The sequence below is a fragment of the Ostrinia furnacalis genome, unplaced genomic scaffold (genome assembly GCF_004193835.3).
Source record: "Ostrinia furnacalis isolate ACB-3 unplaced genomic scaffold, ASM419383v2 OfSCF0166, whole genome shotgun sequence".
NCBI lineage: Eukaryota > Metazoa > Arthropoda > Insecta > Lepidoptera > Crambidae > Ostrinia > Ostrinia furnacalis.
In genome coordinates, this window is record NW_021130405.1 from 1 (window position 1) to 60,932 (window position 60,932).

Consider the following 60,932-nt stretch of genomic DNA (forward strand, 5'->3'; position numbering starts at 1 on the left):
AAGTAATGGCTTTTTGTTAATAACACCTTCGACGTTAAATTGAGAGATTCTTATGAAACTTTTATCCATTTAAAGCCCTTTGAAACTTTTTATAAGAATTTCCTGTATAATAGAACTATTAACTGCCCTCGTTTCGTTGCCAATAGCGACAAGGGCGCCTACAAGGCCCTTGCGAATAAAATCATTGTTTAATATTTCATCTATTAATTGTTCATTGGTAAGTGGTTCTTTTTCTTTAACTTCCATCGAGTTAGTTGAAGTGGAAGAGGTCGCTGTTGAAACCGAGCTAGCTTGTGGCTTCCTTGATGCAATAGATTTTAAGTTAGTTTTAGGAGCAGCCAGTAGAGGAAACTCGCTTATGTAGTTTTTGATAACTGGGCTACTCTTAGTAGCCGCAGCACTGCTGGAGACCATATTAGCGTAAGTTAATTTATTTTTTTTATCTTCCATTTTTTGTTTTTTGACAGGACAGTCCCGTGAAATCGCAAGATGAGCTCCTTGACAGTTTATGCATTTGGCTATTTTATTAGAAGTACATTCAGAAAAATGATGTTCTTCAGAACATATTGAGCATTTTTGCACAGATTTACAAATTTTAGCACCATGGTTGAATTTGAAACACTTGAAGCATTGCAACAATGGAGCGTTGTATGGGAATACTCTGAACCTAAAAAGGTCTAGATACACATGTTCGGGTAACACAGTTGATAAAAATGTGATAGACACAGATTGGAATTTGCCATAGTAAATTAAAAATGTAGAGTAAAAGTTTTTTGGCATTAATATGTAGGCGACGAATAACTTCATAAGGAATATTGTCTAAACCAGGAGTAGTGTTCCTACGAGACTGCAGAGCAGTCATAAACTCTTCCCAAGAAAAATGTTGAGACAAAAAAGCTGCTTTTTCATCACCAATTTGAGAGAAATATGTTTGCAATAATGAATTATTTACTTGTTTTTCAGGAGGAGATAGAGGAGAATATTTCTCAAAAAAAGAGGGAATCCATTCATCATTCTTCGGCAGTTTGGGAATTGAAACACGCTTAAACCTCTTCATATAGTTCCATACTGTACTAACAGGAGTATATCTATTAAAAGATTCACATAAAGATTTCCATCCAGTTTTCTTTTTTTCCTTAAGAGTTAGTTTTTTAGCAGCATCCAATTTTTTATATGCAATGTAGTTGTCAATGCTTGGATTACGTCTATAAAAATTTAAAGCATCTTTACTCTTTTTAACTGCACTATTACACTCATCATCCCACCAAGGTACAGGCTTTTTCATTATATTGGGAGAGGTTTTGACTACTTTAGGTACGCATTTGTCTCTAATACTAATTAAATTATTATAAAAATCGTCATAAATTCTTAATGGATCTGTATTATCTAAATTAATATTAACTACCATGTTTTCTGTTTCAGTATGAAATTTAAACCAATCAGCTTTATTGTAAATAAATTTGTGTACTGGTTCACCTATCTGATATTTATCAACAGAAGTCTGAATATCTGTTACAGTGGGATAGTGATAACTTCCCATTGGATCATCATAGACTTTCCAATCACATAATGGAGCTACTGAAGGGCTGACACATGTTACATCAATAGCCGAAGGATTATGAACAGATCTACCAACAGTGGTTGGCGCCCCTGAGTTGAGGATACAGAGGTCGCTCTCGTCAAATATATTGTAAACTTCATTACCTCGACCGTTACTAGTAGCACAGCCGAATGCGATGTGGTGAGCATTAATATCACCTGATAGCAAAAGTGGCTTAGGTAGTAAGTTAATAATCTGTTTCAGTTTGCTACCATTGAATCTTGATCTATTTTCTTTAGGTGGTGGACAATATATACATAGAATACTTAAATTACCTATGCCAGTTCGCAGATTAATAGCTACAGGTTGTAGAAAATCATAAAAGGGAAGCTCTATTACTGAATATTTCAAAGTGTCTTTGACTAGGATGGCGACTCCACCCCGGCCTTCTTTTTCTTTACCTATTTTACTAACTAGATTGTAATTATGAATACGAAAAGAACTGTTTTCTTTCAACCATGTTTCGTTTAACAAACATATATCAATATCATTATCAATCAAAAATTTTATAAGTAATGGCTTTTTGTTAATAACACCTTCGACGTTAAATTGAGAGATTCTTATGAAACTTTTATCCATTTAAAGCCCTTTGAAACTTTTTATAAGAATTTCCTGTATAATAGAACTATTAACTGCCCTCGTTTCGTTGCCAATAGCGACAAGGGCGCCTACAAGGCCCTTGCGAATAAAATCATTGTTTAATATTTCATCTATTAATTGTTCATTGGTAAGTGGTTCTTTTTCTTTAACTTCCATCGAGTTAGTTGAAGTGGAAGAGGTCGCTGTTGAAACCGAGCTAGCTTGTGGCTTCCTTGATGCAATAGATTTTAAGTTAGTTTTAGGAGCAGCCAGTAGAGGAAACTCGCTTATGTAGTTTTTGATAACTGGGCTACTCTTAGTAGCCGCAGCACTGCTGGAGACCATATTAGCGTAAGTTAATTTATTTTTTTTATCTTCCATTTTTTGTTTTTTGACAGGACAGTCCCGTGAAATCGCAAGATGAGCTCCTTGACAGTTTATGCATTTGGCTATTTTATTTGAAGTACATTCAGAAAAATGATGTTCTTCAGAACATATTGAGCATTTTTGCACAGATTTACAAATTTTAGCACCATGGTTGAATTTGAAACACTTGAAGCATTGCAACAATGGAGCGTTGTATGGGAATACTCTGAACCTAAAAAGGTCTAGATACACATGTTCGGGTAACACAGTTGATAAAAATGTGATAGACACAGACTGGAAGGGCTTTATTTCGCCGTTGTCTTTTTTGGTGAACCTACGTACACCTATGATCTCGTAAGATGACGAGAGTTTCTTAAAAAGTTCCTCATTGCTGATACTAGTGGGTACAAAGCGAAGCACGCCGACTGTTTCTACTGCTGTGGCTGGGATGTATGCCTTGAGTTGGTGTTTGGTTAGGAAGGGATCGTTTTTCAGGAAGTTATTGGCATTACTAGACTGGGAAAATGTGACACATATTTTATTGGCGTTAATTCTTTTAAGATTGGTAATGCCCTTGATTTCATTTTTGAAAAGGTTGGTAGTCAGGATGGGATTGTTGTTCCCGATCTTCTCATTCTCTTTCGTGCTTTCCACAAATACAGAAAACTCGCCACTCACCGTGTTCTCCGCGAATAGCCTTCTATACCCTGGTTTTACGTACGGTTTGTAGAAATCTTCATCTGCACTCGTATAGGTGTGATCTCTATTTGGTGCCTTCCTTTTTTCCTTGCCCCTGGGCGGGTCCTTACCGTCCCCGTCCGGCATAGTCGAGTTTTAAGTTGACTTAACGACTTCCAATAGATAGATAACTATTTATAACACAAAAAGAGAGAAATACAAAATTGGCTTCGAAAATCGCGCCTAGTGCGTTCAAAAGCCCGCCAAAAAGTCCATTAGTGATGCATAAATATTATACCACAGATAGTAAATGTTATCGATAAGTAATATCGCGCAAAAAACGTTAAAGCAAACGGTATCACTCAATAAAAGTTGAAGCGAACATTAATAACTAATTGAATCACAACACAAACACATCTTTTATGTGTTTAATAATGTCGAATACGCTTGTATTTAGTATTATGCTTGTATTTTAGCTATTTCGAACCTCACTCTCTTCATAAATGTTTACGAGCGAGACAGCACTGTGTTGGTAGCGTGTGCGATAGCCTCAACAAAGCAAAGATTTGTATACGTCTTGCGTAATAAGTCTCGCTTGGAGACATTTGCAACAATATCGAACTTATGTATTACTAACCCCACATACATCACGAAAATCCGAAAATTCGCACTATCGCGCGTATCACCTACTTCGATGGTTTGTATACCTACATTATATAGTCGCAAGATTGCAAGATTCGCAAGACATCGCTCCTCCCTCTCTCGCCCGAACGTTATCGCGATGTGTGTGGCGAAGGTTTAATTTAATAACGAAATAACTTTTTGAACATAGAACACGATAAATTTTATTCAATAAATCACAATAACATTTTAATACAAAGTGCCACTATTCCATTTCCTAATATATTCGCATTTTCTGCATTCACGCTTTCTGAAGTATTCAGGGTATTGCGCTTTCTCAAGTGGATGCCAATAGTCTAGTACCCAATCTGGTGGCTCAACAACGCGCCCATGTGCAACTCCAGCAGCTAGTCCTAAAGATTTTGCGACTGAAAATGAAGTTGGTTTTTAATTATTGTTAGAGATAATTACCTATCTACCTACGTGATAGTCATTTTCCACTAATTACTCTTTTACTTTTTTTATTAATTTATAATGACCAACAAATTAGGATTAGATCCATTATTGTTAGCATATTTTTCTATCATTCAACCTCCAGTTTTAATAGTTCCAACTAACTTAGACTTATCTCAATAACTGTGGCTAATACAGGCTCCAGAATCGGTTTTCCGCCATGGTTTTCCGGGAAATTATAATATAGAAAAAATCAGCCACAGTTTTAAAATGTATTAGCGAATGGACAAGAGAGGGTAAGTTACATCTCAGGATGTACCTACGTCCCTAATGTACGTAAAGTAGGCATCCCAGATTCTGTATTTTGATGTCTAGTAAAATCAAAAACCCAATAAATATTAGACTAGGACAACTAGGAGACTAGGACTATCACTAAAGGTTCAGAATGACACGCATTATGTATTATGTTGTACACAACTACTTTTTAGCTTTTGTTCTCAGCTATTGTTATAGAAATTAAGTAACTTACACTTAGCGCTTGGAATGGGATTTTTGTGCATAAAAACCTCACTTTCACCAGACCAAAGCAAACGACGTTGTTCTTGAGGATCACATACGCACTTATTTTTATCAAATTCGTTGCGTAGTATTACTTGATGGTATCGTATACAATACCTAAAAAAGTAGGTAAAGCCAAATTGTATTAAATTGTGAGCCTAAATTAATAAAAAATATAAGAAAAATTGTTGGCTCTAATGGCTCTAATGGCTATAATGTTCTGGAATGGAATGGAGGCCGCGTACCGGAAAACGCAGCGTGAGACGTCCACCTACAAGGTGGACCGACGACATCGTAAAGGTAGCAGGGAAGCTCTGGACGCAGGCCGCTACCAATCGATCAACGTGGGAAGCATTAGGGGAGGCCTATGTTCAGCAGTGGACGTCCTATGGCTGAAATGATGATGATGATGATGATGAATAACGTACTTACTTTGCAACATAATAAGATTCGATAAGTCTGCAAGCTGCTTTATACAGACTACACACTTTTTGAGAATGGGTTCTTAATTCAGGGGCGAAGGGCATGATGTTAAAAAAATTGGTATATAAATCAAGATCACAAAAAATTCGAATCTTTTGATTTGAGATGTACCTAGTTTGTTTAGAAGTTCGTTTTCTCATGTCATCATGTTGTCATCTGTTGTCATAAAACTATGATGCTGTTCTATTCAGACAGTATTGGATTTACTTTTGTCTATTTTTTAGAAAATAGGTTAACAGTGAATCTACAATGTTCGATAGTGTTGTAAAACTAAGGCATACTATAATAATTCGATCCCATAATATGTCCATTTGATTTCATACAACAATATGGCTAAGTTGCACCACCTAACTTAACCGTAACTTTAATTATTAACGATAACCGGTGCTTTTCGTATGGAGTTTGACAGATTTTTACGTTTGTCAAAGGCAAAGTAAGACGGTGCAACTCAGCCCAAATTGATCAATTTATCATCTAAATTCGAAAAGTGACCAGCAGGGCTAAGATGCGCGCCGTGATAAACTGCTATCGCGGCGTTATATCGATTTTGACGTCACTATATCGTTTTATCTACCGGCGCTAACATGGCACCCCGAAAATTATCATGTCATCTGTCAAAATGTGATAGTGATAGATTTGTTTTTTTTTTTTGTAACTTTCTGACTGCTTCATGTAAGTTGAATAATTACTGTAAACCTCGCATTATGGGGTAGGTAGTGGAGTTCGGTTATTCTGTTAATTTTGAAGACTTCATTCTTTAATACTGTCGGTATGATTAGGAATTCTTCATTGTTTTTCATTAACTTGGTTATCTCTTCGTTTGATATTTTCCGTACTTTAGAAATATTAAAAATAAGACTGGAAACATAAAAATACAATTTAAAAAACACAAACAAATACAATCAAGCAGTCATGTAATGTCAACAAAATTGACATAACTTTTTTTTAATGACGTTCTCACTGCTTTAAGATATGTGTTTTTAGCCGAATTAGTAGCAGAAATGAACGAGATTGAACGAATGAGCTAAAATATTTCAAGGTTGGCCAACATAATAACGCAATTTTTTCTTAATATGGCAACAATTCGGTTATCACGCGATAGCGGTCGATAGACTTTTCTATCGATGGTTCCATGTTAGGGAAAATGATAAAATTATCTACGTGATCGAAAATTGTCTTATCATATCATGTCATTGTCGATGCGCGCATCTTAGGCCTACAGTCGTATAAAAACGTTTCATGGATTTGCGTTTTATTATCGAAAAACATTCGCTAAAACTAATTTTTTTTAAGAAATAATAAATCAAATTCAAGTTTAAATGCACTTTATGACATAATTTTTAAATTGTCACTATTAATATTTTTTACTGAATAACCTGTAAAGTTAATTCTACAATTTCTGAAAAATCACCTAAAAGTAACCTTTTCATTAGTGTAACCTAAAAGTAACCACAGCAGTTCAAAAGTAACCTAAAAGGTTACAAAAGTAACCTTCTGGCAACACTGATTATAATTTCGAAATAATAAGTAATCTGTGTTCGAAATTATAACTGTCAACTTTTACCTCTTGCAGAAATATAGATGACCCACGCTGAACTGTCCCGCCAAACTCAATGACAGGGGGGCAATGTTAAGTTAAGTTTAGATGTACCTAGTCACTAGTGCAGTGACTGCAGTAGCCTTTCTAATAATTTAGTTTACAAACAGTTTTCTTCTCGTCTTCTCGGTTGCGAAATAAAAGACATCAATGGCTAGCTGGGCCTGGTTTAGTTTTAGTTTAGCTTCATTTTGGATTTGAATTACTTACTGACTGAATCGTACCGACCGGTTGCCAATTTGGTGTTGTTTTGTGAAAATGTCTGACGCTTGGGAAGAAATTCAAGCCGTCAAAAGCAAAAGGAACAGTTTGCGGGAAAAGCTTGAGAAACGGAAGAAAGAACGACAGAATATTCTGGGAGCCACTTTAACGGTCCCCGAGAAGTCTGAGGGCTCCCCAGGTGGTAAAGAACGCAGTGTATCTAGTCCGGCTCCTCAAAAAACTGATGGTAAGTCTATAATTATTATAGGTTAGCATTGTTATACATTTTAAATCAGGCTAAATTGCTGTGTACGATTTCTAAATGCTTGTGAATCCTCCAGGTGTTTGATGTTAACCATATTCAATACAAAACTGCCCTAAAAGTTTTACTCACCTACTTTTTGTACCTACATTCACATTATAGCTATGTATATTAAATAAACTGCATCAACTGTTAAAATTTCTATTTAAGCAATTATTTCCCTGAGATGCCATCCATCTCTGTTACATCTAACGTTGATTTCTACCTACCCAAATGCATTCGTTTAACTTGTAAAAATATTGTAGTTGCAGCGCCTACTTCTGCTGAAAAACAAAAACCACCAGTGCCTTCAGCTTCGCTGGAAGTGCGTCTTTTGCAAGTGCTCTCAGACATGCAACTCCAGTTGCCGGCAACGGCCAGCGCTCTGTTGCCAGGCCTTGGAGATGTCGATGCAGGGATCGTGGCCAGTTTACTTGAAAAATTTGCCACTCAGAAGTTGATTACGTAAGTTATAATATGACTCTATTGCCAGTTGCATGAGTGAATAAACGATTATAGTTATGAACAGCTAATCTTTGTAGTTACTTAGGCTTACAAACTACTACATTTAACCTAGAATAATACTTGAAAATAAATGCTTAGTCCATACACAATGCATGTTTGTAGTTTGTATACAACTATGGAAAACTAGCTAAGGTCTATTAAATAATATGGAAATATGCAGTATAATAATAAATTTTTGTAACTTTGCCTACAGTATAAGAGAAAGAACAGAGACTACAACAGACGGTGGTATTGAAGTGGTCAGTGCAGAGTCCGTAAGACTTGCTGCAGTCCTTGCTGCTCTTATGGAAGAACAATCCACTAGCCATAAGAGGAAAGGTATTGTCAAATATTCACAGTTTAACTTACTATTTAAAGGTTAGTCTAGACTAGCCAGAGCATTATTTGTAACAGAACAACTCTCTACTGCTCTCTGAAATGTGTAGTGTCTTATGTTGTTATGAATCAGTCACTTTACCTGTATTGTATTGAAGCTGAGTGAGCTTAACTTGTGTGTGTACGTAAAGATAGTGTAAAATCTATCTAAACTTTAGAAAAACGAACAATAGCGAGCCACCACACACATGTAAAGCTAACTCACCTTCATGAATGCAACAACTATACATAAAAATACTCTTGTCTATACTCAACTTAATATAACTTGAAACTTTTATATTATTTTTGTTTCTTCTTAGGGGATGTTGTTGAACAAAGCACAAAACCGAAAGTGTCAAAGACTTTGCCAGATGAAAAGAAGGTTGCAAAGGGTGATACAGATATAATGGTAAGTTTGCCTTGCCTTCATCTGAAAATTATTATACATTTATACTTACGAGAAAAAATATGGAATCACCACCTTGTGTTTTGTTCCGAGCGATCTTAAGAACTGAATGACTATGCATGTATCTGTGGTATCAATTTAAAGTTTATATGCTGTTGAAACATTGTTAAACAAATAAAATAAAATATTACCTTTAAAATGGTACCATTTTTATTTGTCTTCTATTGGTCATTTAGTTTTTGTGATCCCTTGAAACAAATAGGCTGATTCTATATTTTTGCTCGCGAGTGTATTAATTAGCTATTTAGAATTGATACTATTATTTTCGTTCTAACTTGCCAAGTTTCATGAGTAAGTTTCATAATATTTTGAATGTAACTTAACTTTAAAATTACTTGAATAGTAACTTAATTTTAAAATTACTTGAATATGTAGGCATCTTTTAGACATACAAGTTTGTATTTAGAAAGAAAGAAAGAAACATTTATTGCCATGGACATCACAAAAGACAAAAGATGTAAATAAAAAAAGCAAATAAGACAGAGGTGACATAAAACATACAATGGAAGAGAAAGTAAACAGAGCAGTGCCACACTGTCGCACAGCGATGTCCATCGCAATGGGACCCCACTCAGCATATGCCGTGGCCCCCTGTGAGGAAGGCCACGACGCTGGTTTTCAGTGTGCCCCATTACACACACATTCTATTCTATTACACATATTTCAATTTTATTTCTTCTTACAGTCTTTACTGGCAATGCCTTCGAGCAGAGAAAAAGCAGTCAAAAGAGTGGGAGAAGAGATAATGGATTTGTTGAGCAAGCCCACAGCTAAAGAGAAGTCTTTAGCAGACAAATTTAAAAGTCAAGGAGGTATGGTACCAAATTCTTATGTAATATATTTTGGTCAAGCAAGATTATTGTCATTTTTATGTGAAAGTAAAGCATAGAATAGTCTAATAGGGATATTTCTTGTGTAAAAAAGCAGCAAGTTATTGAATGAATAAATTCATCAGTCAACTTATCAAAAAAGACTACACATATTTTTACTTTTTCAAACTAATGAAAAATTTAAAGAGATAAAGCACGCCGAAGTTCGGAAAAGGCATGTGACGTCAAGGAGTACTTAAAAGAGTGACTTTGTGACGTCACGCGGAACTCAAATCACCATAACATCGTAATTACTTGTTTGATTGACAAATAAAAATATTCCAATGTTTTTTGATTTTCAAATTGACGAACCAAAACCTTTTTTTAGGATCATCGTTTCATCCACAAAGACGCGCCCCACCATTCTTCCGCTTAGGTTTGAGTGTTATCGGTACACGCTAAATTATCCATAAGTGCATACGCACACTACAATAATGACGCTCGGATTGCTCGGATCAAACTCCCCGCACCCCGCGCTTCCCTCGATCAAAAATTGGTGGGGCGCGTCTTCGTGGATGAAACGATCTATACATCGTGGGAACATAGAATATTCTAGAACTAACAGTTTTTTGTTTATAGGTGCCCAAGTAATGGAGTTTTGCCCGCACGGCACCCGCGCGGAATGCGTTCGAGCGTTCTCGGTTCAGAAACCAGATGGTACAGAAGTGCAGGGGTACAGTTGTAAGAAACTCCACTTCAAGAAGATTATACAGAGTCATACGGACGAATCGCTGGGAGACTGCTCGTTTCTGAACACCTGCTTCCATATGGATAGCTGCAAGTATGTGTGGATATGTTAATTTACTTATACAGGGTGACTGGAACTGAACCCGCCATAGCTAATACGCGTATAGAGGAGGTCATTTGCTAATTATTGAACCCTACTTTCTATGACTAAAGTTTTATAGTTTAGGAGATATGTCAATTTTCATACTTTTTTTAGATTTTTCCGAAGATCATTGCAATCCATTATCACCATTAGCTTTTTTTTAAATCGAATTCGAACTTTAATTTTTTATCGTGGTTTGTACTTTTGTTGAACTTTGGCGGCTCGTGGCTAGTTATTCAATCATTATCTGGATCTGAAATTTATTTTATTTAACTTTATTCGATATTAGTAACAAATAAAAAAATCGGTTAAAATCATGCGAGAAAAAAATTTAAGCAGTTTTTAGGTAAAATTTCGGAAAAATCTGAAAAAAGTTTAAAAATTGACATATCTCCTAAACTATAGAAAGTAAGGTTCAATAATTAGCAAATGACCTCCTCTATACGCGTATTAGCTATGGCGGGTTCAGTTCCAGTCACCCTGTATTTCTTGCAACTTCCGAAGGCGAGTGAGCTTTACTTGTGTGTGTACGTGTTCGTTCGTTCGTTTCAGCCAAATGACGTACACTGCTGGACCAAGGCCTCCTCCAAGGTTTTCCACAATGAACGGTCCTGCGCTGTCCGCATCCAGGCTTTTCCCGCGACCTTCACCAGATCGTCGGTCCACCTAGTAGGACGCCTGCCCACGCTACGTCTTCCAGCCCGTGGTCGCCACTCGAGAACTTTTCTGCCCCAACGGTCATCGTCTCTACGAGCTGTGTACGTGTACAGGCACATAACGATAGTGTAATGTCTATCAAAACTTTTGAAAAACTAACAGTAGCGAGCCACCACACATGTATAGATCGTTTCATCCACGAAGACGCGCCCCACCAATAGACATGTTGACACCACAGTCAATTGACGTACTTTTTAAAACTGTCAAAACGAAACTCTCCCATAGATTTTGTATGGCACTACAAGCAAGTGACGTCACTATTTTGTCAACCCAATTAAACTACTTTTTTCAATTACAATTCAAACAAAAATCGAAATTTACAGGTAATTTAAAATAAATCAGGTTTTTAAGACCAGAATGAAGAGTCTTTTTAAAACAGTTGTGGTTTCGAATTATTGGGGTATGGTGTCAAACTGTCTATTTGCGGGGAGTTTATTCCGTAATTATTATAGTGTGCGTGAGCAGTCATGGATAATTTTGCGTGTACCGATAACACTCATACATTAGCGGAAGAATGATGGGGCGTGTCTACGTGGATGAAACGATCTAAGCTCACTTGCCTTCGTGAATTGCAACAATTATACACTTTTGATACAGTAGGATAAAAGGAAATTTTAAACAAATCAAACTTATTTACAGGTATGTGCACTACGAAGTGGACAATACGGATCCAAATGCAAATTCCAACAAAATAACAACTGAATCTTCACAGAAGATTGCACAAAATGGTAAGTCATTTTAACTACAACTATACATTCTTCTGACTATAAAAATTGACTTAGCCATAGAGGATAAAATTACTATATTATTTTGGTTCAATACTAGCATTTACTGATTTTACTGTTACATAATTTGTAATTTTTGAACACAGAATTGCAGAATTTTTCACTGTCTTTTTATTCTAGGTGCAAGTGTGGTGTCAAAGCCTGATGGAGTATTGACATTGACTCCACCACAATGGCTGCAGTGCGATCTGCGGTATCTTGACATGACATTCTTAGGTAAGTTTTAATTCTAAAATTACACTATAATTACTTATGTGAATGATTGTTAATTCATAAAGAAAATAGTAATTCGTGAGTAAAACATTTGTTACATTTTTATGTTACTTGTCGACATAGTCATCGTCGTCATCATTTCAGCCAAATGACGTCCACTGCTGGACAAAGCCTCCCCCAAGGATTTCCATAATGACCGGTCCTGCGCTGCCCGCATCCAGGCTCTTCCAGCCTCATGCCCACAACCCTAATTTGCTTGTTTTAAGTATGATCTATTGATAAGATCGATAGGCTGATGATAAAAACGGCTGACTGATGAGCCTTTAAAAAATCGAGCGTGAGTGAGTTCGTACTCCAATCCAACTCTCACTTTGCTAATTTTTGGTGGCTGTGCCCACAACCTTTTTTGAGGGCTGGATCCTGATCGTCGGTCCACCTAGTGGGGGGGGCCTGCTCAGGCTGCGTCTTCTGGTCCATGGTTGTCACTCGAGAACTTTTCTGCCCCAATGGCCGCCTACTGCTACTTTTGCTGCAGTGTAATAATTTAAAAGTTTCAAATGTCTTATGACATTTAGGTACTTAGTCGATTTTGCATAGATATTTAAACAACAAAATATGAATTTCATATTCATACAGTTTACCTTCTTCATTATATTTAATTCAAAACCAAATGCATACACTTCTCCGGCGCAGAATCTCTGAGGCGTTAATGAGTGTACAGGTGTTTCGCAGGCAAGTTTGCGGTGATCATGGCGGACCCGCCGTGGGACATCCACATGGAGCTGCCCTACGGAACGATGTCGGACGACGAGATGAGGTGTCTGGGCGTGCCGCAACTGCAGGACAGCGGGCTTATATTCCTGTGGGTCACTGGCAGGTGAGGAATGCACACACAACACAAACAAATAAATGTAATTTTTTGTTGCAAACTCAGCCCTATCACAAGTACATAAGACCCCACAGTGTGGTTTGATATGCTGACGTCTGTACAATATGTACTACTAGCTTTTGCCCGCGGCTTCACCCGCGTGAAATTTCGTTTGTCACAGATGGTTATATGTTGGCCTATTTATGTTATTCTGGGTTATAAACAATAATACTGTAAAGTTTCATTGATTTTATCTACTGAACGGATTTTGAAATCCGTTCAGTAGTTTTTGCGTGAAAGAGTAACAAACATCCAGACATCCAAACTTTCGCATTTATAATATTTGTAGGATCGCGGTCACCGTCATATTATCACCCATAGTGAGCTGCCACACTGGCGGATTGCAAGCGTTTTCAAACGGAGCGGTAGACATGAGGCGAAAACTCGAGACGGACATTGAGAATCCGCGACGTCTCCGCTCCGCTTTTTAATCCGGCAGTGTGGCAAGGCCCTTATAGCTAATATCGTCTGTACGCACTGTTTTACCAGTCGCACTATCCACCATCATAGCCTACGTTGATATAGTTTACGGTTTGGCAACGTCGCATTTTCAGATTTTCACTAACACGCGACGTTGCGCATTACGAGTTTTAACTAATAATCAATTGGGGACCAGTAGTATTTACAAAAAGAAATTACACTTTTAATACTTAGTCTAATGGCTATTAAAGTTAAAATTAATATTGCACATACCTGTATTGTCGTATCTTGTCACCAGAGCCATGGAGCTGGGCAGAGAGTGCCTAAAGCTGTGGGGCTACGAGCGCGTGGATGAACTGATCTGGGTGAAGACCAACCAGCTGCAGAGGATCATCCGCACCGGCCGCACTGGGCACTGGCTCAACCACGGCAAGGAGCATTGCTTGGTTAGTATACAGTGTATACTATACAGTCTTGTCTGATCCGAAAAGGGGTGATTTGGTTAGTGATTTATGTACAGTTGACAGCACATCAGACTATACATTTTCGTTGCAAAGTCGCCCCTATCGCAACTACGTAAGATACCACAGTGTTTACGTTGACGTGCTGTCGACTGTACATAGAAAAAAACCTTGTTTGTCGATCCAAAAAGGATGATTCTGGACTCTGGTAATTAACCAACTTTTGATTAGAAATACTATATATAAATTGGCTCATTGATTTTCCCGAGGCAGTGGTAGGGTTAAAGTAATAAGATAACGTGTAAAGCAATTTTTTAAAGCCTTATGACTATGTGTACAATCGAACTGTAGTGTACCTAATCAATGAAATGAAATTAAATATCATCACTTTGACAAGATTTGGCGCCTATGAACGTCTAAAAAAGCCTTAGGACCATTTCGTAGCTGGCTGGACAAAGTGGGAAAAAAATCCCACTTCGTAGCCAGCTAGGACAAGGTCATAATGCCAAAAAAGTTAAATTAAGGGGAAATTACATAATCTTTTGAGTGTTGTCATTAACAGGTGGGCATGAAAGGCAACCCAGAGAACCTGAACCGAGGCCTGGACTGTGACGTCATCGTGGCCGAAGTGAGGGCCACCTCGCACAAGCCTGACGAAATATACGGAATTATTGGTGAGTAGTATTTATTACTCTTACATTGTTGAATTTACTGCTAATGTCTAGTGAACAATTTTAAAATATTTTATGTTATAAATAAATTAAAGATGAGCCAAAACTTGCTTCACTTTCAGTTTAAATGACTTAAAATACTACAGCAATACATAAGTAATGATTCATTAGTTTGTCTAGTTGCACGTGCCACCCATTGTACTTAAAACTTTTTCAACAGAACGTCTCAGTCCGGGCACAAGGAAGATTGAGCTATTCGGGAGACCACATAATATACAACCCAATTGGTATGTATAACTTATATTAAAAGTGTAGATCGTTTCATCCACGAAGACGCGCCCCACCACTTTTTGGTTGAGGGAAGCGCGGGGTGCGGGGAGTTTGATCCGAGCAATCAGAGCGTCAGTATTGTAGTGTGCGTGTGCACTTATGGATACTGTCATGTCTATGGATGACGTCTCCATAGAAACACATTGTTTACTAATAAAAAATAATGGATTAGCGGAATGCTGTATTAAGGCTTGGTATTTCTGCTAAAGTAGGTATTTCGCGCTGTCAAAATCTGCGCGCGCAATACTTCGCCGAAGACAGCGCGCCAAAGAGCTCTCGCGGCTACACAGTATAGAAATACGCAGTTTAGAAATACGCAGTTGGTTAGGTTAGGTTAGGTTGACTTCCTTCCGTTCAAGTATCACATTCACAGCACTTTCTAATACAAATCATATCCAAGTGATACAAACTAAAACAACTTTCAAAATTTTTGGGAATATATTTTAGAATCGAATAAATATAGAATATAACTGCCAAAGTAAACACGGTTCAAAGAGGCGTGGCGTCACCCGACCTTCCGGAAGTTCCGCGCCGGCTAATAGAATTTCAAGATTACGTCACCCGACCTATCGGTAGATCCTCGGGAGCTTGAGCGATTGGAAAAACATTTTATGATCAGTTACTCGTAGTAGCGATTATTTAGAGCTTGGATAATAAATTATAGTTGTTGCAGTTCACNATCGAGTATAGTTTGGAAATAACTGTTTTTTACTAAACTCTTCTAAACTGTATGAGCAGTTACGCAAATACCGCGTACCTACTACTCTAAATAAAAATTTTATCAATTTATTTATTTAATCCTATCTAATCAGTTTATTTTGAAAAACCACTTACCCGCAAGAGTGTTAAAAATCTAGTTTTAGGTTGATTCGATAAAATATATAGTAATAAGAAATAAAAATACTCTTAAATGTAATTCCATATTTTACTGAATAAGTATCAAACTAACTTTTTCACACTCTTGTCAAGTGTAAGTAGTGTAGTATAGTTTGAAACGGAGAAGCTGAAACGAACGAACGGCAAAGAAAGGTTCCAAGGGTTTTCTAGCCATATTAACTACTAACTAGCGGCCGCCCGCGACTTCGTACGCGTGGATCCCGTTTTATCCCCTTCAACTATCTTACGCGGTTTAGATTTTTTCATACAAATATTTTTCCCGCTAACTCCCGTTTCCGTGGGAATATTGCAATATCCTGTTGTAACTAAGTTTTAAGTTTACTAAGGTACCTGCATGCCAAATTTCAAGCGTCTAACTTAAGCGGTTTAGATTTTTCATACAAAAGGATTTTCCCGCTAATTCCCGTTCCCGTAGGAATTTCGAAAATTTCTTGTTGTAACTAAGCTTTAAGTTTACTAAGGTACCTACATGCCAAATTTCAAGCGTCTAACTTAAGCGGTTTAGATTTTTCATACAAAAGGATTTTCCCGATAATACCCGTTCCCGTGGGAATTTCGGGAATTACTTCTTGTAACTAAGCTTTAAGTTTACTAAGGTACCTACATACCAAATTTCAAGCGTCTAACTTAAGCGGTTTAGATTTTTCATACAAAAGGATTTTTTTCCCTCTAATTCCTGTTCCCGTGGGAATTCCTAAGTATACTATAACCTGCCCAGGAGTATGAAGAATAATTGTACCAAGTTTCGTTAAAATCCGTCAAGTAGTTTTTGTTTCTAAAAGGAACATACAGACAGACAGACAGACAGACAAAAATTTTACTGATTGCATTTTTGGCATCAGTATCGATCACTAATCACCCCCTGATAGTTATTTTGAAAATATATTTCATGTACAGAATTGACCTCTCTACAGATCTAAATATATAAAAGGAGAAACTGACTGACTGACTGACAGATCAACGCACAGCCTAAACGGCTAAACGTAGGCACTTGAAATTTGGAAGGGACGTAGCTTAGGTACCGTAGAGGTGCACTAAGAAAGGAATTCCCGAAATTCCCACGGGAACGTGAATTAGCGGGAAAAACGGGATTCACGCGTACGAAGTCGCGGGCGGCCGCTAGTTTATTATAAGTATAGATAAAATAAGTAAAATATTTTTTCGTAACAATCGAAGTCATAAGAGATACTATTTGCATGCTCTGCGCTCTACACTACTCTGTAAAGGATTGACAAACACACATTTGACACTTGACAGCTACGATAAAGCAAAACGCCTGATGATTTCTTCACGGCAAAGTTTTTTTGGGAAAATCAATAATTCTCAATATTAATGCATTAATATCAAAAACGAAAAAAGGGGCGACCTTCAAAATATTAATTTAAACATTTCCATATAAAAAATATTGCTTCATACGTCAAATTAACAAAGTTCTCGAAGAAATAAAATTTCCATATATCTGCATTTTAAATGTTGTTTATCAATTTTTTACGTATTTATTCAAAATTTCGAAAAGGCGGCGACCTAGATCAAGGATTGGGCTACCCTACACAAGTTCCTTTAATGTATTTAAGTCACTAATCGCAGAGCACTCGTGATTTAAAAATATGACAATTTTAAGGATTCCGTGCAGGACCCCCTTAAAAATAAAACCATAAATAGAAAACGAATAGAGGTAACTTTGGAAATTTATTCTATCGAGTCAACTTCATCAAATCGTGTTTCCATCCGTTAATAGCCCTAGAAAATATCCTCAACTATGCCCAATAAAAATCTTAGCCTTTAATTTTACTGTTTAGTACCTCAAAAATGAAAAATGAAAACCTCATTTTCGCCATTTTCTCTGCTACCCGGCCTTAATTTTAATAAATGGCGACGTTGGTCATGGAAATAAATAAATTAAAACGAATTAGAGCAGCCCTGAAGGGCAGCCTTACACGAAGACAGTAAGTGAGTACAGTGGCTGGAATCTCCGACGAAGAGATTACATTACGAAACTCCCCGCACCCCGTCTCTTCCCTCTCTCTTCTCAGTCTCTCCCTCCCTCTCACCTCGTCGCAAAAAGTTGGGTGGTAAAGCCTGGTCCGTGAGCACGTAGAATTTTGTCCAATGACCCCAAGCTACCCATCCTTATCGCTCGCGCGTAATTATGTTGCTGTCGCGCTCGCACACTCACTGCGGGCGCCCGTCGCAGTCGCTTGGGGTCATTGGACAAAATTATACGTGCTCACGGACCAGGCTTTAATAGTGATCATAATACTTTCGATAGTATTAATTACAAAAATAATTCGATAGTGAAATATCTTGTGATAGTCTACTATCTAAAATTATAAATAAATAAAAATATAAATATAAATAAATAAATATATTGATACTATCAATTTTTATTCAAGGCTATGTATACAGACGATGCCACATCAACCTAAATACTGGCATCTTATATTATGTAATTGTGATAGGGGGCTATTTTGCAACAAAAAAGTTAACAGAAAAGCTAACGCCCGTATTCACAAACATTACTATGAGGTCTCACAGTGCTCGTGGACGCACAGGGTCACACACGAACCAATCACAGAGCTCTATTCAACGCTGTGCGTTCGATTTGCTGCTTCACTTAGCAAGCATCTTAGCATCTTTTGTCAATACGGATGTTAAATGTGCTGTCGTTCGTACACACGGCCACACTGTTAACTATCCATTTCCGTTTTTGCTCTCGCTCTAATCAAATGGTGATTCTTTTCGATAGAACGAGATGACATGACTGGCAATGGGCAGTTAACACTGTTGCCGATAGTACATAACATGCTAATTTCTGACCCCAGGATAACCCTCGGCAACCAAGTCGACGGCGTCCGCTTGGTGGAGCCAGAACTGATCGCAGCCTTCAAGAAGCGCTACCCGGACGGCAACTGTATGGCGCCTCCGCCCCCGGACCCAGGGCTGCCCTAGCCAAGCAATAATAGCCCTAAACACAATGGTAATACGGCCACGTTATTCTGAACTTTGATGCCTTGTTAACTGTATAATATCCGGGATCCAGCATCACTGGACACCGTTAAACTGTATTGCCGTGGGAATGATCCAACGGCGACTTTTTGTAGCGATGCAGTAGCGATTCTGTCGCGCATTCGCATCGATACAGTCGCAATGCGATCACTATGTGCCCTCGCCCACATAAAAAAATCGATTCTGTCGCGATGTAAACACGATTCAGTAACCCTCCCTCCATTCTCTCCCCAATGTCGTCCGACACGGTCGCGCGTTTGCATCGATACAGTCACGCTGCTGTAACGCGTTTGCTTCGCTTCTGTAGTGCGTTGCAAATGCGACTAACGCGCGTTAGTAACGATACTGTCGCTCGTTTACGAAACGCTACAAAAAGTCGCCGTGGGCGACAGCCCTTATCCAATTTTTCCAACTGTGAAATGTTAAAATATTAATAGAGTCAATAATTTTTGAGAGAGATTATTTCTGCAGCACCAAGCTGCCAGAAGTTTTTTCAGTTTAAAACTGTGCATTTTAAGATATTGGAAGATAAACCATTCAGAAAGTTAATTCATATTTGTTAAGGCCGGTCCGCAATTACCTCCTTTTCTGTCTTAAAAACAATATCTTATCCATGAATTGCCGCACTAAGAGCTGATTTTACCATCGTCGGATAACTTTTAACTGAACAATAAACTTGTCATTTTGACATATTTCCCATGCTGAAACTGTCAATGTGCCATACTTATTCTTCAGATAAAAGTTATCCGGCGATTGAAATATCAGCCCTAACAGGGTAAATCACACTACAATACAGATGGAGTATTTATATTGGCTGCTGATGCCCTACAATCACTCTAGACAAATAAATATAATACAAGAAAAGCTTGTAAATAATAATAATTGTTGTTAATTACACATGTTTAATATTGACGTGTTTTTATTTACCTAACCTTTTTTATTTATTTATTTTGCTTTTATTTCAGACGTTGGTTAAAGCCCGGCTTCCATCAAGGCGGAGCGATGTTTTGAATAACCAATCAGATTTTATTCAGACAATTTCATTCAATCTGAATGAAATCTGATTGATTATTCAAAACATTTCTCCGCTCTGCTCCGCTTTGGTGGAAACCGGGACTAAATTGGTATTGTTGCAAGTAGATAGGCTACATTTCTCCGCTCTGCTCCGCTTTGGTGGAAACCGGGACTAAATTGGTATTGTTGCAAGTAGATAGGCTGCTTGCTTTTAGGGGGAATCTAATTTGTTTGGAGTAGAAAGATAAACCACAAAACAAATCACGCACAATGGCCTAATCAATAGGCAAAGTGCGGTTTTCGATTGCTCAAAAAAAAACTAATTGGATATTGCTGGTCAGAAATAATGCTGTTCTTGTGCATAGAAAGAATTTGTGTCTAATAGAACTAATAACTTGTTGTTTATTGTCTATGGCTCATGCATGGTGCTTGAAGTCCTAAAAATATACCACCTTTTGATTGCAGTCAGTGATGTCTTTAAAAAAAAAAGTTACAAAACAAAATGCATTGGTCGTTTTCTTTGAGTAGGATTTGGTTTTAAAATGTCTGCAAAATAATTATTCTTCGTTGTCGTGTCGTTCGTGTTGTGGTAGTAATGTGATCCCGATTTTGAGGTATCATCTTTTCTTCGTCATCATCAGATTGTTTTGTCTCCACTGCAAGAGCACTCTCTCTGTAATTGAGTACCTAAATGAAGTTTTTGGCCTACACTGCCCATCCCTTTTTTGAAAAAAAAAAAGATCTCAAAAGTCAAAAATGTCTCAACCATTTTATGATTTAAAATGCCTAATGTGTTTAACAAGGATAAAAATTTATCGTATCGAAAGGATGAAAAGTCTCGACGATTTGTGGTTCGAAATGTGTATTAACAAAGTCGAATATGTCTCTTAACGATTTCTCGTTCAAAACGTATTTTAACAAATATGAAAAAAAAAGATATCTCAATGGGTGAAAATGTCTCAACCATTTATGGTTTAAAATGTCTTATTGACGATGAAAATGTCTCAACGATTTGTGGTTTAAAATGTCTTAATGACGATGAAAAGTCTCAACGATTTGTGGTTTAAAATGTCTTAATGACGATGAAAATGTCTCGACGATTTGTGGTTTAAAATGTCTTCATGTCGATGAAAATGTCTCGACGATTTGTGCTTTAAAATAAAATGTCTTAATGACGATGAAAATGTCTAGACGATTTGTGGTTTAAAATGTGTCATAACAAAGATGAAAATATCTCAACTATTTGTGGTTTAAAATGTCTTAATGACGATGAAAATGTCTCAACGATTTGTGGTTTAAAATGTCTTAATGTCGATGAAAATGTCTCGACGATTTGTGGTTTAAAAAAATGTCTTAATGACGATGAAAATGGCTAGACGATTTGTGGTTTAAAATGTGACATAACAAAAGATGAAAACGTCTCAACGATTTGTAGTTTAAAATGTCTTAATGACGTTGAAAATGTCTCAATAATTTATGTTCTAAAATGTCTTATGACGGTGAAAATGTCTCAACCATTTATGGTTTAAAATGTCTTATTGACGATGATGAAAATGTTTCAACGATTTGTGGTTTTAAAATGTCTTAATGATGATGGAAAAGTCTCATCGATTTGTGGTTTAAAATGTCTTGATGACGATGAAAATGTCTCGACGATATGTGGTTTAAAATGTCTTAATGACGATGAAAATGTCTCAACAATTTGTGGTACACATAGAAGAAAAAAAAAATTTTTAACAAAACAATCCGAATAGTTAATAACTCAGTAAAAATAAAATTTGGCAACAGTTCCTTATTTGGCCATTAGCTATCACCTGAGGCTATCACACAACTTCAAGTAGCTCATGCATTTTTCCTTGAATAAACGGTCTGAATCCAATAAGATGTCGATGCCATGGTCGTTGACGTCGTTATTACGCATACATCGATACAAGGGGGCGCCCTTACCCAGGTTGGTTCTGCAGTGGGCAATCTGAATGTTTTTGTAGATAGTCTTGGAATGTGATACGGAACAGCGAGATCAACCCGCTGAAGCAGACCGGGACAAGTCAATCTACCATGAATAAGCTTGTGCAAAAACATGAGATCCAGTAGTTTCCGTCGACTCTCCAAGGAAGTCATTTTGTAAAAAGAAAGTCTAGTGGAATAATTAGCACCTCGGGGACAGTTGCGACTTTTAAAAGCAAGGTATCGTGTAAAGTTTTTTTGGATGCGTTCTATTCTATGGGAGTGGACTTTGTAAGTAGGCCGTTTCAAAACCATGCTCGCCCGCAGGTTTGCCAGGTGCACAAGAGATGTCAAAATTACCCTCTTTAAGGCATTCTGTCAAACATTTTACACCTGCAGTCTGTGGTGTGACTTCACGCAAAAGACCTATAACGCTCTCAGGGTTCAGTACAACAATGCCTTCAGGATTCTGATGGGGCTACCAAGGTTCTGCAGTGCTTCGACTATGTTCGCGGAAGCGCGTGTGGATGACTTCTACGCTATCATCCGTAAACGAACAGCGTCGATGCTTGCGAGGATAAGGGAAAGCGCCAACAGCATCCTGTCGGTTATCAAAGATAGGCCATCGTGTCCCATCTTTAAGCACTGGATTAATATTCACTTGCATAGATCCAGGAACCGGTTTTAGTTACTACTAACCTAGTTTTTAAGTATAAGATTGTTACTAACACAATGTATGGATCATAATGGTCTGATAATAAACGTATTATTATTATTATTATTAAAACGTTCCAATTTCGCTTCGCATATAACGGCTCTCTTCTGTTGTGTGTCATTTTCTATGGAGACTAACGCTTTATGGATTTAATTCCACGATTCGTGTAAACTTAGATTTTTGGGCATTAGTCATTTGTAAATTAGGAAATATTAATGTATTAAAGCAGATTATTTAATTAATAACGTTACCACAAAAAGAAGAAGAATAATAATAAGCAAAATCTAGCATAAAATACTTTATGTTATATTCCTATCATATCGTATTTAGGGATTGCAATCCAGCGCCGTTTTCAATCCAGCTGGATTCTTGCTGGATTGACCTAAATCCAGCTGGATCCAGCAAAAAGTGGAACGAAAATAAAAAGACGACATTTTTAAGTCTTTTTTTAAATTAAGTAACTAGCTCTCCGCCCACGACTTCGCCTGCGTGAAATAGGGATGTGTTTAGGGTTTTCTTGGAAATTATTCGAATTTTTCTCGCCGTAAAAACCATCCTTGGACTTCAACGAACATTTAAAAAAAAATTGTTCCAGGCGTTGTTGTTGAGTTATGCGCTTACCAACACATTTTGCGATTCATTTTTATATTATAGTATATTAGTACTTCTTACGATAATCTATGAAATACGGCTCAGTAACTAATAATCAGTAGGAAACAGTCTTACAAATTCTTTTAAAATTAATTACGAAAAGGACCGTAATTTAATCTGCAATCTATTTTTTGTATCAATAGAAGTTACGAATCCGAAAATAATAATCTTCTGCGAAAATTAGGCAGTTTATAAACTGACGACAGGAGATTGACCATTTCTTTTTTCAATCCTCTTGAAGTAGGACAAATTTTATCTATAGTCTAACCTCCCAACCGCACAGAACTGCATAATTATGTAGCCGGCTGCTGAGAATGCCCTTTCGGCCTCTACACTAGTCGGTTTAGTAGGGTCAGTAAATAGTCATATACCATAGATCAGGGTTTACCAATTTTTTTTTTGCCAAGGAACCCTAATTGATTATACTTTTCCTAGCGGAACCCCCGTACTACTCCGCCCGCACGCCCTGCCCCTCCCTTGTGCGTAAACAAGTCGGTGCAAGCGAACAACATCGGTCACGAAATGTGGGATAATATTTTTTACGGAACCCTTGCGGCCTTTCCACGGAACCCCAGGGTTCCGCGGACCACCATTCGGGAACCGCTGCCATAGATAAATGTTCACCTAGCACTCCTTTGGTCTCATGTTTATGAGTTTATAGCGCTCATTTCTTTTTTCAGGACCTTTTCGTAATCTAATTGACCACTTGGCTTTGGCTTTTGTTTATTATAGTTCTCCTTCTCTCTTTTAAGTTCCATCTCAAGCTCTTGCTCTAAAGTCATTTTCACAGGTTCTGCGTCATCATTTAGTAAGACTATTCTCTTCTAACTCCATGTTATCTTCATTTTCTTGCACCGGCTCTACAATATTTTGTTTATTTAGGGCTGATTTTACGATCGTCGGATAACTTTTAACTGAAGAATAAATTTGGCACATTGACAGTTTCAGTATGGGAAATATGACAAAATGACAAGTTTATTCTTCAGTTAGAAGTTATCTGACGATGGTAAAATCAGCCCTTACTCGTTTTAACAAAGTTTTCATCTCCGACCGCATCGCATTCTTTTTTTGGCAAAGGAAAATAGACAGATTTTTTAATTGATTCTTCATACTTTTTTGGATTTATCAAGCACACAAACGTACCAGTAACTTCAGAGAGGCGCCATTCAACGCACACAACAACAGAACGGCAACGTCACCGTGCCGTTTTGGAAATGGCGGCAATTAGAAACTAAGCAACAGAAATTTATAGGGGAGATGGACCCAAAGCGGGTAACTTAAGGTTTGTGTCAATATAAAAGACGTTACTGCAGTTGCAAAGTTATATATTTTTAATAATTCGTACAAGTATGTATTAAACTTTGTAATAAAAACTAAAAATCACTTCTCTTGTAACAAATCACTTCAAAAATTTAAGAACTAATCAGTCGGTCATTTTACCCGGTTTGCCCGCAGGGGGTGCCCAAAGCGGGTATGGCCCCTGGGGCAAAACGGGTCGAGACTGGGCAAGGCGAGTTACTGACGTTGGCTTTGACTTTCTTAATGTTAGTTGGGGATATCTCTTTTCAAAGGCTTTACACCAATCTTTTCCAGCAGTTTGACTTTTGAAAGGGTGCGGAATTCTATTGCTCTCTGCATATTGATATACGTGAGATAAAAATCCGATTTTGTCAGACCAAAAAAAGATTATCCATGTTGAAACAAGACTTCTATCAATTCAGATTCTTGTTCAGCCAAAACAACAAAAATTACCTATGAAACTACCATTTTTGTATTCATATATAATTAGAATAAGGATAAGAAGCGGTTACCCGTTTTACCCATACCCGCTTTGCCCAAAAGATACTTTTTCAGGTTTTGTAAAATAATCTCAAAATCTTTATCAGAAATGTTGCTCAAACAATAAGAATTCTACGCTGTTTTAATGCAGAATAATACACAAGTAACAGATTCAACACAACTTTAAACAGAATGAAGTAATTCAAATTCACATATCTTGATATTTTTTTGTGAAACAGGCAAATAAAAACATTCGCGTCTCGGATCTCCGCCGCGCGTCGCCGATGTTTTAGCAAAACTGATTCGTGTCGAAACGAGTTCGGACGTTGCCACGAAACGCACACATGTGCACTATCGGCTTGTATACGTGAATAACGAAGGCTACCCGCTTTGGGCGGTATACCCGCTTTGGGCTCACCTCCCCTACGTTTGCGGATCCGCATTGCTGGATCCAGCATGTTTAAAAAGGCGCTGGATCCAGCTGGATTGCTGGATGCTGGATCCAGCAATTGCAATCCCTAATTGCAAGCACTATAATCGGGTCATCACGCGCTGGCATATACCTTAATTCGCCACTTTTTGGTCTTCTTGTGTAAAAGGCGGTTAAACTTACCCGTACTCTTTACGCTCCAACAACGAAATGCGTTTCTAGAGTCAAAAAAAAGTTAAACAGACGCATTTTTTTATTAATCTAGCCTCTTAAATTAACAAAAGCAAATGTTCTGTTAACATGTTACACAAAACTTAGGTATACAACACCTATTTGGCCTTATATCTGGGTGTTTAGGCTTGGGCCAAATTCCGTGCCGCTGAGTGTATAAATAGTTAGTCCTGGGGGGCTTACATTCTGTACTAAACCTGCTTGAATATTTACGTTTCTTCGGGGGTCTGCCCGCCATTTGATATGTTTTCTTTCTCTTCTTCTAAAGAAATAAAATCACTGCTGACTGACAGCAGCTGTTTTTCCTTGTTGTCCGAAGAAGCATCATCACTGCTGGCTGACTGACAGTAGCTGTTTTTTCTTGTTGTCCGAAGAAGCATCATCAATCATCAATGAATCCTCGATTAGCGTCAACTCTTCGTTATCAACCTTACAAGAGAAATATATTTATGAATAGATAATTTAAAGCATGTGATGAAAAATACCCCCTATTAACCGTGGTCCCACCGCTAAGACCCACTGGTGGGTCCACAAGTAATTTTTTTCCCCTGTAGACCCACTGCAATAGTTTTTTAACCGTGGTCCCACCGCTAAGACCCACTGGTGGGTCCACAGGTAATTATTTTCTCTATAGACCCACTGCAATAGTTTTTATCCTATTCAATCTGGCTGTTCCGGTGGTTATTAGGTAATTTCTTTAACTTTTTCTTTCCCCGTTCGTTGAGCCACTATACTAGAGATAATGACAAAAATGTGCTTTTTTATCGTCCGACCGTTATTCGCCATTTGACGAAAAAAACAAATGTGTGCTAAAAAAATAACCCTTATTAGATTTTCATTTATTTAATCAACATTTATTTGTTTTGGCAGACTTCATTTGTTTTTCTTTTCAAAGACAGTAAACGTTGTTTGGCTAAATAACTGCTACGTTCCATGTGAAAGAAGTGAAAGTAATGGTGCAAAATATTCATTTTTTTTAACTTCTCAGTATTCCATGTCGAAAAAGCTACATGGAACTACTGAGAACAAAGAAAAAAAATATAAGCACATTTATTCAAACTAAAATCTTTCATAAATTCTTATCGTAATTGAATTAATAGAAAATAATTATAATTATTAATAGGTTACATTAGTGCTTATCTTCATTTTTCTAATGCATCACCAACAGTAATGTCGGCCGCAATGAGCTCCATCTGAATTTTCCTTATGAAATCGTCATTCTCAATTGCGAGCAATGATCTCGTTTTAATGCGTGAATTATTTTTAACCTTCAACATACATTTTCAACATGACAGCGTGGGTCCACGGTTTTAAAGGCGGTTTTGTTTCTATTACCCGTAGATAGACCCACTGTAGTTCAGTGGGTCTACAGTAGAGATGGGTTATACTAGGTAAATTTGATACTAGGTGCACCTATTCCAAGTATTTATTAATACGTGATCCAAATACCTGTTCCACTTAGTACGTAGTAATTTACCATTCTTGACGCGACTAGTGCGGACTAATCCACGTATTATGACTTTAAAATTTTAAAATACAATTTTCTTTGAAAAGATACAACCGTAGTATTAATAATGCAATTTGAAATTGAATAATAATGTTTTTGCTGGCTGTTGATTGATTGATATCCTCCCTTCATACTTCAACAGGCTTAGGACTGTCAACTTAAAAGTTGGCGTATTTAAAAGATATCAATTTCATAAAAATATTTACATATATTTTTCTATTTTTTTAGTTTTTTTGTTTTTTTTTTTAATAACTTAGTTTATTTTTATTCTCTTTTTTTTACACTATATACATCTTAATCGTTTAATAAGTTAATCTGTGTTCTGATTTAGGAACATAAGCTGCTGTACTTTTCTGCAACCCAACCTAGTCCTTCTACGAGGGCGGCACTGAAAATTTCGGGAATCAAGGAAGTGAAACAACATTACTATTTAAAAATGTATTTATTGCTTTTTAAAGTATTCTCCGCGAAATTTGACACATTTTTCCATACACGAAACCAATCATTGAAGCAAACATTGCATTCGGAAGTTTGGGTCTCCAAAATGGCCGTTTTGTAGGCTTCCACAGCTTCTTCAGGTGATGAAAATCTCTGACCACGCAATTTATTCTTTATTTTAGGGAAAGTATAGAAATCATTAGGGCTTAGGTCGGGGCTGTACGGCGGATGGACTAATAATTCTATGTTTTCTTGCTCTAAAAACTCTTTTGTTCAGTGCGCGGTGTGAGAACTCGCATTGTCGTGATGGAGGATGATGCGGCGGTTGCAGTTCTCTTTACGGAGTTCAGAAACGACCTGTGGCAAACAAATGCTAGCATACTAATCTGCATTAACCGTTCTTTGTCCCCCAAGAGGAATAGTCGCAACATGGCCGGTTTTGGAGACAAACGTGGCCACCATTTTTTTTGCAACACTCCGTGAACGAACAATTTTTGTTGGCTTTAATTCATTTTCGAACACCCAAACTCGTGACTGGTTTTTTGTTTCGGGTTCGTACGCGTATATCCATGATTCGTCACCTGATACGATGTTGTATACAGCATTTGAGGATCCTGCATGTAATCTCCCGAGAGTTCTGACGCACCAAGTAACGCGAGCCGCTTTTTGCTCTTCACAGAGCGCATGCGGTATCCATCGGGAAAACAACTTTTTTACACCTAATTGTTCATGCAAGATTATTTGTATTTGACTCATGCCAATGTCTAAAGTTGCCTGAATTTCGCGGTATATCACATGTCGATCTTCTTCAATCAGCTTACGCACAGCATCAACGTTTTCTTAGGTGACTGCAGTTTTTGGACGACCTTGACGGGGATCATCACTGAGCTTGACACGTCCACGTTGAAATTCAGGAAACCAGCGATAAATTGTGGTTTTGGATGGGGCTTCATTACCAAATGCAGAAATCATCCGGTCAACACACTGTTTTTGTGTTAAACCACTTCAAAAGTCATAATAAATCATCGCTCATGAATTTTCTCGAGACAATTCCATTTTCTCAACGACTAAACAAGTTTGACAAGACCTTGTGATACGACCGAGAATCTTTTTTTAAATAAATAAATGGTATACGATTTTTGAAACCCTGGAGTTTGCAATTAAATAGATTTTAATATGACTGGAACAGTGGAAATATTCCATTCCCGATACTTTTAGTGCAGCCCTCGTATCATTAATTAAATTTCCACATGCCGAAAATATCCTTTCGCATGGTACACTCGTAGCCATGGTATTTAGCGTTGTCACAGCTAGAGTGTACAAATGAGGGTAAATATTTCTGTGCTCCTTCCACCAATTAAGAGGAGAGGTATTTTTATCTGGCATTATTATTTTGTCCTCTAGGTATCTCTGAACCTCAATTATTGCTCTAGATTGCCCAGTCCCCTTTGGTTGTATATTTTGCATTTTTTTGTTATAATGGTTCCAAATTGATCGAAATGTACTGCTGGATGCACTTGGACGTGGTTGTTCTTCCTCTTCAGATGCAGCAGGGGCTATGGGTTGTTTCCGATCTTCTTTATTTATCAAAGAGGTAACTGACTGTATAATGCTCTGTTTAGTGTTTTCGGCCACAGTTGGATCTTCAAAATACAGCTTAAACCTTGGATCGAGAAACATGGCTCTAGTGAAAATACGGCTTTTGTCCAAGTTAACAAATCGTTTTTTTAACTTTGAAATCAAATCCTGTTGCAAGCATTGAGCAGTAGGGTGGTATAATCTGCTATCCAAATTTTCTAAACATGATATTAGTCCTGTGGTAATAGGTATAACCATGCTGCCTGCAACATATTTCTGACCGCTGATCTCCTTAGTCACTTCTTCGCAGGGTCTCAGAATGTGACACACATGTTCACAGATCTCCCATTCTATTTGGCTCAAAGATAAGGCAGTTGAGTCAAGATTGGATAGAGCACTGTTAACTTCTTCTTTGATTTCTAACATCCGCTCAAGCATGTAGAATAATGAGTTCCATCGAGTACATACACTTTGCAAAGGCCTTTTTACGGATTTGTCTGCTTGTATTTGGAATTTTTTAAGTTTCTCCCAAGCCTTAGTAGATCTTTTAAAATAGCCAACAATGGCTTTCACTTTTTCGATTAGGGCGGTTAGTTCTGCAGATAAATTCATTGCATCTTGGATAGCTAAATTTAGTGAGTGGGCGTAGCAACCAAAATGTCTCCAGCCTAATTCTTTTTCTACAGCTTTTTTTATATTAGCTCCATTGTCTGTTACTGCCAATATTATTTTGTCTGTAATATTCTACTCATCGGTGATACTTAATATCTGACTTGCCAGTAATACACCTGTATGCGAGCCCACAAGAACAATACAGTCCAATAAAACGGATTTTAGGATGCAGTTTTCCCTTTCGATGTAATGGCCAGTTACAGCTAAATAAGCGTCGTTTGTGCTCGATGTCTACACATCAGCTGTGACACAAATCGACTCAACATTATCTTTGATTTGTTTTATTTTAGACGTTCGCACACTTTCAAATCGACTCGGTAGTAAATGCTAATAATTTAGTAGTAAAGTATTTCCTTGATGGAATAATATAAAAGGGAAATGCAGTTTGAATTAATTTTCTAAATGCCTTGTCTTCAACTATTCGAAAAGGCTGAAAATCTAAAATAAATAAGTCCATAATTAAATCATCTATGTCAGACTTACACTTCTCTGCATTCCTTTTATAAATATATGATGCAATGTTTTTTGAGCCTGACTGTACCACACGCACTGTGGACGTTGATGGTCCAGATTGGTGTATTTCAGTCGAAGTAGACGGCAAGTTCTGCTGCTGTTGTTCAGGTTGAGCACTAGATCGAGTAGTTTCCGCGAGAGAGGGCAGGGGAGGCACCTGATTCCTTGGAACTATGTTCAGTAGCGGGTGCTTTAATTTTAAATGTTTCGTCAAGTTTGACACCGAAGATTTGAAACTAAGTTTTTTGTTGCATAATTTACACTCCGCTATATAACTTCCTTTATCGGTAAAGTGGTCCCATGCCGCACTACTGCCTTTTGGCGCCATAACTTTTACTCACAGTTCACAGTTTCAATAACACTCACTAAAGTCACAAATAAGTTGGTAACTTCTCAGAAACAGGAGTTAAATTCTATCTAATCAACACTCGAAAACTATTCCAATTTAATCTAATTATCAAATTACTATTTCAATACAAATTATGCAATTATCACGGACGCGTGACAACAAACCAAAACAAACCTGTCGGAAGAATAAAAACTGGTTTTTTACCGGCTAGTCAACAAGGAGTGAGCTGGATGAGAGAGAACAAAAATTAAAATATTCAAAACCTTACCTGTGTACAAATAGAGTTTAAATTACGTAATACATCAAACACCTATTCCTATCTCACACCTGCCTGCGCTCAAATTTGTTTGTCAGACAGAGACGGAGTGAATCTCTACGTTCGCACATAAGCTTAGCGAGAAATACGCGGTGCGCGTAATACACGACTACGGATTATGCAATAATAACCTCTATTACTTTGATGGTAGGGTCGGAAATCGTGTAATTTAAAAAATACTAGGTGGATCAAGAATTTTAGAAATTGGAATAGGTGCCACTTAGTACTGTAAAATACCTAGTGTGTGGATCTGTTCTAGTAAATACGTCTCATCTCTAGTCTACAGGGAAAAAAAATTACCTGTGGACCCACCAGTGGGTCTTAGCGGTGGGACCACGGTTAATAGGGGAAAAATACACCACATGCAGGAATTGAACCTACATCCTCGACTTCTCCGTTGTCGCGCTCTTACCATCTGAGCTAACTGAGTTTAATAAGAGAAATATAATAATACTTATTTTATTTTTAGACAAATATTCAAATAATAATAAGTATTGTGAATGTATGTAGGTGTAGGTATATCCTCCCACCTCTATATTTATTTTACTTTACTCAGTGACCTACACTATTAACTTACCTGAAAGTCATCAAATAAATCTTGTGATGCAGCAGAAGCAGCTTTTTGCTTTTTAGGAAAACGGTTTGATAGTGCCCGAGCCTTGTTTATTCTTAACTGCCTAATTGTTTCTAAGCCACAACACTCGCAATAATTGAAATTAAAATATATTTCACAATTATTTATAATAAGAACCAGCCGAGCTCACGTGGAACTTGCGCATGAAGGAGTCTATTCCGTTATCAGAAAAAACGGTGCAAAAATCGTGTTTTTTTCTTGTATATGTTGATTGTTGGTCCTTCAAATCACTTTTGAGGATACCTATTCGTAAACCAATACGCAATTGGCTGCTTTAAATAATCTTCACTCCCTCCCTTCACCATAAAAAGCAAAAATGGGCAGCAAATGTATCGTTTGAGTTTGAAGTAAAACCTTCTAATTGGGATTTATGGTTATCAGTAAAGTGAATGTCGAGTGCGTTATCCTGGCAAAATGTTGTCTCCTTTCAAAAATATAATGATGCAGTTAATTAGGTACAGTGCCACCAACTTATCTGTTCAGGTGGCGACGTCGCTGTGGTCGTATCAAGTGTTGCCATTTAAATATATTTTGCAATGATGTGGTACAGTTTAATCACAATTATGAGTTAAACATTTACTATGTACTTGCTTAAATAAATGGAATTACCTTTGCGTATATTAATGAAAAATCATAAAATGGGTCAACAAATTTATTTATATTTTATAACAGTATGTATGGTCGTCATGATACATTGTCAGTGGACGAACCCCAGGGATACTGCTACTTATTGGATCACACTGCATATCGTCTTCAAGAGTCGCTGCTCTCGCTTTCACTAAGCAATGTAATGATAAACGGCTCATCCAAGTGTGCATCTTTCTTTCTGTACTCTTCATGAAGATTTTTCACATGATGGCAGTATTTCATTCATTCAGCTGATGAGATCTTACCGCACGCATCCGAAATTAAATCAGGCATGTTAGCACTTGACTTTGAAACATTTGTTTCTGCCACTTTTCGTTTCATCGAACTCCATATCATTTCTATGGCGTTCAAGTCACAGTGATACGGTGGGAGACGTAGTATTTGATGCCCATTTTCTTTTATTATTTTGTCAATCTCGTACTCTGGCACGGGCTTGTTATTTTTAATTAATTCATTATAACTGACGCCTTGTCATTTGTGCTGAAAATTCCACGCCCCTTTCTAAAAGCCACTTTTGCATATCAGCCTTATTGTAATTTGAGTTGGGGCTTCGGTTAATGCATATGCTATGATGTGTCCATTACGATCAAAGACGGTTACTGCAAATTTGGCAATAACTTTTCGGTTAACCATTTCTTGAAATTCGTGCTATTCATTTATTCGTCGTGGTAGTCGCCACTTTTAGTATTGGATTTAAATACCAAAAGGGCATCCTTTACAAAGCCTTCTTCGCCGCCTGCATGTACAATGATCCATCTGTGACCTTTGCAACTGGCTCTAAATCACCATCTTCTTCAGGACCTTGCCAGCATTTTCCAGTCGAGTGTGATGAATGTATATTATACCTAAGTTTCATCTAAATAATTACAGGTTTAGTATTTTCACGCTCGTTATCCTTAATTTTCTGTAAATATGATGCTCTCCAAGCACATATATCATTCCGTTCGCAAATAACTTTTCTGTTTGTTTGCGTTCTTCTAAATCCAATTTTTTTTTAACAATTTGCGAAGCGTTTCACGACTGCCCTTAAAATTTACTTCTTCACGTAGTACGTTCAGTAATTTTGGAATAGTTGGTATTTCTTTTTTATAGAGTAAAATTCATTAATTTTTCTTCTAATAACACCTATATCGAAGTCGTCCATTTCAATTTTACCTGAAGTCCTGTTTCTCTTTTTGCCTGGTGTTTCAAGTTTAGTGCCACCTTCTTGAGCCAATTTTTGTTCATTAACTGATTTGTGTAAGAATTGCTCAGAAACACCTGAAATAAATGAGATAACTAAATATAAAGATAATTATAATTATAATTTTTTAAAGTTATTGGAATTAAAATGTCGAATTTGACGAGATTAGAAATACGGCTTAAATGTCAAATATCGCAAATTGTATATTTAGGTAGTCCATAATAACATACATATTTTAATTGAAGCTTTAATGTTCCCATAATTTTTTTTTAATCCTCTTAGGAGTTGATTTTCTTGTATCTAGCAACACTGACTTGTCGCTGCAGCAACGCGTTCATACAGCTTTTCGAATGGTATTATTGGCTAATGTGCACGTTTTTCATCCTTCATAAAAGCTAATACTTTTAGTATAATTATTCGTGCATCACTTTTTACAGCCTTTAGGTATTGTAGAAACACTTATTACCACAAAAGTAAAATAAATCACAAAGAGCACTCACACTAATCAAAACTGACAGCGGAATGACATTTCAAAATGGCGTCGCTAGTTCTTCATTTGACCACCTGAACAGATAAGTTGGTGGCATACTGTACTGTATTGTTATATTAGAAACTCGTCTAAGCGAATTCGTTCTGTTTTTGTATTAAAATAGATCGTTTTGATGTCTTTAAAATGATTTTCAACATTCGAGCTAGTAGCCACTTCTTTAGCTTCACTAAAATATTTATTCATTACATTTCCCCACATAGGCAGTTTTTTCAAAAGCCTTTTTATGGTAACTTGAGCTCCCTTTTATACGTTGGTCTGACACACTTTGTACTATGATTCTCTTCACTTTGGCCTCCATGATTTTTTAACATTTCGTTGCAGTCTTAAATTTTATTCACATCTAGAACTGAGGCTTTAATATACCAGACTGTCGTGTGTTCTCTCAAGGAGTAACATGGTTAGCTTTTGATCTTTGGAATCAACTCCCCCCATGTACTGACCCTACATACCTAAGCTGCAAGGATTTAACCCTACTTTGCATGATTTTTGCTATTTTTTTTTTTTAAATAAATCAGGGCGATGTAATTAATGCTCTAGATAAAAGGAAAAATATTTTAAAAAATCCTTATGTAAATAAAAATATGTATTATGTAAAAAACAATATGATGGAAAGGACAATGGGCAAAATGGTACCCGGCTCCAATAGATATGCTTCTAGTGTCGTTTGAAAGGTCTTACCAAGACGAACAACTTTTACTATGGCCACCAGCCTCAGATCTGGTTGTGTTCGAAGATAAACATACTTTTTTGCAATATGGTACCCGGCTCCAATAGTTATGTTTGTAGTGTCATTTGAAAGGTCTTACCAAGACGAACAACATTTACTATGGCCACCAGCCTCAGATCTGGTTGCGTTCGAAGATAAACATACTTTTTGTGTAACCGAAATATCATACGTGTCCATCGTATGGTACTTAGGTTATGCGAGGCATGAAGGGTTTACTGCTCCAGCCTTCCTTAACTCTATAATTTATTGATAGGGATAATTGTGAAATAAATGTTTTTATTTGAAGTACTACTAGTTACCCCCTTATTAATAAAAAGTTATACCTAGGATGAACCTTGGACTAAAATGACATTTCCATATCAAATGACAATTTAAGCCAGAGTTCAACTAGGGTGTAACTTTTATTAATAAAGGTGTTGGAGTTTTATTACTTCTTAAGGGTTTTATGATGGGTTGCTAAAGCGAATAAACCCACAAGACCCAATAAGTCCACCCACAAGATGGACCGACGACCTCATAAAGGTAGCGGGAAGGCGCTGGATGCAGGCCGCCACCAAGCGGCCATTGTGGAAATCATTGGGGGAGGCCTATGTTCAACTGGACGTCCTATGGCTAAAATGATCATGATGATGATGATGAAAGCGAATAAAGGGCTAATAGCTTGGGTAGTTCATCGTAGGTATAATCCTTTCCTTTTCAATGTTTATTTTGGTTATATTAATAGATTCTAGTCATAGCACATACTCGTATACATGGATGATTGTGTTATACTTTCATATAATACTTAATGGAATTACTGCTTTCAAAACGTGAGTTAGAACTGGCCCCATAGCAGACATTTTTCTACATCAAAAGGCCTTTTGAAATATATATTGGTTATGGCTATTGGAGCGGGTACCACTTTCCATACATTTGTGCCCATCATCCTTTACATCATCATGCATGTCACATATTTAGCTCAGTACTAAATAAATAAAAAAATATTGTTTACTCAATCTTCTTTATTTTTTATGATAATTTAAAAAACAATGATTATTTTTATTTAAGCACAAATTGACGCCACATTTACTACACGAAATTGTGGAATAGCCTTTACATTTGGGAAATTTGCACCGGAGTGACCCACCTACTGTTGGCCAATGTTCAGCACCATCTTTTCTTATGTCTTTTGGAGGTGGTGGTGCTGGAGAACCTTTTCTTCTTTTTGATAGTAATTTCTCTTCTAGTAAACTGGTACTAGGACGACCTCTTTTAGCGTCTTTGGTTGGTCCTCTGTTGCATAGCACAAAAGCCAATTCATTTCTGAATTGGCCCATTGTAAGTAGACTCTTTTTGGTTTCACCTCTTTCTTGAGCATTTTTTTTATATATAATCCAAGAGTTTATAATAGCTAGATCAAATAAATGATAAAATATACGCAAGTATAATACTATCAACTTAAGCTGAGAATTGCATTTGTGTGAGTGATCGCCAAAAGTACCGTTAGTAAAACACATACAAATAAAATTAATGTTTTATTAAAAGGAAGTCTANAAGATAAACATACTTTTTGTGTAACCGAAATATCATACGTGTCCATCGTATGGTACTTAGGTTATGCGAGGCATGAAGGGTTTACTGCTCCAGCCTTCCTTAACTCTATAATTTATTGATAGGGATAATTGTGAAATAAATGTTTTTATTTGAAGTACTACTAGTTACCCCCTTATTAATAAAAAGTTATACCTAGGATGAACCTTGGACTAAAATGACATTTCCATATCAAATGACAATTTAAGCCAGAGTTCAACTAGGGTGTAACTTTTATTAATAAAGGTGTTGGAGTTTTATTACTTCTTAAGGGTTTTATGATGGGTTGCNTTAAGTTGAGAGGACTGTACCACTTTTTAGACCTTATTGTTATATGATTTCTGCCCAAAAAGCTATCCATGAGATCTACTCCTCCCATATGTTTATTGTACTCTTGGACAATAAACGGGCAAGTAATATCAATTTTTCCTTTTATTGTCCTGTCATATCTATTGACTTTAGTTATCTTGTGCTAGGAAATTTGATTACTGACATGTACAATAATATACCAAAGAACTTATACAAATCACATTCTGTAACTGTTATAGATGAACTGGGATTACTCTGTATTATGTATAAATTTGTCTCCGCTACTATGTTTTGATAAAATCTTCAGTGATAAAATAGTTAAAACATTGATATGGAGTTTCTAGGTGTGATAGACCACCTGAAGCAGTAGAACTCCCCAAGAAAGTAATTTTATCTTCGTCATACACCAGATTCCTTTTTTTCCAAATCAAGCTTCTTTTGTCAAATAGAAAACTGGATGAAGACTGCAAATTGGATGAAGTTGATGGGTGAGAGGGTTCTTGATCTTCTGTTTCTACAAGAGGAGGATCAATGTCACAAGTTTCATCCACATCATCCCCATCATCATCATCATCGTCGTTCTCCTCCTGCAACACTCTTATAACTTCAACAGAAAACTAGTTCGGTCGTCTAGTACTATTAGTTCATTTTAGTTCATCAATTCTATTAGGTTAGATCCTTTTGTACCCTTTGCACCACTGGTGGTGCAAAGGGTATTTTTAAATCCCTCTTGCAACAACACCGAGCGGCGGTTAAGGCCAGAATGAATCGGTCGTGCTCGTTCTTTTATACAGCCATCCCTACCCAAACGGGCTAGCAGGTAGCGCCCGACTTGTCTCGGTGCGGTCAATACAACTCCTTTTACTTACTGCAAACTATTTTATAACATAACTAGACATTTCCAATAAATCAAATTATAATTTATTACACTTCAAATAATAATAACAACATTATTGTTTTATTATTATTAAAATGATTACTAAGTAATAATATGACAATCAATATTCCAGGTACGACATATTTATTGAATTCCCGTATTCCTGCTGCTAAGGGGTTTTCTGGTCTTGTAACTTGTGCCATGTCGCAGTCGAATTCGTCCCAAATGCTTTCTTTGAAGTACTAGGCACGGAAGGATTCAATGACTAGGTTCTTCGGATGGAGCGGCAATATTTGAACGAGGCACTGTTTGGCATATCCGACGTTTTAAACTGTCACTCGCTGTTTTATAGGCCTCTGGTTCTGAAACCTCTTCCTTTAAATCTCGGGTCCAAAATTGTGCTATCTGAGTATATTGATTTAATTCTGAATGCTCTTATGATATTTCCATCGTTCGAGTTATATGTTTTGTTAACAACTGCACAAAGATCAAAACTTTTGATAGTGTAACATTTTTCTCAGCACTAATCTCAACAGTCACCTCATAAAACGGCTTAAGTATTGGCACAGCCTTTTCAATAATTTCCCATTCTCGAGGCCGGAGAGAAAGATCACTCCTTAGTAATGTCAACATGCTGATTATTGCATCTTTAACCTTTAAAAGATTTGATTGTAATGTTCTCTGTGAAAAATCAATCTTAGATGATCCTTTTCAACCCTGATTTCTCTTATGGGTCGAGATAAAAAAGGACATTTCTTCTTATACATGGGGGATAGAATGGTTGTCCTTTTTCTGACAAGCGGTTGATCAACTTTAATCACATGAAAGGGGGGCATGGCTTCTATCTAGCTTCACAAACCACTTTTATTAGCTTCATTCATCAGGCGTTTCACAAGGTGATTAATGAGGCCTTAAGCTCTTACAGCGCACACACAAAATCCTAGGAAGCCGGTGGAACAGTATGAGTCCATAATACTGGCTCCATCATATTTATGGCTGGTTAAATAATTTTTGCTTTGTCCAATAACCTGAAAACTTGATCATTTTCGATATTCAAAGCACGTTCGTATCTGTATTGATGTGTCCTGTAACTCTAGTAGGAAAAACTTTCGAGTTCGTTTCGTTGCGTATTCAAAGTGTCATCGAAAAATTTTGTATGAAAAATTAAACAGCGCCCCCTATATTATAGCCGCCCTAGGGGGCGCTGTTTAATTTTTCATACAAAATTTTTCGATGACACTTTGAATACGCAACGAAACGAACTCGAAAGTTTTTCCTACTAGAGGTACTGGAGTCTAAAACATTGTCACGGCTGCGTGTCTGCCGTGAACGTGGGGTAAATAAATGAATAATACACGTCGTATTTAGTAAACTCCAGTTTATTGGCGCAGCGCCCGATCAATGCGCCTGCGCCTCCACAACTGACTCATACATATCGGGAATAACACATGCAATTACACATACATAGATAGGTGGTACACATTACATCAAATAGGTCATTGATAACTTTTATAAAATCCGATAACATTTTCACAAAATGTGCAACTGCTATACTTTGGCTGGAAAGTTGAGATGCGAGACGGACATTCATTATTTTTGTTTTAAAATATTTATGTGGTTAGCTCTTAACTTGTTCGCTAAATGAAAAAGTTCCGTTCAAATCAAAAGTGCAAATCTCTCTTGCAAGTCTATTGCCATCCGATTCAACCATATATCCATAGTCTTCAAAACTGAAAGTGCGTCCAATATTAGGAAGTGCTTCTTCACATTCCATAATTTTCATTTCGTCTATGATGAGAGCTGCATAAACTTTTTTATTTCCCACCCTCTTTAATAGCTTTTAAAGCTTCAGTGGACTGGAGAGTATTGAGCTCGTGGAACTTTCCCAGTGTCAATATTTGCTTTCATTCTTTTTAGTCAATCTTTAGTTTTCAAAGCAAAGAATCGTCGGTTGTAGCGTCTATCATTAATGAAACTGAAGACTTTGGGCTATATTCACCACCCTCTCTGGGTATTTGGGTTCCCGTTTCGTTATGATGTTTCGGTTATCAAAGATAGGCCATTGTGTCCCATCTTTAAGCAATGGATTCACATTCACCTACATGGACCCAGAAACCGGTTTTTTCACTGATTTATTTACTATTTATTTATGACTAGCTTTCCGCCCGCGGCTTCGCCCGCGTGGAATTTTGTCTGTCACAGAAAAACTTTATCGCGCGCGTCCCTGTTTCAAATACCGGGATAAAAAGCAGTTGTGATCCTATACTAGCAAGAACAAAAAAACTATAATTATGACCATGTTCACTCAATAGCCGTGATGCATATGAGTATCGTGGGCTCATCTTTATGATTCCTTTGTTCCGTTACCGAAGTAATCTTAAACAGAGCTATAGAGAGAAAAGAAATGCCTAACAGACTGGCTCAGTTTTTAATTAATAATAGGATAAATCGATTCCGAACGCAATGCCATGGATTGGATCCTATTGCAAGAGTGACTGGAATTGGATTTGTTGTAAAAAGTTTTAGAAAGCCGTACCGGGACTCAGCCCAGGAGTACCTGGATATATGTACGTTTTCTACGACGACGCTAGAGAAATACACTTGCGTGCGCAAGCGCTTTACGTCGAAAGGCATGGGCACCATTCTTGGAGCAGCGCAGCGCTTCAGGGAGTGACAGCTTTCGCTGAACATCCCGAAGCAGGGAGCAGTGGCGACGTAAGACGTGGGCGACGTGGGCCTCCGCCTACAGCCTCGCGATACAAGGGGCCTCGCGCCTTAAACATTTTTATGAATTAACAGATATAAATTAACTAGCTTTCCGCCCGCGTGGAAATTTATCTGTCACAGAAAAACTTTATCGCGCGAGACCCTGTTTCAAAAACCGGGATAAAAACTATCCTATGTCCTTTCCCGGGACTCAAACTATCTCTATGCCAAATTTCATCATTCTGAAGATGTGATTATTGGCATGTTTTATATGTCATTCGCCACCGGAATCAAACTATCTCCATCAAACGGATTATGTAAACCAACTGCACTGGTCTTAATTAAACTTTATGATCCTCAAGTATTCAGAATCCTCTTTTCTAGGATCTGGTTCTGGAGGACCACCACCTGTGCACAAACATAACAGTTATAATTTATAGAACATGTACTAACAGTCAAACACTTTCTGTGTCTGACTGTTCATTTTCAAAAACTTTTTGATTTCATCCAAAGTTGAAAAGCTGGGTCCGTCAGATTGTTATCTGTATTTTCAGTAGCATCAGATGTTATTTTTACTACAGCGTGGGTTTTTGGTTTTCAAAAAAATCTTGATTTTGCTCAGTTCATCCAAAGTCCAAAAGCTGGGTCCGTCATATTGTTATCAGTACTTTCAGTAGCATCAGATGGTTTTTTTACTACAGCGTGGGTTTTTGGTTTCAAAAACATCTTGATTTTGCTTAGTTCATCCAAAGTCGAAAAGCTGGGTCCGTCAGATTGTTATCTGTATTTTCAGTAGCATCAGATGTTATTTTTACTACAGCGTGGGTTTTAAGGTTTTCCAAAACATCTTGATTTTGCTCAGTTCATCCAAAGTCGAAAAGCTGGGTCCGTCAGATTGTTATCTGTATAAATTCATGTTCCTGCAGATGTTGTGCAGTACAGCTGTCGCTACGACTACTGCTTGGATATTAGGCAGTGATAGTCGCAATGTTAAGCTGATTACTGGAAACCAGCGTTTCCATACTCCAAATGTTCTGAAACAATAAGAAGCTTAATAAGTAGTTATAGCACCTACTTAGCAATTTAGCAATCCTGCGGGCTATGTTGGTTTCTCTTTCGATTTCCTGCGGAACTCCTCATTTCTGACTAGATTACACAGGGAAACTCCGAGCACAGCACGCTCCACCCTTTGGGTGACCTTGAACTTTCTTATGAGGCTCTTAGTAAGTGACCACTGGCAACACGTACTGGTCAATGTACGTACTTATTTGTATAATATAAGTATGAAAATAATTACCGTTCAATTGTGTTCCTTGTTTTAATATGGGCTTCATTGCATCGATGATCACCCACTGTACTGGGGTTCAAAAGAGGAGTCAGTAAATTATATGGAGTGTTGGGATAAGCGCTGTCGCCAAGCAACCACCGGTTTCCAAATTCTCCGGAGTCACATTGAGCTATGAAATTTAAAAAAGGGGTTTCATTAAATATATATACTCCAGCCACTGAACACATATTATACATATCTTAGGTACCTACCCTTTAGCATAGAGTTGTTAAATATGGTGGCATCATGTGCAGACCCTGGCCACCGAGCAACAACATTCATTAGGCGTAAATCCGCATCAAAAACAGCTTGTACAGTCGCGGAATGAAAAGGTTCGTCACCTTAGTGTCGGTTTTCGCTTGTACTAGGTACTGTACCTCTAGTACGAAAAACTTTCGAGTTCGTTTCGTTGCGTATTCAAAGTGTCATCGAAAAATTTTGTATGAAAAATTAAACAGCGCCCCCTAGGGCGGCTATAATATAGGGGGCGCTGTTTAATTTTTCATACAAAATTTTTCGATGACACTTTGAATACGCAACGAAACGAACTCGAAAGTTTTTCCTACTAGAGGTACTGTAAGTAAGAGTCAAACCTGCCAACATAACAGTGCAAGAAACAGTGCTGCTAACATTTAAATAAATATGACGTTTGCTAATGAATAAGGTTTTGCTTGTTTAATTTTCTATCCCATGCAATGTTACAGAATGTAGTTTTTTTATTTAATAGATATAATAATGGCAAGTTAAACCAACAAGAAGGTTATATTTATCAATATAATCTTGACAAGATAAATCGTCAAACAACTTAGATCTGAATAATTTTGAACTTTACTGATGAACAGTTAAAGATTATTTTCTCTAACTCGAGATTATTCTGTAACATAGTTTCAAAAGGTAATAGGTATGTGCTCGCGATTCGTTGAAGGAATCAATTTGAAAACTGACGAACCTTTTCATTCCGTGACTGTACATTGAGGGAAAAATAACCTTTCCGGTTTCTAAATTCTTCACCTATCAGATGACCTAAAAATAAAAAATAGATAAAATTACTGTCCACAAATTAACGAACATTACATTTTATCACAATATGATGTACAAACTTACCAGGCGATTGTATGCGTACATGTGTGCAGTCTATTGCACCTAGCACGCGAGGAAACCCAGCAATCGTGTAAAAATTTGCAGCGCTGTTCTGGTGCATAAAAATATATCGATCATAAAGTCTCGAGACCGCTACGAGATGTCGCGCACTATTCTGCATGCTGTAGCAATTGATACTCCCACAAAGTCAGCTACTGATATCAGCATTGTGCCTAGCGCGTAGAAGCGCAAAGACATCAGTAGCTGAGCTGATACAGTGGGGAGATTCCGAAATTTCACTTGTGTAGGCTATGGGCTCATTCTTTACCTTTAAAACCTTTAAATTTGTAGATTTATCAATTTTTTTGCACTGCTTTAGGTTCACTTTTTGTTTTGTTATGTCCGATAGCTTTTCATCAGCAAGAACAACCACTTTGCCCTTGCATTTAATATCATCTTCAATTTTAGTATCAGTTGACTATGAGCTCGGTTGAGTAGATTTAGTCGGAGATGATGGTAGTATTATTTCTTCGCGGCATGTTAAAACATCTTCAAAGAAGTGAGAGTTCTTCACTAAAACGGTTCACCGTATAAAAACATTTTATAAACGAAATTTGTAGAGAATTTAGTATTCTACAATATTGATAATAAATACAAATAGCAAAAAACCCATAGGAAACGAGATATTTCTAAAAAAAAGCGCAAAAAACCGATTTTTGTGACCGTTGACCTTGAAATTTAATAGTTGCTTACACCCTACCATATGTAGGTTTTGAGACAACTTTTAGGGTGTCAATATACACGTATTTACAGACTTACAGCTGGGTATCTCGCATTCCGAGGTGAACTTACTATAATGACTGAACTATTGCTTGCAAAAGATGATGTGTCCAGAACCGACACCAACTTGCCATTTACTGACAAGAAAATTACCGCTGAACGAACAATGCAACAGTTGTCCTGGCCTTGTCGGAATTCAAGAACACTTAAAAAACATATTTGACGCAAATAAAGTCACTAGTGTGCAGTTTAATACTTGGGTTGGTACAGACCGTTTCACAATCGCCACTCAAGTTCTTTCTTCAGATGAATTTGTCGACAGTCTTTGCTCAGGATTAGACATTTTAAAACCTCACGCCTACATATCAGATCAGCAAACTAAGTATTTTAAATTGTTAAAAGAGTCGATTTCAGAGGGTGACATAATAATCCAGTGCGATTTTGCTGAAAACTACAGCTTCGTGGTTCAAGACGCTGCCCAGTCATTTCACTGGAATAACTACCAGGCCACTCTCCTGACATCTGTGTATTATTACAAAAAGGAGCAAGAGTTAAAACACGGAAGTATTGTGATGATATCGGATGACCTAAAACATGACACTGCAACTTTCTATACCTTCCAAAAAATTTTACACCAACATTTACAAGAAAAGAGTATATCCACAAATAAATATATTTATGTAACTGATGGTGCACCACAGCACTTCAAAAATAGATTTAATTTTATTAACCTGTTTTATTTTAAACAGGATTTCAGAACAGATGTAGAGTTTCATTTTCATGCCACTTCTCATGGCAAAGGGCCATGTGATGGACTTGGGGGCAACTTGAAACGTTTGGCAACTCGAGCTAGTCTACAGTCGGCGTCAGACAAAGCGATCACTACACCCGAGCGTTTGTACCAATGGGCGAAAACATCAATGTCCCAAACGCACGTTTTATATGCTCCAAAAGAGGACATTAAACAAAACAGATTGTTTTTAAATCTCTATACAAAAGCGGGACACACATCTTCGAGATGCTATTCCTGCTAGAGTTAAATTAGAAATCACTTTGAGATTTGTAGCTGTTGGAGATTCTTTGCACACATTAGAGGCACTTCACCGAGTGGCAAGATCTACTACGAGGGCTGCACTAAAAGTATCGGGAATGGAATATTTCCACTGTTCCAGTCATATTAAAATCTATTTAATTGCAAACTCCAGGGTTTTAAAAATCGTATACCATTTATTTATTTAAAAAAAGATTCTCGGTCGTATCACAAGGTCTTGTCAAACTTGTTTAGTCGTTGAGAAAATGGAATTGACTCGAGAAAATTCAAGAGCGATGATTTATTATGACTTTTGAAGTGGTTTAACACAAAAACAGTGTGTTGACCGGATGATTTCTGCATTTGGTAATGAAGCCCCATCCAAAACCACAATTTATCGCTGGTTTATGACATATTTTGTTTAATTTTTACCATTGTCAAAATAACTCTGTCTCTTACAGATAACATTTTCTTATTTGTTGGAGCATCTAAGGCCAATTCACTAACACAAGTCACCAATGTTTCTAAAAGTTCTATTGAATGAATACCCGTAAAAGTAAATAAATACATATCACTACTAAGTAAATCTGAGAGGGTTAATTGCTTTAAAGCTGATCTATCCTCTTCCCACATAGGAAGAAAATTTATTTGAGTGCACTTTTCCAAAGGTTCTTTGTCACAAAGAATGTCAGCTAAACTCCAATCTTCTCGGGGACGATAATTTCTGTAATCCACTAAATTGACTTGTGTCGATGAAGTCTTGACATGATGATGACTGTTGTTATCAGTTATATTATTATCCTCAAATTTAGTTTTTTCATTCTCCATAGCAAGTCCAACCTCTTTATTTGATTCCACTATTTTCCTGTGTCTAATAACAGCCCTATTTTCTCGAGCAATTGTTTTTTTTATTTGCACTAATGGTACTTCTTTATCAGAGCTTATTTTAGGAATATTCTGAGACGGTACGGCATAAGGAAACAACTTCTGCCTTTTAGAATCTGGAACAATAAAATAATCTCGTTATCTGACGAGAAACTCGCCTTGGCGTAAACTAAATGAATAACTTATAAATATAATTTATGTAAAATGAAATAAAGAAAACATAAATATACTTACTGCCCGGAAAAAAGTTTGAAGTTTGAAAATGATGAGAACAAACTCTCATTGATGGTGAAATTGGCTTGCCTATTCTTAAAGCAGTCTTCCATTTTTTCTTCATTATTTTGTCTTTTGGGAATAAATGAAAACTTATTCCCGTATCTCCGTAAGTACTACATTGAGGAACGCAACAATATTTCGTATTTCTGCTTTTATTAGCAACAGGTTTCTTTAAATAATCGTGATCCATCTGAATAATCTAACATAACCTCAACAAATAAACAAACAAAGTGTCGTTCTTAGAGAGTTTCTAAATTTCGCCGCCAGAGGCGTGCGGATAATCTTTGCTTCGGCCATAAGGCACGCCTTCTGGCCAATCACAGCACTTTTAAGCCGGTTGCACATGTTGTCGTAGACTCTCAGTCGCTTTGTTTTTACACAGTTGAATGTGTGTGTGGGAGCTGTGGTGGGGGAAATGTGGGGACACTGGTTCTCGTTGTAGTTACGCGCGACTTCATATCTATTCTCTTTCTATGATCTGAGAGTAATACCAAAGACCTATGGTGGCTCTCAAGTTTGACACCAGTATTTTAACCTCGGTAATTACAAAACACGTAAGGAATAATCTAGGCCTCCATTAGGTGGACCAACGATCTGATGAAGGTCGCGGGAGGTGTCTGGATGCGGGCGGCGCAGGACCTGTCTTTATGGAAAACCTTGGGGGAGGCCTTTGTCCAGCAGTGGACATCAGTCTATCAGCTGAAACGAACGAAGGAATAATCTAGTAAAATTTTTCACATACCAGCCCAATTGACACCCTTAAAATAAAAGTAAGCGCGCAGGAAAGCGCTGGACGCAGGCCGCTACCAATCGAGCAACGTGGAAAGCATTGGGGGAGGCCTATGTTCAGCAGTGGACGTCCTATGGCTGAAATGATGATGATGATAATAAAAGTAATGTTTATGTTCGCGATCGTCTCCCATCTTTCTAAAGGATGTGCAAGCCTAGTTCATAAAATACTCAATTTACGTCAGATACAAAAGTAAACTGGGCCGTAAAAAGCGTGCGCGGGCTTTTGGTCAACATTAGGGTTGACGAAAACGAGGAACTCTTAATTCGAAGTTTAGTAGGATATAAAATAATATTGGCATCTTTAGTTCACGTATTTTTCTTCAATTCGGCTTTAATTTCAACACAAAGCTAGGTTCGTTTCAGGTCAGGTTTATACAGAAGTGGAAATATAGTTCCCACCATATTTTGAACTTTATTCTTTTGTCTTAAAGTCCGAAAATAATAAAAAAAATGGACTTGTAAACCCCGTTAAAGGCCTAGCTAGCTAACATTCCTACGAGTAAGTAAGTATAATATGAGCGTACCATTCACCTTTCAATAAAATAATAAGTTTTTAAAAGAATGAGTTAATAAAAAAATGCAATTATAATCTTGCTATTGCATTGTTAAGACCTTGGGTTTATCGTTCTTTTTTGTATGCATATTGGTTCACTATTTTCCCTCTACAGTCTACATAATCAGAATCAGCTTAACGCAAAAGTGGGAAATTTGATATTACTTACCTACGTTTGTTTTTTCCTTAAGCCTTTTAACTGTTTAACATATTAAAAGTTTACTTTTCGTCAGCTGGAAATGCCATGGCGATAAAATTAAATCATGATTTACTGTCACTCATTAAGTAAAGCAGTAGTTCTAGTGTCAAGCAATTTTTTGAATAAAGTAATTTATTTTTGATTCATACAATTTACGGTCAAATTCCTGCCTTGTTTGTTTTTTTAACCCTTCTTTGTTTTCTTTTAACCACGAGTTTCATTGCATATCCATAAAATAATATAATCCATAAATAAAATAAAAAAATATTTTTTAATATAATATAACGTTTTTGTCGTGTTGTGTTATTTTATTGGCGGTCAACCTGTAGATCCTGGCTACACAGGAGTTGCAGCGATGGGAACGAGAGGTGGGAATAGTCCCGTGACGTATTTGTCGGCCCTAAACTTAGCCATAAATTGTGCGCGTGCGTTCGGTCAACATAAAGCAGCCCATAAACGAACCGACACGCACGACTTTCGACCTATACCTTAGAGACAGTAACTATGCTTTCTACTTTCTTCGACGCCTAATATGTACTCGTATAATCGTTTCTTTAATAGACACGAGTGATTTTGGTTCAACTTTAACCACACTAAGGCTGAGTTGCACCACCTACCTTTGACCGTAACTTTAACAATAAACGGTGCAACCCAGCCTAACATTATCTAATGCGAAAGTAATTCTACCTGTCTCTGCTATTTTTTCAGGCTTAACGAAAAAACTGAACCTATTTAGATTTATTACATTTGAGACCCAAAAAAACATACGATAGTTTTCATCCCGATTTTTGAAAGAAGGAAGCCGCGGGCAAAATCTAGTCTTACATCTACACTAATATTGTAAAGAGGAGATATATTTGTATTTGTATGTTTGTATTACTAGATCAATTTGAATAATTCTTTCACCTTTAAAATCCAATTTTTTTCTGATAAATACAATTTTTTAATTTATATTTTTTGTTAAATACCTATATCTACCAACACGAAGATAAATCCCAAGAACCCATAAATCAAAGAAGGATCTTCTAGAAAGTACCTCAAACCAGACTCACCATCAGCATTCAGGATCGTTTATATTCGGCGTCCAGTTTACGACGGCATACATTTGTTCGTATCAACATTCATGAGACCCTGTTTAATTGTTGACGTGGAGAACACTAATGTATGGACTTCGGAGTGGATTGGTATAAATTTAAGTAACACTTAGTACGGATTTGCTTGTGTCTTCTGTACCTTGTGAATCCAATACACTGTATAAACCATTTCATCCACGACGACGCGCCGCACTAATTTTTGGTCGAGAGAAAAATGACGATTTGTAAGAACTATTTATTAGTCCAAACAAATAAAGAAATTTTGACTTTGACTTTGACTTTGAGAAGCGCGGGGTGCGGGGAGTTTAATCCGTGTAATCCGAGCGTCATTATTGTAGTGTGCGTGTGCACTCATCGATAATTTAGGGTGTACCGTTAGCACTCAAAAGTTTGCGGAAGAATGGTGGGGCGCGTCTTCAACTACGAAAGATAGACTTTAAAAAAAAATCAGACTTAAACTTTTATTATATTATACAGTTTTTCTCAGTTTTTTTTTTCATGTTTAAACATTGGTTTAAACCAACCAAATATTGAATGCATGACCATGTAATAAGCAAAAAGAAACCGATTAACGGTGTTAACTATTTTGAAACGGTGTTTACTTAAAACTGTATGTTAGGTCTGCAGATACAGCTACAATAATAAATATACTAAGAATAATGTGATCACAGATAAACCATCTCACTATTTGTATCATAACATGAAAGTAAGGTTTGTGAGAATAAATGGGTGTTTATTACTTTTTCACGCACTGGACGTATTTTGATGAAACTTTCGAATGTCAAAATAACACTTATTAATATGCTTATAGCATATGATAGAGTTATGCCCGTTTTCACCATCAATCCCTATTTTTTAAGTGACCCCTATGGTAACACATAATATGAATTTTATTGTCATAGGGATCACTTAAAAATAAGAAATTGATGGTGAAAACGTTCATTAGAGGCTTGGGTTAGAGGTAATGGTTAATAAATTAACGCGAACAAAGTTGTAGGAAAAAGATAAGTACTTCTTTATTAATACTCTACTTCCCTAGCGAGAATGGGAACAAGTGGTTATGTGGCGATGCTGCACTCAGAATATAAACTCAGGGCGGAAACTATCTCCCTAGAGAGCTAAAGTCTTTTTATTCCAACAAAATTAAGTCCCTAGAGCATTTGACTATCACAAACTCCAGTTCTTTCCAGTCGACCTACTAAATTATTAACAAACTGCATCTCTCCAAAAGAAAATCAAGAACTCTTGCAGTCTGAATAAAAACAGGGAGATACTGGGAAATTCTGCTTTTTAGTGTCTCTTGGGAGAGGTTTATGTCCAGCAGTGGACGACCAAGATAGGCTGAAGTTATGATGAAGATTTATCTCTTCAGAATAATAGTCAATAGTCAATAATATCTTTATTGCATTCCATGTTGTACATAAGGTCATACACAATCTATGTATAGTATCAAACATAGACCCGGTTTGGGCATAGCAACATTGTGTTTTACAAACATTTATCTATTAATTCGGCATAACATGTTTATTTGCAGGATTAAGCCTAGGATTGGAAGAAAAATGAAGAGCTGATGTTCAAATCATATCCAAAATGTGTATAATACTGCTGATGCCATCTATCGCATTTAATAAAAAAATCGTCACACTCCCAACTCTTGTTCAACCTCACGTTGTATCACAAGCCTAGCCTGCGTTTACTATGCTGATGCTGAAAGCAAAATAAACATGTTTTTGAAGTATTAAACCTTGCATTTGGCAGTGGGCGGGGCACATAGCTCGTAGAGACGATGGCCGTTGGGGCAGGAAAGTTCTCGAGTGGCGACTACGAGACGTAGCGTGGGCAGGCCTCCTACTAGGTGGACCGACGATCTGGTAAAGGTCGCAGGAAGAGCCTGGATGCGGGCAGCGCAGGACCGTTTATTATGGAAAACCTTGGGGGAGGCCTTTGTCCAGAAGTGGACGTCATTTGGCTGAAACGAAACCTTGTACTGGAGGAAAGCAAAAGAGTTGAAATTCTGCCGAAGTAGCCAAAAACCCAATGAGTGTTGTCATGCCACTGAAACTGGTGCCGAACAGACTTTGTATAATCCTGCCTACTTCCCCCATAATTGCATTCAATAATATAACCCTTTCTTGTTGGTCCCAACTCTGGGCTTTTTCAACAAATGAGCAAACAGTATGTACATCACGTGTTGGCTTATTTAAGCTTTGAACGCACTGAGTGATGAATCAAAAAAGTTAATATTTAAATAAGCATGTACTCGTAGTTTTAATAAAAGCTAAAATGCAAACCATGCTATGAACTACCGCTAAGAATGAAATGAAGCGGACCGAGAAGAGAGTATCAGGCACGATTTTTCACTTAAAAAAATCTTTATGGGGACTTAGATCCGCGAATTCTATTGCGAGGCGAAGAAGATCGGCAAGACTTAGAGCGAGATCAAACGCGAAGCTCAAGACCTAACGCGATGGAGGACTGTTGTGGACGCCCTCTGCCCCATCTAGGGGACATAAGACCTTAAGTCAAGTAAGTCAAGATCCGCGAATTCCGGGACCTGCTAACTGACTAATTGACTGACCACTGAACTAAAGAGACATTGAACTGAAAAGAGTTTTAAAAGAGAGAGAGAGAGAGTACAAATAAGGATGGAGAGGAAAGAAAAAGGCTTGAATGTCATTTGAGAATTGTATAAGCACTGGTCCTCCACCTCTTTTCCCATTCAGACAAAAAGCTTCGCATACAAACGCCTCTGCATTCGTTATTTCCTTAGCGTTCTTACAAAAAAATTGCAGGCTGTAATTCAGTTTATTCTCAGTGTACCCTCGGTTTAAACCGCGTAATGTATGCGCCGGCACGCGCTCTATGTACGAGATAAGCTACAACCCAAATTACACCGTCTTGTAACAATGTTTTCTAAATTTATCCCTTTTTAGTTTGTGGAATTTTTGAGTAATATATAAGTTTATATTTTTATTTTGTTTAGAGTTAAGTTTGCCTTAGTTTTAAAAAAAATTCTGTTTATTGAAAAAAAAAAAAAGTTTGTGGAAAGATACTTTTAAGGAACATTATCTTGACAAGGTTTTGAAGCTTAAATGAGACAATACCCAAATTCTTAAGGTTAAGACACTAGATCGACTCCTTTAAAATGGCTTTACTTTTGAGAAATTGTATTAGCATTGTACATGGTGGAATTTTGTAATGCCACCTGAAGGGAAAGTGCTCTTAATACTGTAGATAGAAAATTATACTCAAAGAAAACATTCCTTTATTTTTGAAAAGAAATAGAACTGCATTCCACATAGTATTCTGTTGTGTGTAACATAAATTAATTAAGTTTCAGCTATTTCAACCGTCTCTACCTTACGATTTTAACGTATTGCATTTTTTCCTCCCTAACACTATTTTTATACTTTAGTTCGTTCGTTTCAGTCAAATAACGCCCACTGCTGGACAAAGGCCTCCCCCAAGGTTTTCCATAATGAACGGTCCTGCGCTGCCCGCATCCAGGCTCTTCCCGCGACCTTTACCAGGTCGATATTATACTTTAGTTTTAACTATTCAAATAAAATATCTTGATTTGGTTTTAAGAATTTTTTCAAATATTTCTCATATTTCTCTACGCATCGGTGTGATATACAGCCCACACGCAACTACAACGGAATGAGTATCCTTTAAGATTCCCGTTGAAACTTAAAGTAAACATAGCTCCAACAAATCGCTTCCAACGTACAGTTCGATATCTCGCGAAATTAAACGAAACAAACTAGTTAATCCCCCGGCGTTGTCTCCTGTGTTGTTTTAAAGTTATGAGAGGAGTTAAGCTTCATAAGGATAACACTTACCGGGGCAGGAGGTGGATGTATGTTAGGTAAGTAAACCGTTCAGTTAAATTAATAGACTTAGGCTGGATTGCACCATCTTACTTTGACTTTGACAAACTTCAAAAATCTGTCAAACTCCATACAAAAAGCACCAGTTATCGTTATAGTTACAGTCAAAGTTAGGTGGTGCAACTCAGCCTAACAATTTTCAATTTCACGGCTTCACAAAGCCAAGTCACTCTCAATCTTGGTAAGAAAAACGTTGTTAGTTAAAAAATCAACAGCCCTCATCAACTATGTGCTGCCATTGACACAGTTCCGCGCCCTCACTCCTGACTCGTTAATATTATATCAACCCACCTGTTAGCGTCAACTCTGTGAGGGCTTGCTGTCGATAGGTTCCATTTAGATTAATTTTTCGCACTTTAGGTAAAACAAGGTGTATCAGGATCTCTACAAGGTCTATCTACCTATCATCATCATCATCATTTTGAGCCACAGGACGCCGACTGCTGAAAATAGGCCTCCCCCAATGATTTTTAGATTGGCCGGTTGACAGCGACCTGCATGCATGCATATTGCATACCTCACAAATTAATAGAAATTAAATTTTGTTAAAATGTGGCTCAAATAATTCTCATCTCTTTTTTATTTCTTGCATATTAAACCTTGTATTAGCACAGAATAATAATAAGTATAGAACGAGAGAGAAAAATGTTTTCATCATTAAACTAAACTCCAAATTTTCATCGGTTCATTTATTCCGGACTACTATTCCGGAGGTAGTGGGTTCGATTCCCGCACAGTACAAACATTTGTGTGCATGAACATATTTGTTTGTATTGGACTGGGTGTTTTCTATGTATAATATGTATGTATTTACAAAAAAAAAGTATTTAAGTATGTTTATATCCGTTGTCTAGTACCCATAGTACAAGCTTTGCTTAGTTTGGGACTAGAAGCGCAGTGTAAAATGTCCAAGGATATTTATATTATTTATTATTATTATTTATTTATCGGGTGTGGCAAGCGAATTTTCGAATATCTTTGAATCTCTTTCCTTTCAAAAATACCTAAATTAATGTTTCCTTTGGGTAAAATTTTCTATCTTCAGTATTTAGAGAAGTTTCCCTTCAGGTGGCATTGCAAAATTGCATCTTGGTGACAGATCAGCTAAACGCGACATTTTGTGCAACATAAAATGTGCTCGTACAGAATACAGCAACGAAGTAAGTTCAACATAATTAACGTCCATTCACAAACCTAATTAGGATTCTGGCGACATTGGATCTGACTATTAACGTATAAAATATTACTTCATAAATATAGGACCGGACTTCCCATAAAAAGGGACCGTAAAAAATCTCGGCCCGTGAATCTATAGGGAACTTGACAGGCAATGACCTCGGGATGCTTTTGTTAGGGGTTTTCCTACTCGGTATCAGGTTATGGAAATATTTAGAAAACTAGATTTGTAATAACGCAACATGTGAATAATGTAGACTTTAGAGCGCTTTCACATTAGGGCTTTAGTAGCGCGACTGCAACGCGACTGCAGCGCGGCAGCGGCGGTTTTATAATGTGAAGGCATGCATCCGCTGTCACATACTATGTGACAGCGGATGCATGCCTCATACTATTTGACAGCGGATGCATCTGTCGCGCGTTTGTCGCGCTGCTAAATCGCTCAAATGTGAAAGCGCGCTAATAGGTATTTCAATGGTGATTTTAATTATTCTTGAACGTTTGGAGAACGGCTCATTACTTGGTTTAGGGTTTTCGTACCTAGACTCTATCAAAATATGAATCGGTAAATATCTACACAGAAAAAAGTCCAGTTATCAACTATGTATAAATAAAATTTATTTTTTTTTCATGGCCATATAGTCATTTGTTTATGCTTCATGGGGTCATGTTCCGTATTCTGAGGGGGTCATATATCTTTTGACTTCATTGTTCCAAAGTCATATTTTCTTTTTTAGGATAGGATTATCAACTAGTCAAGCTGATTATTTTAAAGATTCTAGAATGCCTACTGAGAGTTTTTTTCATAACTACGAGTATAACAAAAGCTACCCAATCATTGTATACCTACTATTTCAAAAACAATAAAAGCTATTAAAAATTCTAAGCGATTAGAGTTGCTTCTCAAACTAAATTTTAAATAAACAACTTGAAAAAATCGAACTGCAAGGAGTTCAATGCGTTCGTGGGTTCAATTCTCGCGTTGGACAGTTCGATTTTTTCAAGTTGTTTATTTAAAACTAGCTGACCCGGCGAACTTTGTTCCGCCTTAATGGCAATAAATAAGCAGACTTTTTTTAATTTCGAACGGGATAAAAAGTATCCTATGTCCTTCTCCTGGCTCTAAACTACCTCCCTGACAATTTTCAGCTAAATCGGTTCAGCCGTTCTTGAGTTATAAGCGAAGTAACTAACACGACTTTCTTTTATATATATAGATAAAAGCTAAATTGTGACGTAAATATTTACCTAAGCAGACTCTACCCTGGTGTTTTCTACTCAGTCATACGTTAACCCTTACGACGCTTAATTGAATCGTGTATCTGTCGTCAATGTCAATTTAACCCTGCGAACGCCAAGGGAGGTCTCGGGCTATTTGAACAGACTGATTTGACAAGTTAAAGTTAGAAGGGGTTCAAGTTAACTAACTTATAAACTGGTCAGCCTGGGATGTAACGTAATGGGAATCTAATAAACGAAGTACGTTAGAGCGAGACGAAAATACGTAGTTAAAAACGATCACAACATCGAAATATTACTTTATAAACGTAACATAACGTATGTGTGATAATCGTTTGTTACAAAGATTTATAACTAAAAGAAGAATACTTATACTTTGGGTGCCTTTTATTGCAAAAAACGCGGAAGATAAAGCCGTTTATTTTGTGATGAAACATCTGAATTTTTTCAGGATCTGTCTGTTTTTTTTTTTTTTTGGAAAATCGAGTAAGAGAGAATAGTTCTCAGAAAGCATTTCTCAGAAGCAAATTATTCAATGAATTGAATTTGAATTCACTATTCACATTCCACGTAATGGTTAACCGACGTGTTCCAACTATCCCCTATCTCCCATCGCTAGGCTTTGGCACCGCGTGCACTTACGTGCAGGGAAAGCCATACGTGCTATTAAGATACAGAAAAGATGGTCCCATGAATCACGTAGATAACATCTGCGACCTATTACACATAGTACGTATATTGACACTAGCGCCCAATATAAATGGACCCCCGAAAACATGCCTCGTCCGAACAAGTTGAACCCAAAGATGAGCAATCAGTATATTAGAAGAGTTCTGTGTAAAATGGCCGATCTTCGGGCAGTTTTTCCGATTAGGTCCTAATGGTGTGGAATGGAAAGATTAAAACTGTTCTAGGCAGTGTTTTTCGTACATGCTAATACTTATACTCATACTACATTATTACTAGCGACCACCGCGACATCGTACGCGTGGATCCCGTTTTACCCCTTTAGGGGTAGAGTTTCGTAAAATCCGTTCTTAGTGAGCAAAATGCAAAATTTAAGACTCCTAGCACTTGGAGTTTTAGAGATTTCGTGATGAGTCAGTCAGTCAGTCAGTGACCTTTCGCTTTTATAAATATAGATTAGCTATGAAGATAATTTACATTCTGTCTCTAAAATGCACAGATAAAAATCATAAGGAGCTTATTTACTAGCTTTTTATTATTTGCTTATTATTTGCTTATTACTTGGTAAAAGAAAACCAGTAAAGCTCACTACATTTTTCCCCTACACAATCCCAACTAATATTATAAATGCGAAAGTAACTCTGTCTGTCTGTCTGTCTGTCTGTCTGTCTGTCTGTCTGTCTGTCTGTCTGTCTGTCTGTCTGTCTGTCTGTCTGTTACGCTTTCCCGCTTAAACCTCGCAACCGATTTTGATGAAATTTGGCATAGAGATATTTTGAGTCCCGGGAAAGAACATAGGATAGTTTTTATCCCGGTTTTTGAAACAGGGACGCGCGCGATAAAGTTTTTCTGTGACAGACAATATTCCACGCGGGCGAAGCCGCGGGCGGAAAGCTAGTAATAAATATTTTTCAGTGTAAACCTGCTTTATTACGGGCGTCGCGCGTCGTGCATCTTTACATCAAAGAAAATTTTATTAAATGGATATTTAAAATAATTCTGTGAATTTCTACAAAGAGCTCTTATTCAGGGTCCCAATTAAAACTTGTTTTCACAAGTAGAGAAAACATAGCGTCTGTAATTAGAGGAATTGTCAAGAAGGAACAAGGAACTTCGTCACCTTTAAAGGCTGCACAAGATACACAATTTATTATGATGTCAGTCGATCGTCGTCTTTGCCTATTCATCTTTTCGACGTTCATAACACTGGTCAAAATTAAGTAAATACTTTTAGGCTGGGTTGCACCATCTTATTTTAACTTTGACAAACGTCAAAAATCTGTCAAACTCCATACAAAAAGCACCGGTTATCGTCATATTCACTGTTAATGTTAGGTGGTGCAACTAACCCTAATTTTTTTTTTTACCCGACTGTGCCAGAAGGAGGGTTATTTTATTATGATCTTGTTTTAGGACGTCCCTTTCTTCTGCAGTCCTCTGTAGAGTACGGTACGGTAATGGTTACTTGTTTGCTCCATTTAATTACCGATAGGTACAAGTACTTACTTAGTTCTTCGGAAAATGTAGTTCATCCCTGTACACCCACTTTATTCTTAGTAAATAAGGCGAAGCCGGAGCTATGTAAATAGGTTATTAGTGCTAGTTGTTCCACATAATTCAGCTGGAGCTTCCCGTAAAATGTTCCAGTAAATAGTGCGGGACAATGTAGCCTTACTGAGGAAGTCATTATAAAAGCCACTGTCACGAGTTTTACGGGACAAGTTTCGTATGCAAAGGCTTTTAGGAGATGCGGTAATGTTAGCGAAATATGGCGAGTGGACACACGGACTTAGCGAGTGACGAGCAAACTGATCAGTACTGAATACCTTAATGAGCAGGTTTTCTAGTTAGGTAATATGCTGTATCCCAATCCAACGATCGGCCTATGACATTTTAGAGCATTAATTTATATTTCCCTTTGTACGAGTATTCATAGATTTCGATACCGAAACAAAACTTCATAGAGATTTAGAGATTTGTCTCATATTTGGGAAATGCACTATGTATCATAAGTAGAGTCTTATATTAAAAGATGCCAACGATTTCAAAGTCGTCCAGATCAATATTACCTATTCTCTAAGATGATATTATCATTCAAGTCGCTGTACCCAGATGAAAAACACTCATTGTATACACATTTTGTTGCCTGATCCATACAGCTGTATACCACACTTTCAAGGTTTCTTTATACTTGAAGAGAGCAAAGTTTAGGTCGCATCGCTGCACTTACGGTTTGGCGTTTCGACCCACGCCACCACCTAATACATCCTGCTGTCCTGGTACTATTTATGCATTAATTTAACTGACAACAGTCCCTAGAGTTAGTTTTATGGTAGAAAGGTAAAGGTTCGTAAAGGTAGCAGGGAGGTGCTGTACGCAGGCCGCTACCAATCGATCTGTCATAGTCAAAGGTCGATATGCAGTCTCTTCGCGGAATGACTGGTCTATCCTAGGTTTGACCAAAGCCTTCGGGCCAACCCCGAAGTGAATTCTTATTTCGGCCTTTGACTAAGTCAAACCTAGAAGTGCCTAAACTGTTCAGTCAAACGTCGAAACTAAAATCATATCTTTCGGGCTTTGCCTAGTCAATCCTAGAAACGACTGGCAGACTCGGTCAAAAGTAGACGCAGCGTTACAGAGGCCGCACTATGGAGCGAAATTGAGATTTATGGACATAGCGATTTTTTTCACAATTTCTATTTGAAAAAAATACCTATCGATAGGTTACGTTATTCTGATGAATNTTTTTTTCAAAAGAATTTTGATCTCGACCGTAGTCGGCAGTAATGAAACAGGTACGGGCTTATGCCAAGTATCCTGGTTCATTTGATATCTTAGGAGGTTTGTAGTGTAAGCGTGGATGGGTTTAAGAAGCGTCGTACTATTGAGCACGTGTCTATAACTATTGATTTTTGGAGCGATATGTACGTTATGTATTATTATTATTATTATTATTATTATTTTCTTGAATAGATTCAGTTCGTTCTTAAACATATTATTGATGCCGTTTGCTAGGTCTCATGAAGCACTTTTTCAGTAAGTAACCATTTGTTCGACATCTTGTATACCTACTATAAGAAATATTCGAGTGAGATCACCTATCGATTATTTTCGTCATCCCTATTTGTATTATATTTAATTAAAATACACTAAGGCTGAGATGCACCACCTAACTTTGATTCTAACTGACAATACCCGTTTTATGTTAGACAGATTTTTGACATCCAAAATTTTGATGTCAATGTTAAAGTAAGACGGTGCAACACGGCCTAACAAATGTATCGTAGACAGTACTTTTTATTTTCTTCATAAATCTTTCTTTTCTTTGTAAAGCTATCTACAAGCTTTTATTTTCTTTGACATCTGGAGTTGTAAAATCTTGCAACTTAAAATTTACTTACTTCCCGTTTTCCCATTGAGCTGAAATTTTGCATGTCTACACAGGCATGCAAAATTTCGTTTCATTTCGCACTAAATAATTTAATTTACACGTGTTTTCATGCGATGGCCAAGTCAATATATTTATGTAAAACGTTAATGATTTCCTGGACTGGACTTGGTATTACATGGATCTCACAACTTTTTACCGTAGAACAACTGAGTAGTGAGACTTGGTTTTTTGACAAGTATTGTTTTTGATGGGTTTGTATTACAGAACGCATGTGTACCTAATGGGATAACTGTTTAAAAACACGATTAGATAAATTTTGCTCTATGGATAAAAATCTTAAAGTTACCTCTGATTTTTTAGCATTATACGACCGTGGTTTATAATAATAAATTCTATAAAATCACAATGATATCAGTATTTACCTCTTTGATTTCCTGACTTGTTTAGATTCATAAAAACTAAATATTTATTATTAACTTTTAGATAATAATTTGAATGGCGCTTACGATGTTTAGTTACGAGCTCTTTGATGGACACAGATATTATAGATAATGTTTAAAAATTGGCACGCTCGTTTTCATACATTTCATTCTATTTATTTAACCTATCCATATTTTTGTGCGGAAACGTCACAACATCAGAATAAATTTTAATTTTTCCATCCCGCATCATAAAAACTAAAAAGTCAAAAGTAAAATTTAAATAGTAAATATTTTTCATAAACAAGCTTTTGATGCTGTAAAAAGAATAAAATAAAACATAAATTATTTCAAACCCATCAACATATTACTTTACTCAATTTAAAGATTAAAATCTTGTCGCGGGATTTACTAGTGTAAATTCCGCGTAAATACATTAATTACGTAACTTGATTTTGCTAAAAGTCTGATCTGAGAAAAAATCAAATAGGTAAATTATACATTATTTCTTTATTATTATGTATAATGTACTGTCTTAGGTACGATACAACTACGGATTAAGATCGTTTAGTCGACGCAGCGTTGAAATTGTACAGATAAATTTGCGCACTCACTACGCGACCTCAAGCAATAAAAACCTAAAATTCGAACGCCAACTTTTTGCTACAACGCTCTTAATGCGAGTACATGAAGTGTATTTTTATGCCCATGTTGCACCCTAGCTCTTGCAAGTTGGATAGTATGCTCTCAACAATTTATTTTTGCTTAGGAAATTACTTTAACCAAAAAAAATGAATTCTAAGCTTAGGACTGGACTTCAGTCATTGATTTCTTAAAATTACGATCATTCAACAGTTGCCTAATGTGAGTCCCATCAAAAATTACCAGCTTTCAAGTTTTCTGTGCTTAATCCTGAAATCTTGCTCGAAAGAAAATTAAAACATTCGTCACTTTTGTCAAGCGCCTTCACAAACTGTTTCAAGATGCCGAGCTTAATATAAAGTGGTGGAAGTACGGTGATACGGTCTTGGCTAAATAAAGGCACGTTTATAAAATTGATTGTATCAACTAGCTGAAGAGCTTAAAGTTGTGTGTGTGGGAAGCCACACTGGTCAAAAGTTTTGTAACCAACGCTTTTGTTTTTTACGACTATTCCAGAGACACCATGGAACGGATACTTTGTGTAGCCCCCTTGTTGGCCTAAAAGAAGTCACCTATTTTCAGAACACAAATGACCCATTTGTGGTCTTGATTACTTAATTTCAAATATTTATTTTAAAGTGTCGATGTTACGCAGTTTTCGTCAAGTCCGATAGAGGTTTTCGATATTTTTCAAATATTATATTTACCACAAACATAGCAGAAGCAATCTAGATTAAGCACACAACATCTTCGTAACGAAACAATATCGAAAATATATTTTTTTGACCAATTGAATCAAAAATCTAAGTAAAAATATTAAATTAGAGTAGATATATATATAACACAAAAACAAAAGCTGTTAGAGAAAAACCGTTGCCATATTTGAAAAATATGCGTCTATTTGAGGTAGAAACAGAAAAAAAATCATAGGAAACAAACAATTTTATTTTTTTTGTTGACCAGTGTTATTTATATCTTGTATCAGTAAGATTGTGTGGGTATTTCTCATCGCCACGGTTCTCATCGTCACCTTCGTGGCGAATTTTATTTCTAACTTATTTCAACTTTTTGTAAACAAAAATTGTAGCGCTTGATGTGAAGATTGTATTCTCAGTAAATCAGTCAAATAGTGAGTCTCGTTTGGAAGCTTTAACGTTTTGAATTTTTTGATGCCACGAAAGTGATTCTGTACTTCACAGCAATAATTTTTTCAAACTTTAC

The 60,932-nt window shown here is 37.0% G+C and overlaps 3 protein-coding genes, 2 long non-coding RNA genes and 1 pseudogene across 6 annotated transcripts; 1 reads left to right on the forward strand and 5 right to left on the reverse strand.

Annotated features, from left to right (window-relative positions):
* Positions 1-4,074: 4,074 nt before the first annotated feature.
* Positions 4,075-5,428, reverse strand: LOC114353328 (NADH dehydrogenase [ubiquinone] 1 beta subcomplex subunit 9). 2 transcript variants are annotated; one of them, XM_028305288.1, is made up of 3 exons: positions 5,288-5,428; positions 4,827-4,972; positions 4,075-4,272 (listed from the first exon to the last, which is right to left on the reverse strand). In XM_028305288.1, the coding sequence occupies exons 1-3, from the start codon at positions 5,380-5,382 to the stop codon at positions 4,094-4,096; spliced, it is 420 nt and encodes a 139-aa protein (XP_028161089.1). In that variant the 5' UTR covers positions 5,383-5,428; the 3' UTR covers positions 4,075-4,093. The 2 variants fall into 2 exon arrangements, with proteins under 2 accessions (XP_028161089.1, XP_028161098.1); XM_028305297.1 differs by having other exon boundaries at positions 5,284-5,365.
* A 1,551-nt stretch (positions 5,429-6,979) lies between these two features.
* On the forward strand, positions 6,980-19,094 carry Mettl3 (methyltransferase like 3). The gene is made up of 13 exons (XM_028305188.1): positions 6,980-7,383; positions 7,704-7,902; positions 8,156-8,280; positions 8,637-8,725; positions 9,468-9,594; positions 10,231-10,432; positions 11,837-11,925; positions 12,103-12,198; positions 12,928-13,072; positions 13,842-13,989; positions 14,567-14,678; positions 14,896-14,962; positions 18,725-19,094. Exons 1-13 carry the CDS (start codon positions 7,194-7,196, stop codon positions 18,849-18,851), a joined length of 1,716 nt encoding a protein of 571 aa, XP_028160989.1. The 5' UTR covers positions 6,980-7,193; the 3' UTR covers positions 18,852-19,094.
* A 6,935-nt stretch (positions 19,095-26,029) lies between these two features.
* LOC114353348 (uncharacterized) lies at positions 26,030-31,777 on the reverse strand. Its single transcript, XR_003655932.1, has 2 exons — positions 31,626-31,777; positions 26,030-26,104 (listed from the first exon to the last, which is right to left on the reverse strand). It is a non-coding gene; the product is annotated as an uncharacterized LOC114353348 (long non-coding RNA).
* Positions 27,455-30,183, reverse strand: LOC114353341 (zinc finger BED domain-containing protein 4-like). The gene is made up of 2 exons (XM_028305307.1): positions 28,850-30,183; positions 27,455-27,557 (listed from the first exon to the last, which is right to left on the reverse strand). Exons 1-2 carry the CDS (start codon positions 29,808-29,810, stop codon positions 27,493-27,495), a joined length of 1,026 nt encoding a protein of 341 aa, XP_028161108.1. The 5' UTR covers positions 29,811-30,183; the 3' UTR covers positions 27,455-27,492.
* An 8,877-nt stretch (positions 31,778-40,654) lies between the features above and the next one.
* LOC114353256 (putative nuclease HARBI1) lies at positions 40,655-42,962 on the reverse strand (annotated as a pseudogene).
* A 1,945-nt stretch (positions 42,963-44,907) lies between these two features.
* LOC114353250 (uncharacterized) lies at positions 44,908-45,913 on the reverse strand. The gene is made up of 2 exons (XR_003655924.1): positions 45,588-45,913; positions 44,908-45,469 (listed from the first exon to the last, which is right to left on the reverse strand). It is a non-coding gene; the product is annotated as an uncharacterized LOC114353250 (long non-coding RNA).
* Between the last annotated feature and the right edge of the window lie 15,019 nt (positions 45,914-60,932).

What these genes read in the sequence shown, in the direction of transcription:
- LOC114353328 (XM_028305288.1), bottom strand. Translation starts at nt 5,382, where the DNA reads ATGCCCTTCGCCCCTGAATTAAGAACCCATTCTCAAAAAGTGTGTAGT. An exon ending in GAATCTTATTATGTTGCAAA is followed by an intron (nt 4,973 to 5,287) that starts GTAAGTACGTTA and finishes CTACTTTTTTAG; the next exon opens with GTATTGTATACGATACCATC. An exon ending in TCCCATTCCAAGCGCTAAGT is followed by an intron (nt 4,273 to 4,826) that starts GTAAGTTACTTA and finishes CTTCATTTTCAG; the next exon opens with TCGCAAAATCTTTAGGACTA.
- Mettl3 (XM_028305188.1), top strand. Translation starts at nt 7,194, where the DNA reads ATGTCTGACGCTTGGGAAGAAATTCAAGCCGTCAAAAGCAAAAGGAAC. An exon ending in GCCACTCAGAAGTTGATTAC is followed by an intron (nt 7,903 to 8,155) that starts GTAAGTTATAAT and finishes CTTTGCCTACAG; the next exon opens with TATAAGAGAAAGAACAGAGA. An exon ending in CATAATATACAACCCAATTG is followed by an intron (nt 14,963 to 18,724) that starts GTATGTATAACT and finishes TTCTGACCCCAG; the next exon opens with GATAACCCTCGGCAACCAAG.
- LOC114353341 (XM_028305307.1), bottom strand. Translation starts at nt 29,810, where the DNA reads ATGAATTTATCTGCAGAACTAACCGCCCTAATCGAAAAAGTGAAAGCC. An exon ending in TGGAAATTTAATTAATGATA is followed by an intron (nt 27,558 to 28,849) that starts CGAGGGCTGCAC and finishes GCCGCCCTCGTA; the next exon opens with GAAGGACTAGGTTGGGTTGC.